A 71,766-nucleotide genomic window follows, 5' to 3' on the forward strand; every position below is an offset into this window, starting at 1 on the left:
TACTGTGTAATTTGTTTGTGGCTTTTTCCTTTTTGTGATTGTGTGGACCGGTTTCAAACTTTCAGTGTTTGTAATTTTATTTTTTTTGTTTTGGTTTTAACTATAAAGAAATAAAGTGACTTGGTTCTTTGGTCATAGCACCATTGGTAAGACTACGTCATAAGTGACTTTTTTTGTAACCAATTGACCAAGTCTTTGGTCTGATTGTTTGGGTTTTATCAAAAATTTTGTCTTTGTCACTTTATGTGATGGAGCAAATATTAGTAATATATATATATATATATATATATGAACTTGTGAACTTTGTTTTTGTCATTTTATGTGATGTGGTTAATATTAATAATATATATAAATTTGTGCTTGTCTTTTTGTGATTATTTATACGAGCTTTCACAGATCTCTTCTTTCTTCACGTCTCCGCGAACACTCCTTTTTTTTTTTATTTTTTGTTTTTTTTTTTTTTTTTTTTTAGTTGGTGTATAGAATTACAAAATATGGAAATAATGAAATATTTTTGTTTTTTGAATTTGTAGATGATGAGTAAGTCCACTACAATATTAAATTTTTTCAAAAGAAAAAATTTAAATAATTCTGAAGTCATAGCTGATGATGCAAGATTGCCAATCCTTAGCGTTGATGTCCCAAATTTTGAAAATCTCCAAACAGAAGTTCCAAATGTCACCATTGACGAAAGTACAGGTTTTGTGTGTTATCCTGGAATGCGTAAGCAAATATGGGAATATGATTCTAGTGAACGGGATGAAATTCAAAGAGCTTACATTAAGCTTGGTCCATACCAACCTAAACTAGAAGAGTACAAGAAAACTAAATTTGGAAGGCATTCTCGTAAATTTAAACATTCATGGTTTGCAATTAAGGAATTTAGTACATGGCTTGAATATTGACCTAGTAAAGATGCTGCTTTTTGTCTACCATGCTTTCTCTTTGACAAGCCAACTGGGAATTCTGAAAGTCATGTATTCACTAAAAATGGATTTCGGAATTGGAAGAAAGTTAATGATGGAAATAATTGTTCCTTTTTGAATCATATGGGGAAAGAACCTAACTCTTTTCATAGAGCTTCCGAGCAAGCGATGACAGATTTGATGAACCAATCTCAACACATACAAAAGGTACTTGAAAATTTCAATTCTGATCAAATTGCAAGCAATCGATTGCGGTTAAAGGCCTCAATTGATGTTGTCAAAGTGCTTGCATTTCAAGGACTTGCTTTTAGAGGACGAGATGAAAGTTCTGATTCAATTAATCGTGGGAATTTTCTTGAAATATTGGATTTGGTGGTATCATATAATGAATATGTTGCAGAAGCGATAGAGAAAGCTCCCAAAAATGCCTCTTACAAATCACCCAAAATCCAAAAGGAAATCTTACATGTATTTTCAAACAAGGTGAAGAAGGCAATTCGTGAAGAAATTGGTGATGCAAAGTTTTGCCTAATTGTTGATGAAGCTCGTGATGAGTCAATGAAGGAGCAAATGGCTATTGTTATAAGATTTGTAGACAAAGATGGTTTTGTTCGAGAACGTTTTTTTGGGGTGGTTCATGTCCCCGATACTACGGCATTAACCCTAAAAGATGAAATATATTCTATCTTGTCACATCATAGTCTAGATATTCAAGATATTCGAGGGCAAGGATATGATGGTGCAAGCAATATGCGAGGTGAGTGGAATGGATTAAAAGCTTTGGTTTCAAATGATTGTCCATATGCTTACTTCATTCATTGTTTTGCACATCGTTTGCAATTAGCATTAGTGGCAGCATCAAAAGAAGTTATTCTTGTTCAAAGTTTTTTTAATAGATTATCATCTATTGTCAATGTTGTTTGTGCTTCACGTAAGCGTACTGAGCAACTAAAAAAAGCTTATGCTGATCAAATTGCATATTTTGTTGAAATTGGTGAGCTTGAAACTGAAAGAGGACTTAATCAAATTAGCACATTACAACGAGCTGGAGATACTCGTTGGGGTTCTCACTTGAGATCGATTTCTAGCTTGGTAAATATATTTAGTCCAACATGTGAAATTTTACTTAAGAGATCATCAAGGAAGGAAATACTACTTCCCAATGAGAAGCAGCATACTCATGTTATCATGCTATGATTTCTTTTGAATTTGTGTTTGTTTTGCATCTCATGAAAGAAATTATGAAGATCACTGATGCACTTTGTCAAGCTTTGCAGTGTCAGCCTCAAGACATTTTAAATGCGATGAATTTTGTTTCATCCACTAAAGCACTTATTCAAAAATTCAGAGATGAAGAGTGGGATAATTTACTTACCACTGTGAAATCATTTTGTGAGGTATGTGACATAGATGTCCCAGATATGAATGCTCGTTATGTTAAGAGAGGAGGTCTAGCTCGTTATCAACAAGATGACTTCACAATTGAGCATCATTATCGGGTAGATATTTTTTATGCTGCAATAGATTCTATACTACAAGAATTAAATCATCGGTTTAGTAAGCATGAAGTGGAATTGCTTAATCTTTGTTCAGCTCTTGATCCTAAAGAGGCACGTGAGTCCTTTAGAAGTATAGACATTTTGTTGTTAGTAAGCAAGTTTTATCCGAAAGACTTCACAAATCAAGAAATGACACTTTTAAAGGTAGAAGTTGATCACTATGAGCACAATGTAGTTCATCATCCAGACTTCAAGAAGCTATCAAGTATTTCTGAGTTGTGCCAATGGTTGGTAAAAACCCAAAAATATATTTTACCCATATATTATAGATTGATTACACTTATGCTTACTCTTCCAGTTTCTATTGCAACTACAAAGCGAGAACATTTTCAGCCATGAATATATTCAAGAATAGGCTTGTAACAAGATGAAGATGATTTTCTAATGACTCTGTTAGGTTCTAAGAGTTTAGGACTTATGTATTTTAGAACTCTAATTTGTAATGTGGCAAACCATGATCAAAACAATGTGTTTAGAAGTGTTTAAAGCTAGCTCAAGTTGTATGTCAATGTAAAGTTGGGAATCGAGTGTAAGCAGAAAGCAGTGTGGCTTTCGGCCTGGCTCGATTGATCGAAGCTTAGGCTCGACCGATCGAAGCTTGGGCAGATTGCTTTTTTGCAGAATTTTCCAACTCAGCCCTAGTTGTTTTAAAATGTTTTTAGGGTTTCTTATTTGTCCTAAGTATAAAAGGCAAACCCTAGCCACGTTTTAGTGTTGCTAATATTGCGGTTTGTGTAAATCTCTTGTGAAATCTAGAGGAGCTTTCCTTTACACAAACTTAGGGTTTTCAAGGAAGAGATATTCTCTACACCTTGATGATCAAAATAGTTGCTGCCATTAAAACTTAAAGAATACACAAGCGGGGGTGCTTGTAGCTGGTGGGAATCCAAAGAAAGGAGGAGTCCGTGGATTCAGAGCTTGCACGTGGTCGTGTCAGTAAGTTCTACTGGTTGGTAGCATTAGGAAGTCGAGCGGGGGTACTTGTAAGTCCTTTTGTATGAACTTCGATTCTTTCTGATAGTGGATTCAAGTTTACTTGAGGATAGCTAGGTCAAATCCTCCCCAGGTTTTTACCGGTTTGGTTTCCTGGGTGATCATATCTTGTGTTATTTATTTTTCGCTGCTTTACTTGATTTGATCTTTATTATTGTGATAACCTAGACTTGTTTAATTGGACTAAGTAACAACTTGGTTAATTAACTAAGCTTAATCAATTGTTTTAAGGGGCCTAAAAACTATCAAGTGGTATCAGAGCAGGTAGCTCTTTTGTTGTTGATCTTTTGATCACTGAGCTGACCCTTGACCCCTTGGTATGGATTTTTGGAAATTCTTTCTGCTTATTCATCAACTTGCTTACTTTGTATGTTTGTCTCTTGTTGAGTGTGTTAAATCTTTCCTTGAACATCTTGGTCTTATCATATGTGGTAATAATTATTTGTGTTATACTGCCTTAACCGCCTTAAAGGCACGTGATTCTTGTCTTTGGTATTTGGATAGTGGTTGTTCCAGGCATATGACAGGAAACAAAGGATTATTCAAGACTCTTTTTGAAGGAAAGATTGGTACAGTCACTTTTGGAGATGGAAGCAAATCTGTCATCAGAGGCATTGGAACTGTGGACATCCCAGGGTTACCGGTCTTTGAAGATGTTTGGTATGTTGATGGACTAAAGGCAAATTTACTCAGCATCAGTCAGATTTGTGACAATGGACTAAATGTTCTCTTCACTAAGCATGAATGTGAAATACTTGATGGTGGAGGTGACTGTATGTGTGTTGGTGTACGAACGGCGGACAACTGTTATGGATTGACACCAAGCATAAGCAACAAGTGTTTTAGTGCAAAGATTGATCAAGTTGATTTGTGGCATCAACGGCTGGGGCATGCAAGTCATAAGCAGTTAGAAAAGATTTCAAAATGTGATGCTGTTGTTGGTTTACCTAAGTTTGAGAAGATAGATAAGTGCATATGTGGACCATGTCAGATAGGTAAACAGATAAAATCTAAACACCCGTCTGTGGCTAGTGTTCAAACTTCAAGACCTCTGGAGTTACTGCACATTGATCTTATGGGTCCTGCTCGAGTTCAAAGTTTGGGAGGAAAGAAATATATTCTAGTGGTTGTGGATGACTTTACCAGATATACTTGGGTTGTGCTCTTGAAAGATAAAGCTGAGGCTCCTGAGAAGATGATACATCTGTGTAAGAAATTGCAGGTTGAAAAAGATACAGTGGTAGCCAGAATCAGAAGTGACCATGGAAGAGAATTTGAGAATACCAAGCTAGCTACTTTCTGCAATGAACAGGGCACACATCAAGAATTTTCATCACCCAAGACACCGCAACAAAATGGAATAGTTGAACGGAAAAATAGGGTCGTTCAAGAGATGGCACGTGTGATGTTGCACAATAAAAAATTGCCAAAATCTTTCTGGGGAGAAGCAGTTAACACTGCTTGCCATACACTAAACCGGGTGTATTTCAGACCTGACTCCAAGAAGACTCCCTATGAACTCTGGAGAGGAAAGAAGCCAGTTGTCAAGTATTTCAGGATTTTTGGTAGTGATTGTTACATTCTACGTGATAGAGAGCACCTAGAGAAATTTGATGCTAAGAGTGATAAAGGATATTTTCTAGGGTACTCCTCTACTAGTAGGGCATATAGGGTGTACAATCTGAGAACCAAAACTGTCATGGAATCTTCAAATGTTGTGATCAATGATGAAGTATGTCCAGAAGCACATCCAGAAAGTACTACTCAGGTTCAAGATAAGCCAATGGAGGTTAATGACTCTCTCCCTGTTGATTATGTTGTGAAACATAGTGATGAGGAGCTAATGGTGTTGAATGATGCAATATCTGTGCCATCAAGTCCTGAACCATCCACTCCAGTTCATGAGACTCAACAGGTTCAACATGAGTTTAGTCCTTCATCAGAACAGAGAGGTACATCCAGATCTCTGGTTAAAGGTCCTTCCTCTAGAGTAAGACTGAATCATCCCTCCTCAAATATATTGGGAAGTCTGAATGACAATATGAGATTAAGGTCAAAAGCCTTAAGTGTAATTACACACTCATGCTATCTGTCCCAATTTGAACCGAAGAAGGTAGATGAAGCACTTCAAGATGCTGATTGGGTGAACTCTATGCATGAAGAACTTCATCAATTTGTTCGGAATGATGTGTGGGAATTAGTTCCTAGACCAAAGGGTGTGAATGTAATTGGAACTAAGTGGATCTTCAAGAACAAGTCAGAAGAACATGGCACTGTCATCAGAAATAAATCAAGACTTGTTGCTCAAGGCTACACACAAGTGGAAGGGATTGACTTTGATGAGACCTTTGCTCCAGTAGCAAGATTGGAATCCATTAGGATATTGCTGGCTATAGCTAGTCATCTAAACTTCAAGTTATATCAAATGGATGTCAAAAGTGCTTTCTTGAATGGAATGTTGCAAGAAGAAGTTTATGTTGAACAACCTAAAGGATTTGTTGACCCTCACAGACCTGATGATGTGTACAAATTGAAGAGAGCACTGTATGGTTTGAAACAAGCTCCACGGGCTTGGTATGATAGATTGACTACATATCTTACTAAGCACGGCTTCAAAAGGGGATTTGCAGACATTACTCTCTTCATAAGAAAGGATAAGAATAGTTTTGTTGTAGCTCAAATTTATGTAGATGACATTATTTTTTGTGCTACTAATGACTCTCTTGCTCATTCTTTTGCAGATGAAATGAAGGCAATGTTTGAAATGAGTATGGTTGGTGAACTAACATATTTCTTGGGATTACAGGTGAAACAAACGGATTTAGGGATCTACATCAACCAAGCCAAATATGCAAAGAATCTAGTCAAGAGATTTGGACTGGACCATGCTGCCCATGCTAGAACACCAATATGGCCGCCAATGCAAAACTAACAAATGATCCATCAGGTGAGTCTGTTGATGTTACATTATACAGAAGTATGATTGGATGTTTGTTATATTTGACTGCTAGTCGGCCCGATATTGCTTTTAGTGTTGGTGTTTGTTCTAGATTTCAATCTAATCCTAAGGTTTCACACTTAAATGCTGTAAAAAGAATAATTAAATATGTTGCTGGAACTTGTGACTATGGATTATTTTATAGCAAAGAGTCTAATCTGTCTCGTGCTGGTTTTTCTGATTCTGATTGGGCTAGTAATGCTGATGATAGAAAAAGCACCACTGGTGGATGTTTTTATGTTGGTGCTAACCTTGTTGCCTGGATGAGCAAAAAGCAAAATTCTGTGTCCTTGTCTACTGCCGAGGCAGAATATATTGCTGCTGGAAGTTGTTGCTCACAACTTCTTTGGATGAAAAAGGTTTTAACAGATTATGGGATATCCCAAGATACTATGGTGGTTTACTGTGATAACTCTAGTGCTATTGACATATCTAAGAACCCTGTTCAGCATTCTAAGACTAAGCACATAGAGATTAGGTATCACTTCATTAGGGATCTTGTTGAAAGAAAAATTGTGTGTCTTGAGTATATTCCTACAGAGCGTCAGAATGCTGATATTTTTACCAAACCTCTTGATAGAAGTAAGTTTGAGACTCTTCGTCAAGTGATTGGTGTGATTCTGTGTCCCTAATCTGTCTTTGGCCTCATGGTCCTTGTGCTTCATTGCTCTACCCTTTGTGACCATTGTTCTTTGGTTTTTGTTTTTTTTGTCTCTAGGATTTGCATAAGCATAACATTCATGCATTTCATTCTAGGTGTTTTTATTTTTAATAAAAAATAAAAAAAATAAAAAAGGAAGCACATTTTGTTTTTGCACTATTCTTCTTGGTTTTTGAGAACAAGGTTGGTCAATTTATTTTCACATAACATGTTGTTTGTACCTTGTTTAGCTTTGATGAGCTTATTTATTGCACTCAACTAGTTGAAGATTTGTAGTGCATGTTGTGTGGGAAAAATGTGTATGGTTTTTGACTACTATGTCTTAATCTTGAAGTCACTTGTTTTTAAATGATGGACTTGAACTTTTAGAGAAAGGCATAAATAACCATCTCACCACTGTTCACTAGCCAATCATGAACACCTTAGTGCATATCATAAGATTTTGTACTCGAGAAAGTGTAGCACATGCACAAAAAGAACATAAGGTGAAGCCTCGGTAAAAGTGCTTAATTCTTAAAATCTAATTGGTGTGTACTATTAGGCTTGATGCCAAATTCACATAAACTTAAAATTGGAATGTATATTATGAGGCATAAATACAAGAAACTTATATGATTGCAAGCTTATGATCTAGGAGATGTAGGAGTTATATGATGTAACTCTTTAGGTGATAGTCTCTTTTAAATTCTTTGTGATGAATTTTGTATACTTTGTGATTGATTACTATTCACATATCACCTCACATGTATCTCATGTCTTTGCTAATCGCACACATTACACGAGTTACTCGTTGCTAAACATTGTACATGTTATTGTGTGTGTTTATGGTCTGACCAACCAAGTTTTTGCAATCATCTTGAATTATGTGCAAACTATATTTGTTGCTTGAAAATTTGTGAAGAATGCAAAATTTTGTTTTTGGGAATATTGGGCTTAAAATTCTTGTTTGGAAAATCATATCATCTCATACTCATGCATTTTTGTTCTTAAATTTCAATGCTTTGAGTTAAATCTTTTTATTTTTCAAAAATTGTGTTTTTCCAGAAAAATTTGGTGAGCCTCTGCCTGATTCGATCGGTCCAATTTGTTTTTCGACCGATCGAAATTTTTAAAAGTTTAAAATTTTTAAGCGTGGGAGTCTCTGTCTGTTTCGACCGGTCGAGACTGTTTTTCGACCGATCGAAACTCGTGTTTCTGGTTTTTAAAAAGGCAGAATAGGACTTTTTCAAAGTCACTATTCAAACTTTTTCAAAGTTCCTCTTTCTCTCCGCGTTGGCACTTGGCTCCACCATCAATTTTTGTCATTTTTCCTTCAAGATTTTTGCAAAGTTTTTGTCCCTAGAAGCCGGTAAGACCCTTTTGCCCTTCTTTTTCAAGTTTATTTCTTGTTTTCATGCATTTTTTTATGCATTTTAATGGGTATTTTCGCCATCTTCAAAATTATTGGGGTTTTTGATGATTCAAGCCAATTCTTGTGTAATTGATCAATGGGTTTTTGAGCCATGATGTTATATTGATGTTCCCTATAGTTTAATTTGATCAATTTGGTGGCTTTTGAAAAATTGAAAATTCTAGGGTTTTGAATTTGATCCGAATTAGGGATTTTTGTTAAATTGGCTTAAATTGATGAAATTGGCTTCTCCAATTGATGTAATTGGTCATTATTGTTGTTATTCTATCATGTGTAATGATCAATTCGTCAATTTTTTTAAAAAAATTGATCATGTGGTTTCTATATTTTGGGGTTTTTGTGTTAAAAACCTTTTTGTGCAAGCCAATTTTGTAATTTAAATCTTTTTGACTTAATTCATTGCCTTAGCACATGCATCATGACATTTAAACTTGTTCATGCATCACATAGATTTTGATTCTATTTTTGTTTTTGTGCTAACTTGCCGTCTGCCCTTGGTTTTGTTTTGTGGTTTTGGTCTTTCGCTCTGTGTTTTGATCCCTATCTTAGCACCATGCCTAGGAAAACTAGAGCTCATAGGACCACATCCACTTCCTCTGAGTCTCCACCTAGAGTAGAGCTGTTTAATAATGATAAGTGTAGAGAAGCCTATGACACCTTGAACTGTAGGCGTAAGATCTGGTCTGAGTGAGCTATTGTGTTAGATGAGCTTGATCCGGCCATTAGGGCCAATTTTGAGTCTAGGGGTTGGTTGCCTCTCGTACAGATAGATCATCCACCTTTGACCGCTCTGATTAGAGAGTTGTATTCGAACCTCTCTTGCCACGTCTATGATTCCAACACCCTTGTTAGGAGTTGGATACGAGGTGTAGAGTTCACCATTACCCCTCGGGTGGTAGCTAATGCTCTAGGGGTGCCGATTGTTCGGGATGCTGACTATCCCTATGATGAGACACCTTCTTTTGATGTAGTGATGTCTTACATCACTGGGTCTTCTATCCAGTGGGGTTCTGATCCTCGGATCACATTTGTTGAGCTTACCGAGACTGCCTATCTCCTCTTTAGGATAGCGTGTCATTTTGTGTGGCCTATTTCTCACTTCCACACCATCCCTTTAGAGAAATGTGTGTTTTTGTACGCCTTTACTTCTGGAGCGTCTATCAGTTTTCCTCACTTGTTCCTTCGTTCTTTGAATGAGGTTCATAGGAGTTCTGTCGTAGGGCATGCGCTGATTCATCCTATTTTCATTCATAGGATTTTGCTCTATTTGGGTTTAGATGGTTTTCTGTCAGGTGAGCCTGTTCATGTGATAGCTCCTATAGGTGCCACCTTTCTTCGTTAGAGGGCTGCTCAGTTGAGAGTTCCTCCTTCTTGTACTCGAGGTGCGTCATCTAGTAGTGTTCCCCTTCCTCCCTCTTCTACAGGTACAACTGCTGTTGAGCCTTCCGGTATTGCTGCTGATGCTGGTGCTGATATTCCTCCACCGACTGCTACGGATGATTCAGACATTCGTCGCACGTTGGATCATCTCTTGACCGTTCAGGCGGCTCAAGGACAGATTTTGGTGGACGTGCTTGATGAGATCCATGCCTTGCGTGCGGAGTTGGCGCAGTTTAGACCACCTCCCTTTTGATGATGGATATCTTGTGTGCCCTTTGGCATTCCGTCACAAAAAGGGGGAGTACTTGTAGAGTTTTTGCTTTCAGGGGGAGATTTTTTGATTTTGGTTGGAGCTTGTGGAGTTTTAGATTGTATCTAGGTGCTTCACTGTGTACTTAACTTTTTTAGCTCTTACCTTATTTTTTGATGGGATATTCATGTTAGGGGGAGTTTTATGTTTTTGTTGGTACTTTATTTGTTTCTTGTTTCAAACTGCTTATTGATTTATATTCATGAGTTATTCATTGATATATGTCTTTATTTGTGTGTTGTTTGAAATCAATAAGTTATTTTGTTTACTTGTATTTTTTTCCACACATGCGGTTATGCTTTTTGTTTAGTGTTTCAGGAAATATACAGGTTGATTCAATTGAGCTGCTGTCTACACTTGCAACTGATGGATAGTAGTTAGGATTGAATTTTTGTTTATGAGCAATATTTTGTAAAGGGCTTTTCATTTTATAAACTTTGAGCTTATAAGTTGTGTTTTGTCACGGATTGCCAAAGGGGGAGTTTGTTAGGTTCTAAAGTTTAGGACTTTATGTATTTTAGAACTCTAATTTGTAATGTTGGCAACCCATGATCAAAACAATGTGTTTAGAAGTGTTTAAAGCTAGCTCGAAGTTGTATGTCAATGTAAAGTTGGAATCGAGTGTAAAGCAGAAAGCAGTGTGGCTTTCGGCCTGGCTCGATCGATCGAAGCTTAGGCTCGACCGATCGAAGCTCGGCCAGATTGCTTTTCTGTAGAATTTTCCAACTCAGCCCTAGTTGTTTTAAAACATTTTTAGGGTTTCTTATTTGTCCTAAGTATAAAAGGCAAACCCTAGATACGTTTTAGTGTTGCTCATATTGCGGTTTGTGTAAATCTCTTGTGAGATCTTGAGGAGCTTTCCTTTACACAAACTTAGGGTTTTCAAGGAAGAGATATTCTCTACACCTTGATGATCAAAACAGTTGCTGCCATTAAAGCTTAAAGAATACACAAGTGGGGGTGCTTGTAGCTGGTGGGAATCCAAAGAAAGAAGGAGTCCGTGGATTCGGAGCTTGCACGTGGTCGTGTCAGTAAGTTCTACTGGTTGGTAGCATTAGGAAGTCGAGCGGGGGTGCTTGTAAGTCCTTTTGTATGAACTTCGATTCTTTCTGATAGTGGATTCAAGTTTACCTTGGGGATAGCTAGGTTAAATCCTCCCCAGGTTTTTACCGATTTGGTTTCCTGGGTGATCATATCTTGTCTTATTTATTTTCCGCTTCTTTACTTGATTTGATCTTTATTATTGTGATAACCTAGACTTATTTAATTGGACTAAGTAACAACTTGGTTAATTAACTAGGTTTAATCAATTGTTTTAAGGGGTCTAAAAACAAACAGACTCTATGATTTTGTACATTGAGAAGGAGATTGCTACAAAATTTAGTACAGAATCAATCATAGACTACTTTCGAGACTAAAAAGAGCGTCGAGTTCCATTTTGATAAATGTGTTGAAATGTTTAAAGAACACTTATTTGTGTGTTATACTTTGTCGACATTTTTTATAATATCAAATGTTTAAGAAACACTTATTTTATATGTAGTATTTTGTTGAATATGAAATAGGTGTTAGTTTTTATTTTCATAAAAAGAAAAAAAAATTTTGATTTAAGCTTTGCACCCCCCCCCCAGGTTCAAATCCTAGTTCCGTCCCTGCACATGGGGTGTGTGCTAGTGTGTGCTAATGCACAGCAGGGTGTGCGCTAGATTGCTAGTAGTTAGTAAAAAATAAAATAATGAAGCAACTAAACAACAATAATTAATAATTTAATTAACCAATACATTATAAAAGACAAACAAATTAAATTGTATATATTGAATGAGATGTAGCTCGTAGTATTGATAATGAGATTATCATGCAACGATTTCAAAATATGAAAACTTGTAGAAGGCAGTTGTAAACTTTATGTATTTGTGTGTTTTTTGATAGTTGTTGTTGTCAATATATGAATTTCTCTTTTTATTAGATTGTGTAATTTATGTTTCTTAGGGAATACCATGAGAAAAATTCCTGAAACTGCCACTGAGTGCAACTATGCTTAGTCGAAGTAGGGCAAGAAACGTGCTTGGAGGGAAAATTCGAAGAGGTGTAGCCGAGTCTTTGGCTTGGGTCCATATGGGAGGATGATAATAAATGAGAGACTTTCTTGTACCTCTATGCAAATTGAACCACCTTAAGCATGTTTTTAGCTGTGAGTTTCTTGTTTGTCAGTCAATTCGGTGTATTTGTGTTTGTCAAGAGTAGTTTCGACAAGCGGTATCCGGTAAGCAATACTGCTGGCTGCCTTGGTACAATAAGTTTGAGATGGAACAGTGTGAAGGTATCACTTGTCATGCTGCTGTATGAGCTGGCAGCCTCCAGTGTAGTGTTCTTGCGACCAACGCAAGTGAAAATGAGAGTTACAAGTTGTTACTGCTTCTTGATTTAGCAAGCTTAGTACTTTGAGCTTCTAATAGAAGGAAAAGAAAAGAAAAAAGAGGTGTTCTGCCAACAGTCTTTTGATAACAAGATGTTTTTGGTCACAGGTTGAACTCTTTTCTTTATTTTTTATTTTTGTTAGTTTCAAGGTCAAAAAAAAAAAAATTTACCACTTGAATTTTTTGGAACTGCTAATGGTAAAATTGATGATCCAAACGTCAATAAACTGCATTCTCTTTTGTGCTTAATCCCATATGAATGCCCTTTTGTTGTCAAACAGTTTATGTTATTGCCTCACTTTTGTGTATTACTAAAATCTGAAGCGTGACATTTATTATTGCTGAGCTCCTGTTGTGCTACCTCACCGCCATGTCATTCGCCACATAATTATTATTTATTCCTATTTTTTTTTACCAATATATATATATATATATATAAATAGATTATTGACTTTACATATTCATTTTTGTCGGTTTTAACATCTATATATATATTTCTTTTTTATTTTCACTTTTCCTATAATTTTTTTTACGTTCACTTATTTTTTAAATATTTACAATTTTTTCAACCTTTCTTCTTTCCTTACATTTTCATCTCCCTACTACCCTCTACTTTAATATTGCTATTCATCTTTCCCTTCATCTTCTTTTATTTGTTTCTTCTTATTCCTTCCCTCTTACTATAAATTTGTCACTCTTTTCCATTCTTTGCATATTTTTTTCTCACAAAAAGATTCTCTCTCTCTCTCTCTCTCTCTCAATATTTTGGTGGGTTTTTATTTTTTTATTGCATCTCCACTTTAGGTTGATAAATTTTTGTGTTTTTAAGAACTCTAATTTAGGTTGATACGATTTAGTTTTGTGTTTTAAGTTATTATTATTATTATTATTTTGCTCTTTGATTGTTAAATTTTATCTAATTACATTATAAAAAATAAAAGATAGTAAATAAAAATAAAATAGTATTCCATTACATAGCATAATTTGGATAATTTAGTGTTTATTGTTATATCTTTTAATTTTTCTTATTTTTTTCTTTTCTTCTATTTTACTCAATATTGAAATTCAACCACATCCTCCTTATCATTAAATTATTTATATTTTCTCTCTCTAAAAAAAAATGTAATATTTTACTTAAATTAAAATAAAAGAAAATTGTGCTCATCAAATTGTACTCATTTTTTTTTTTAACATTTACACTTTTTTCAACCTTTCTCCTTCTCTTTACCTTTTCATCTCCCCAAACATTCTACATTGATATCACTCTTCATCTTTCCTTTTATCTTCCTTTATTTTGTTTCTTTTTATTATTATCCTCTTAGTATAAATTTGTCATTCACTTTTCCATTCTTTACATAATTTTCTCTCACAAAAAAGTGCTTATTTCCCACTCTTTCTCCCTCAATTTTTTGGTGGATTTTTATTTTTATTTTTCTTGCATCTCTATTTTAGCTTGATAAAGTTTTGTATTCTTTAGAACTCTATTTTGGTTGTTGGGATTTAGTTTTGTGTTTTATTTTTTATTTTTTTTATGACTTTGATTGTTAAATATTATCATATTGCATTATAAATAATTAAAAATAGTATAGAATGTACTATTATTATATTACATAGAATTATTTGGATAAGTTAGTGTTTATTGTTATGTATTTTATTTTTATTTTTTTCTCGTTTAATTTAGTTAACATTTAAATTCAGCTACATCCCCCATATATATCATTAAATTATTTATATTTCCACTCCTTTTTATTTTAAAAATTTTTAAATATAATATTTTGCCTAAATTAAATAAATAAAATTGTCCACATTAAGTGGAGTAATGCTAGGGAAACACTCATTCTCACACCCAATGCATCAAAGGAAGAATGAAATACAAAACAAATCAAGTTAGAAACACTAAATTAAAAAAAAAAAAAAACTAATAATGCATATTTAATGTCATAGAATCATCATCAAATTTTGGAAAATGATAGGTTACCAATGGAGAGAGAGAGAGAGAGAGAGAGAGAGAGAGAGAGAGAGATGGTATAGAAAAAAAACCAAACATCAATTAGTAATCGTTGATTGGAAAATAAAGAGGTTGTAAGGAGAAGTAAAAAATAAAATAGAGATTATCGTGTAAAGAACATTAAAAACTTTACAGTGTAGTAACATAAACCGTTAAATTCACTTAAAAAATTAAATCAACAATCAACAATTAAATTACAATCATAGTACTAAATTTAAATTTAATTAAACTAATCAAACTCTAACTATGGAAACCATATTAATCATAACTAAAAAAGAGATGTTCTCTGATAGTAGTAGAAATTACATAAGAAATAAAGTTAGAAAATTTAAAAATCCATTTTTTGGCATTCATTTAACCTTATTTATTTAATATATATATATATATATATATATATATATAAAATTTTCATACACTATTACTTTCGAAAATTTAATGAACAATGCTACCTCTCATTTACCGTCTTTGTTATGTAAATCATTAGTTAGTAAATATATAATAATGGTAAGAAGCGTTACAAATGAGATCACAAAATATATATATATATATATATATATATATAGAATTAATTAGCCACTATTATTATGGAGTAGTAGTCTATAATTTTATGCATCCAAAAAAATGGAATATATAAAGTTTTCTTAAAGGTATGTGTAAAGATTCACTATATATATGTGTGTATAAAGGTAAAAAAATGTATATTTAAGGTTTTTATTAACTTAAAAACTAATGAAAAACCAATGGTTAAAAACTAAAATTATAGTATTAATAAAATATTTAATAAGACCATCTTAAAAAAATTATCACGCGTAATGCACGGGTATGCAACTAGTAAGTGTAATTAGCAGTTGCAAACAGGAAGTGATATGAGCTGCAATGTGTAAGGGTTGGACACAATCACCAGGAGTCTTATAGCTCGGAAACATATGCTCTATTTTATTAAGGAAAACATGGTTCAACTCCCTCTACCCCATTGTATTATTGAATAAAAAAGAAAAAGAGTGGAATACCAAACTCGATCGATCCTTTTGCATATTGTAGTGTCATGCTAACCAAAACTCTGCAACAAATTTTAGACGTCCTTATTCTGCGTTTATTTTTTCATTTACTGTATAACAACTCTGACAAACATTTTGCGGTTATTTTTCTTTTTCACTTTGGTTCTCCTTCCATTGTAAGAATTAACCTTCTCTAAAAGTTCCCTTTTCCAATTAGCTATCCTGTTTAATTTTCATCATTCACTCATTGCTTAACAATGTATGCATGAATCACATGGTAAACTGCTCTTAATTTCTTAATTCAAATGGTGTAACATTAACCTTTTTTTTTTTTTTTGGAGAAATAAGTGTAACATTAACTTTGAAACTTAACAGAAATGTCAATTTTCATATTTTTATTTCATTTACCAGCTGAACATGTAAGAACATCTTTGTTTCAAGAGACACAGGGAAGGTATTCTAGTTGGTGTGTGTAAAAGTCTCTTATTTGGAGACGATGCAGTTATGTGGTTCAGCAAGTATTACTCCTATATTCAAATTATGGAAACCTAAGAAGAAGCTTCACTTTCTTTTGGTATGTAAAACTGAACTGGCATTTTTGAATTCTGAGTTGGCCTTGCATTTGACTCAAATCCCTGAAAAAAAGTACAAACCAACAATCAAATTCATACCATGATACCAATGTCTTTGAAAATGAATTTGCTTCTTGCTGAAGACAAAAGCAAACACATAAGCTTAAAGTGAACAGGCACTTTAGAGGAAAATTGTTTCTGTTACATTTCCTTCATCATTTGCTAGTTTTTATATTGTTTCCCTTACTTTATGACTGATGTATTCACTGGTTCTTGCATTAAGTATCTCGAATGATGTGCCATCAGTAGCTTTCCCAAGACCAGCAGTAAATGTTACAGAAGATTCAAACCTACCTACCTTAATACATATTATTGAACAAAAACACACATTATGGATTGGCTTCCCACTTCTATTTTTAGTTTTTAACTCAAAAGCAAAGTAATTATTATTTTTTCTCTTTGTAATTATCTTTTAAATCTAAGAACAACCCTTATGACTTCTTCCAAAAAGCAGGTGATAGCAACCACTCCAACTTTGAAATGCCTTCTTTGATATATAGGATGTATAACTGTATAGGACTACCATCCACTTCAGAGATTCCAACGACTAAAAAGACATGTTGATTAAATCAATTAGGATATTGTATAATGAAAACTATCTTGCATCTGAGAGATATTTTTGATTTAGAGATGGTGTAGAGAGAGAGAGAGAGAGAGAGAGGCAAGGTTACCATAATAACTTGTCAATTAGTAAATATACTATTTGTCAAAAAAATTGACAAAATTCTAGGTCAGATTTGGAACTCGTTAGTCATATCATAATCAGTTTTTTTGTTAAATAACAAAAGCTTATGATTATATCATCATTCCTTAGGGTTAGTCCTGCACATCCTTAATTTCTGCGGAGTACTTAATCAAAATGATGTCATCCCAGTTCAGAAACACTTACATCATGAACAGCTTCCCTTAATTCTCTCACTTGCTCCCTTGAAACTGTCCTCACCTATAAAAGAGAGGCATGTTGGAAAGTGCAAATATGGAGTAAGAAAAAGGTAACAGAACCAATATTGCATTTATTGGTCGAGAAAATTGTGTGCTTAGTGAAGGACCTTCTTGAGTATTGTCCAAGTGACACCCTCAGTGCAGGGAGGAACTGTAAGAGAACCAATGCATCTGTAATACTTTCTGCTCCCAAACTTAATCAATCCTGGGTCAATGATCCCCAAAGGTTTCTCTTCTTTCCCAGCTGACTTTATGTGGTGGAACAGCTTTGGAAAAAAAAGGGAGGGGGCATAAAAAAGTCAATAATCAAGAAAATTCATAGGAAGAAATAATCACATGTCAATCGAAGATTTTGATTCATTCATGAAGAACAATACTCTTCTAATGCATGTGTCAAAAGTATGCTATTACTTTTGCATTCCAAACCATTTTAAATAACCTTTAAATGGATCCTTATGGATGCTTTCATTTTCTATATTTCATTGCCAAAGAGATAAAATGAAGGGTATGTAATGACTTCTGGGGAACTTAAAACCTTAGCTCTTGAATGAATACTCTTTAATGGGTGTCATAATGAAATTATTTGGTAAGGACAACTATAAGGATAGTATTCATAGAAAACCTATGGAAGGTTAGATTGAAGAACTCCACATCTGTGGCTTCAAGGTGCTCCAAAAAGGAGATATTTGTAATAGTTGTACATTTGTAAAATATACTCGAGGCCTAACATTGTCACTCATGACAAGGGTGTTTTGGTTTAGACAACACAATTGCTAGACTAGCCTTTCTCGTCCAGCATAAACTAAAGGGTTCTCATTATGATTGTTCACATATATAAACAAACTGCAGATAGCAGGCATACAATTATCTTTTCGTCTGTTTTAATGTAATAGATTATAGATCTCTTTGAACATAATTCTTGTGTAGTGTAAATCTCATTTGAAATATGTGTCACGCAGCTATTATAAAACACTAAATGAATTTTTCAAATTGAAATTTCTTGGCATTGTTTGTGATGTTAGGTCCCTTTCAACATTGAGCTCTATGTTCATTACTGTATTGACAAATTAAGAAGATCATGGATACATGTACTTTTTTAAGTATGTGCATGGTAGTATACATGCATATAATATATAAAAGCATGCATTTATATAAATTATACTTATGTGCATCATATTATGAATGTCTTATGTATATATGCATGAGAGAGAGAATCATCTAAATTCCATTGAAAGGAAGGGGCTAGGGTGCCAAATTTGTCACAGTTGCAATAACTTCCGTCTCATAACTATAGTTTTAATAAACAATGTGATGCATTTATTTCAATAGTACATAAATATATGCATATGCATTTATGCATCTGTAGAAGCAGATGAAAATAAAACCATCTAAATACCTCTGTAAGCAAGGGATCAGGGTGGCCATATTTGTAAACAATTCCAATAGCAGCTATCTTGTTAGTAATGGGGTTTGTATGAACTATATGGAGCTCCAAGTCATACCTGAAAGCAGAAGATTAGATTTTTGTACAGAAATAAAAGCAATGTTTGGAGTGGGTTGTACAAAAATCAATTTGCCCGTAGATGCATCAAATGAAAAAAAGAAGGCAAACAAAAACCTTGTTCCATTGAATGTGTGCTCAGATGGTGAATGCCAATGACCCTGTAACAGATTGTAACGAGTCCCATTTATGTCAATATATCCGGCATCCCCCTTCCAGATCACCTGATGAAACATCCATTATAGATAATAACATGGTCAATATATTTCAACTCATTTGGTATGTGTGTATTTTACATCTTGGGCAATGTTTGTGTTTTCAATTATATTTTGGTAGTGTGTAAATGCACGAGTGCAACAAAATTTTCCATTACATCTTGAAGGAGTTGAAGCTTAGAAGGATCATATAATTTGTCCATGCATGTGATGCGTGTTTCTATAAACAAAATAAGTTGATCATTGAATGGTCCAAGCTGGTGGGTATGCAACTTAAGCATTCATTAGATTAAGCTTGCAAACATAAACTGAATTGGTACATAATAAAAATCATAACTATGAAGAAGAATAACAAAGTATATAGTCTCAGTGGCAGCTGACAGCTCACCATAATGTCATGTCCTCTGTTCTTCACAAAAGCCTGAGCTGGTTTGTAATTCCTTTTCAAATTGTTGTAGTTACGAATAACTTGCACCCTTCTGTTCAGAAGATCAATAGGAGATTGCAATTTTCCATTACCACAAGCTTTCCAAAGTGGATCTATTTTGCCCCATTTCGTTGGACCTTTACCAGTGTCTTCAAGGTAAGCAAATGGAGATTCATCCTCTGCATGCCATAAAAAGATTATTTAAATACAATGATTCAAAGTAATCATGATCTGATATTTTATGATCTTACACTCCGGCTCAATTGGTTAGAAGTGCGTTCAAACTTCCCATTTTATCTTCCATATATTTTTTAAGATAAAAAATCAAAAATTTTATTTCTAAAAGTAGCACCAATTGTTGTTTTGTCATATCATAAATAGGATGGTTGATAAGCGATAACTAGTCCATTTGCGAAGATAGCTATGGGGCCTGGCCCCCCCCTGCCCCAAAGAAAGAAAAAGGGAAATTTTTTTATTGGTTATATGTTTTTTTTATTTCTAAAGTTTCACTTCCGTCGTCCAAAAACTTTGACTCCCTTCCTTTTAATTAGCCTAATCCAACTAGCAACTATCAAACTCAAAAACTTAACAAAAACAAAACTTTAAAATAAAAAATCCTAGTTAGCCAAATATTAGAGTACTATCTAAATGATAAATTTTTAGTATTTAAAACATCAAATACCAAAAACACAACTGTACGAGACATTTCAAATGCTATATTAAAATAGCAAAAGTAAGTTTTGGTTTACAAAAATATATATTTTTTTTTGCAAAACCTGATGCTCTTAATAAACGATATTTTTTTTTTTTTATTAACCAAAAAAAAAAAAAAAAAAACGATATTATTTTGTCTTTGTTGGTAGATGACTACATCTTAATATATTAAGAAAAAAATGATTTTGTGTATTTATCTTGGTTGATATTTTGTTAGTATTATATAGATATATACCTATTTGGATTTTTTTTTCTTACGCTTTAGCGCCCTAGCTTGAAATCCTAGGTCCCCAGTGAAGTAAATGAATAGAGAGAGAGCATCTTATTTTCTCAAACATTAAAAAAAAAAAAAAAAAAAAAAAAAAAAAAAGAAGGATTGTTTCCTTGTTTTTTTCTCTTGGCCTTGGATCCTGATGCAACAAGTAAGAAAGAAGCTAATAGCTACTTATTCTAAAACATTAACCCAAAAAAAGGAGTTGGATTTTGTTTTTGTTGTCTTTTTCATGAGTCCTTGCAGAAGATGGAAAGAAAGTAAGAAACAATTCCTTCAAATCTCAAATGATAATAATAATAATATAAAAAAAGACCAGCAAAATCGTTATTAGAGTCCTTGAAGATGAAGTGAGACAACATTATGTTTGCATTCCTACATAACTTAAAAAAAGAAAACCTACATGACAAAGACAAGAGAAAGAGATAACATACCCACTTCAGAGTCATCATCTGCAGAGACATTGTAGAGGTAGGATGAGAGAATGAGAGAAATGAGTAAGAGAAAAATGATACTGGGGTTGGTGTGGAAGGAGGTCATGGTTTTTGTTTTTTTTTTTTTGTTTTTTACTTGGCCTTTGTTGGTGTTTGTCTTTAAAACTTCTGCATTGCCTATGCTGCCTTTGTGTCTGTTGCTCTTTATGGTGTTGGAGTTGAATTAGGAGTGCATTGCTTTCTATTTTGGGAACCCAACTAAGCTAAGTACCCTTTTAGGATGCTCACTCTTTCCCATGCATGGAATGGTTATGAGGGTTTAACGGGATAAACAACTTTCTTGTTGGAGACTTGGATTTTTTCTTGTTCTTTTTATTATTATTATTATTATTTTTAAATTGATAAAACTTTTTGGATGAAATAAAATTTCTTAAAAAAATTTTAACTTCAAATTGGTTTGTAGGAAAATTTTCCCAATCCAAAGTACATAATATGGGGGGGGGGGGGGGATAATTTACATAGTTTATTCATTTTTGAATTTTCAGAATTTTTGTATTTAGGATTGTATTTCCTTGATTTTAGGCATTTTACATGATTTTTAGTCAAATCAAAGTTCTATTTTAGGTGTTTTAAGGAATTTTATTCAAATCAAAGTAATATATTTTAGGTGTTTTTAAGGATTTTTAGTCAAATCAAAGTCCTAGTAGAATATAGGAGTATCAGTTAGAATCAGAATATTTTGAGAGGAAAAATAAGTCTTTTGGAGCCTATAAATAAGCTTGCAATATGTAAAACGAAATTATGATAGTTCAAAATTTTTAATGAGTAGATTTCAGGTTTTCCTTGTTGATTCAAGGATCTCCGTTTTGTTATGCTAAGACGAGATCTAACCCTTATCACATTTTTCATTTTGTAACAACTACATGGTGATTAATAAAACCATAGTCGTGTACTTTTATTCACATGAAATTTTTAATGAGTTATAGGACTTGTTTTAATAATACATTTGAATGGTTTTATGTGTTGGAGCAAAATGAGTTGGACCATGAGAGGAAAATGGGATAGAGGAAAACTTTTCTATTTCTCAAATTCATTAATTGTCAACTCAAATGAGTATTTATGTGAAATTTTAATCATATTACTTAGTTAATAATTATGGGACCTATTAAAATGATTTAACATGTTAATTTTTAATTGAATATTCGCATATACTTGTTTAAATGATTTAACGAGCTAGTCATATAATTATATACGTGTGGTTGCTTTTGCATACAATCATATAAAGGATTAGAGAAGATTCTTCATTGGAAGAAAACTTCAATATGTTTTTCTTTTATTTGGAAACAAAAATCTACAACCTATAGACTTGTTCTAACCAATATTATAAAATTGAAATTCACACAAATTATATATTTAAATTTGATTTGTTAAGGTAACTTTGTGATTAGGATTTGAGTTTCTACTAAGTTGTTTATGGACAATTTTAAGATAAAAAGATTTACCTGGTCTTCCACTAAAAAGTTTTATGGGAGATACAAAGTATAACATTTGATTTTAACAAAAGTTCTAAGTTATCAACTTATCATTGCTCATGTAAAGAGATAAAGATAATTTTGCTTGAAATAAAACGGTAATTAATAATCAGTAAACAGGTGCCATAAAAAGTGTCATGATTCATTTTCTTTACTAAACAAGTGTTATAAATTTGTGAATAGTGAAAATGCTGAACATAAAACACTAGGCTTTGACTCTTCGGTGTTTTATTGTCTTAGGGAACTCTTTTTTTGCCATTATTTTCGGTAACAGGGAAGTTTTCTTTTTCCCCTTTAACACCTAATATAGTGTATAAATGTATTTAAAATTTTACCTTTTTAATAAATTTCCTTAGTGAAAAAAGTCTATTTTGATGTAATGAAATGACCCAAGTTATATCTGATGTATCAAGAGCCTTGTAACTCAACTAGTTGACAACTTCCACGATTTCCAACAGAGACATTCAAGGTTTTAATCTACATCCCTCAATTATTGAACTACATAAAAAATAAAAATAAAAACATAAAAATTATACCTGACATTTTCTTATCTAAGGAAATCTAGAGTGACTTAATTAAACCCAACTCATCATGACTTTTTTTTTTTTTTTTTCCTTGTACTTAATAATTAATTAACTTGAGTTATTTAGAACTCAAGAGCGTTATTATTTATATTCTTTCGAAATTAACTTGACTTGGATTTGAATCCCCATCCCCCACTTTGTTGTTAAAAAATAAAAAACCTTGAGATATCAAGAGTTGTTGAACAATTTACCCTAACAATTAGTACTTACATGATAGTAAAATTTTGAATTGAATTTTTTGACTTTGCATATGAATAACTCCTCTTTCCATAGTTAATAATAGAAACATTAATTTGTTGCTGGTATTTGATTATTTTGGTTTTGGAATGAATAAACTACTCAAATTTGTGCTTTACTTTGAATCTATTTGTTTTCCTCCTAGAAAGGTTTATTGACTTGTTTCATTTGTGATTGTAATGTAGGACCTAAGGAGTTCACTGCATTATTTTACAGTCTACAGTATTGGAGGGTAAGTAAGAGGTTTCAAATTATAATTGATATTAACTCTCTCAAAAAAAAAAATTTATAATCTATATATAAAATAATAGGTGAAGCAGAGAGAGTGTGAAATTGAATTCCAAATTAGAACTCTAATTTTGTGCCATGTGTCTAGAATCTGAAATTGAAGTTGAATTTTGCATCATGTGGCTAAATGTATGTGGACTCATTCTCATTAAAACCACTTCTATGTATCGGGTCAAGTGAGTTATTGTGCTAATTAAGTTTTTTCTTGATTTTGTAGTCAAACGTAAAAACCAAAAAGATTAATATCGGTGATAAGAACTTGGTTTGGGTACATTGCATAATTTCCAAAAAGATAGCAAAGCCAGAGTTTGCATCTTTGTTATAAATTGTTTACAAAGTTTGCATCTTTACATTTGCACTGAGTTTCAGATTAAAGTGTTTTCTTCTTGGTTCTGACACTGAGTTTTGTTTACTATTCACTTACAAAGTTTGCATCTTTACATTTGTTAAAAATTGCTAATATGTGATCAGATGCACATTATGCCTAAAATTCACTATCTTTATATTTGGCTTTTTGTTCAGGTTTGGCACCTATAACAATGAAGAAAACACTGCTGTGGACCGATGGATGATACTTTTTGCAGGCTGCAAAGGAACTTAGTGATCAATGGAATCTCACGCGAATTGGAGAGGACCCGGCTGTAGATGTCTGGATGGCAGATGTGAGTCACTATGTTTTTAAAATGTTCAGTGAAGATAAAGGTTATGAACAATGTAAATTTTCCGGAGAGAGATTTATTATTCTATATTGACGCAAGTTTGGTCGCCTTCTTGGAGTGGATCACTCCACTCTGTCTTTTTACTGGAATTTTTTATTCAGATTGTTACAATTTAATTCGAAATTTTATTTGAATTTTCCTATTGTTGTTACTATCATATATTATCATTCCAATTGTTCAATTAGAATCTGAAATTGGAGTCCAATTTTACTATACACGTGTACAATCTAATTATTTTTAATTTTGCTGTCATGTGTAGAAGCTAATGAGATGAAATTAATAACACATTAAACACTTATGCTTTGGGAATCGGTAGTACCAATCTAAATCCATTGGACCTGCTTCGTGATAATACAACTATGAAGGATGTATAAAAACACGCACAAACCCCTCTCTCTATAAAAAGAGATTGGAGAGAATTTCTTTTATCAGCCATAGAACTTTAGAGGTTTTTTCTTCACACAAATACCCATCATGTTACAAAATAACCCATTGTAAAACTACAAAATGAGTACAACTCTGAAGGTTTTTTTTTTTTTTTTTTTAATTTAAAATTTTTTAAGCTGCGAAAATTTCAATCACCAATAGAGATTGAAGATTCAAAAGCGTGAATGGATTTTTTAGATAAACATTGTCACCAAGGTTCATCTTTCTATGTAAAATATATATACTGCTAAGTTTTGTTAATGAAATTTTCTGGTTAATAATATGAATTTAGACTTAACTGAGTTTTTTAAACATGAATAAACTCATGATTAATAATATATCCATTCCCGTGCAGTAGCACGGGACTACATACTAGTTGATATTAAAAACAATTTTTTTTTTTTTCTCTTCAAATTCAAATTTTTTTTTCTAATTGTCTACTACTCTATTGCAAATGCCTCCGGATATTTTGAGAGATTTGATAGGGACAGGAGTGGCAGAATTGATTCGACTGAGTTGTGAGAGGCACTTTTGAGTCTGGGATTTGCTGTCCTGTCTGATCACCAGTGGTCTGTTGGCATGTTATCATCACAATTGAGTTGCCAGAAGCACTTTTGAGTATGGTCGTATATGTATTTTTCTGAGTTGTGTAACTCTTTTTAAGGTTTTGTATCCCTATAATATTTTAAATATGACATCTTTGTATTATAATTATCATTTTCCTTCGATCTAAAATAGTTTTAATATTAACTCTATTTACAGGTAGGTTGAAAAGAGAATAAAAATATGAATTCTCATTTAAAAAAAGTTACATAAATGATTTTTCTTAAAGGGAAAAATAAGTGATATAATTTTTTAGTTTAGTTGAGACTTCATCGATCCTCCATTTGTTTGGTTAACACATCCTTAGCTTTCCACGTATTTCTACTATATGTGGGTGCATTTTGGTCTCCAACAACAAGCACATGAGTCGTATTCTTCAGGTCAAATGCAGCTTACAACCAGGTTCTTTTCTGCTTTGTTGTTTATTGGGTAAAAGCTTGGTGAACACTACAAAACGCGGGGGTCTTGGGCCGCGTTTTTTAAGCCGTGGCTATAAAAAACACGGCCCAAGATAGACTGAAGCCGCGTTTCATTAAAACGGGGCCATAGACGGGTTCTTAGGCCGCGTTCCGTTTTTTTTTTTTTGGCAAACTCTTTTTTTTTTTTTTTTTTTTTCTTTTCCTTAGCTATGGCCGCATTTTAAAAACGGGGCCATAGACGAGTTCTTAGGCCGCGTTTTTTAAGCAGGGCCATAGATGGGTTCTTAGGCCGCGTTTTTATGAGCTAAAAACGCGGCCTAAGAACCTCCGTATTTTATTTTTTGACAAACTCTTTTTTTTTTTTCCTTAACTATGGCCGCATTTTAAAAACGGGGCCATAGACGGGTTCTTAGGCCGCGTTTTTTTGAGCTAAAAACGTGGCCTAAGGACCTCCGTATTTTATTTTTTGGCAAACTCTTTTTTTTTTCCCCTTAACTGTGGCTGCGTTTTTTTAATCTAAAGCCGCGTTTTCAAAACGCAGCTCTAATTTGGGATGGGGCTGCGTTTCTTAAACGTGGCTTCAGATTTTGCCTATAGTCGCAGGTGAAAAACGCTGCTTTAGGCTTTGTATAAATAGCATATTAAAACCTGATCAGCCCTAGCTCCCAAAGAACATCAACCCTTTTCCACTCTCACTCTTCGATCTCAGCCCTAGCAAAGCTTTAGTAGCCATGTCGCTGAGGCCAAACGAGAGAACCAAGGTCCGCCGTAACCGATACAAGGTGGCGGTGGATGCCGATGAGGGTCGCCAGAGACGCGAGGACAACATGGTGGAGATTCGCAAGAGCAAGCGCGAGGAGAGCTTGCAGAAGAAGCGCCACAAAGGTCTTCCAGCCACTCACCAACAATCCTTCTCTTCCTCTCTCTACGCCTCCGCCACCACCACCGTCGAAAAGAAGGTAACTTCTTCTACTGCTACATCTCATCCAATTCAATGTTATTGATGATGATCCGTGCTTTTCTAGGGTTTTACTGTTTGATCTTTTAAGCATTTTTAGGGATTTTGGGTTTCTGGGTTTTGATTAAAAATGCTACGTTTTTGGTTTTGATTGTTGTGGTACAGTTGGAGAGTCTTCCTTCGATGGTTTCTAGGGTCTAGTCTAGTAGAGAGATCTATACCAAATTCGTACGTTTTTTTTTTTCTTTTCTCAATTTTTTGTTTGTTAAAATCTCAGTCTTGTTAATACTATTTTTTTAGCGAGGGATGTGTAAGTTTCTTTTTGAACAGAGGAATTGTGAATTCCTTTTCTCTATTGAATAAAACCTTGGATGTTTCATTGCACATTGATTATGCTAAAAACCCCACGATTAGGAGGATCCGATTTCTATAGTCCAAGATCTCAGGTACTCTTTAGTTTCACTGATCCCTCTCACATTTACCTAAATTATTGCAAGTGACTAATGGGTATTTTGAAAATTCTATTTTTGCTCCTGGGTTGTGTGTATTAATGCGTATAACTATTTGTATGTGTGTATTTTCATCTGGGTCTGACTTGGTTTTGCATTTGAATTTGGATTTATGAGTGTAAAATATGAAGTCTTTGTGGGTTTGGTTTGGTTTGGCATTTGGGTTTGGATATTTGTTGAACCAGATCTGGGACAAGTTTGATTTGTGTGAAGTTTGGGTTTCTATTTTAGTTCAAGAGCTTGAATTTTTTTGGTGAATTTTGTACTGTTACTGAAGTCTGACATGCCTCTTGATTATGCTGTGTTCCAATTGTCACCAAAACGTTCATGGTGAGGATAACTGTTACTGAGTTTTAGATTTTATTATTCTGTCTTCCTTGTGCAGTATATGGAAGTGATCCTTCTTTTGTATTTTGTACTGCAACTTCTGCAAATCTGCTTGAGCATTGTATGGTAAAGATTTCTTGAATTTAAATACATACTTTGCATTTTTTTTATGTTAGGAAAATTTAGATTTTCCTGGTGTTATTTATTTTCAAAAACCGCCATTATGTACCTTTTCTAGGTTTGTTTCCCCCACCTGCCCCCACAAGAATCTTAGGCTGATAGGAATTATGTTAGTCACCACATCTGTAATATTTTTAGAAATATACACTAGCTTGGATTTTGTAGTGGCATGTCTTGCCCTAGATTTACAATTTATAAGTTGTAGACATGCACATATCAACCCAATTTTTATTGAGAGAAACAACCAATTGTAAGGGGGGAGGGGTTGTTTCTTTGACATGCTGAGTTGGCCTGAATGCTAGATATGAATAGCTTATCAGCATTATGCACTTGTGCATAGCCAACTAGCTTCTTGATGGATTTTTCAGTTTAGGTGTACTTCACTTCAGTTGCTATACAAAATTTTTGTTTGAACTTTTCTTTCCTCAGCATATGTTGTGGACTTTGGGAGTCCCTAAAATGTTTCTCTTTGAAACTTTGAGAGATTGAAGTTTACCTTATGTGAGGATGGTATATTTCTGATATGAAAAGTTATGATTGATTTATTTATTTATTTTTTTCCAAGTGTTGGGTTTCATAAATAATTTTTGGGTTTTTTGAAAAATTTTCTTGGACATGAAATCAAATTATGGATTTGACAAATGATTTTCTAATAATTCAGGAGCTTGCAAATCTACCAACCTTGGAGCTAATTCAGAGTGATGGAAGTCCCTCTGCTAGAAAGCTTTTCATCCTTTGGAATCCAGTTGTGTCCCCAAAAACTGTATGTGCTTTGCTACAATACATGCTCTACTTTGATTAACTATGTGGTCAAGACATATCTATTTACTTTCTAGTGCTACTTAAGTACAGATTTTGAAGGAAACACAGAGTAGTCTGGATACTAGTGGATCTACAAATGTAAATTCTAATCTCAGACTGCCACTGCCTTTTTTCTAGGAGGGGCAAATTAAATGTAACAAAATTATTGAATTAAAAAAAATTCAAGACCCAATAAAAATTTTTATTTTATAAATTAATATGATGGCTTTATAGTTACTCTTAGCATCTTCTTGGCAAATAGTACATGACTACCCTGCCAAAAAGTCAAAAGCAGGGAAAAAAGGGTGATGGCTTTATTTTGTAAGTTGCTATTTTATTTTTATTAATGTTGGTAGAAAAAGTTTCAACAACCTGCTATCAATGCCAATCCAATGGCCCTGATCATAAATGGGGGCTTAAACTTCTAGTCCCAAGGAGGACTTGACTAGGGAACCTATACGTGATCATTAACTGGGCTTTTAACTTTAGGTAGGGCCTGAGAGGCTAGTAATGAAGTCAGAAGTGCCCCTAATGAAGTAAGAAGTGTGGTACTTGAGGCTTGAGAGGCTAGTAATATTATTATTTTTTAAAGTTGTGCCTGTTGGATCAACTTAAAGTGGAACTGTAATCTTGTAGTGTTTTTTCTTAAATCATTCATGTCTTTTTGGACTCTATGAGTCTATGGTTGTCTTTTTGATTTGCATTTGTATTGACTGAACTGCATGTTTGTCTAGTATGGTTGCTGAGGCTACAAAACAGAATATTGGTTGTTTGGTGACATTTTACCTATAGAAGGCTTCATGGACTTAAAAGATAGATGAGAACTATGATTTGCTTGCTTTATCCTACAAAACACCTAGATATTGCATTTGAGTCAGTGTTAGACTGACTATTCAGTAATTCGGAAAGAGTTACAAATACTATGGTTTTTTTTTTCTTTCTTTTTTTAGACTGAACTTATTATCCTTTTTATTGAGAAAATTTTGGAGTTTTATTTATTTATTTATTTTTTGCTGAAAAGGAGCTTTTAATTGATGAAATTAAAGCAGTTTTATAAAACAAGAGGCAAAATAAATAGCAAGTTGCATTGATACATCTTCATAAGTAATTAGATAATTCTTATGATAAGAGAAAACGAAATCAATTTATATACTAATTAGAGAAGAAAAATTGAGATTGATGGTACTATCTATAAAGTATTAATATTAATATCAATACCAGTTTTGTAATTGAGGTTTGGGTTCTAAAAAAAAAAAAAAAAAGATCTCTTAGTCTACTGCAGTTTGAATTTTGAAACCATAGTTCCATTATGATTGGTTTGTTACTGCTCTATGCTTCTTTAAGTGATGCTAAGAGGATAACACAACTTGCATCACTTGCTAAAAACCCTGATTACAGATTTGAGCTAGCCATACATCTTGGTAGATTAGAGGTTGCAAAGGTAAGTCCAATTTGTTTATGTCATGGGATATGGGTCTCCTTGAGAGCATTTTTCTACTTGAGCATGTGAACATTTCTAATTTCCTTTTGAACAATGGTATAGTCCATTGTTTGTCCAACAAAATGATTCATTCTCACTGTGACACAAGTTTTAGGCACGTGGAGTTTAGTTACTCCAATTTTAGATATGCAGTTGGATTCTGGATTAACTATTCCATGGAGAGTAAACTAAATTATAGATGTTGATAGTTTTTTCACTTGGAATTTTTAATGACTTGTACAAGTTGATAGATGTTAAGATTTCCTTCAACAATTAATTTGTTGGCTGGCACACACTTGTCCAAAGTTGGTGAGAGATAATATTCTTTACTAATGATAATAATAATGTGTGCGCTTTTGTTGCATTTCTTTTAGTATGATTTAGGTGTATTATATTGTTAGTCATAATTAGCAATTGTATTTTATAGTCCTCAGCACAAATTTTATCTAAAGTGCATTGTGAGTTAATTGCCCTTCTCTCTTGCATTTTATCTTTGCAAGATCAAAACTGTATAAGGAGGGCCTGGTTTATGGTGATTGTACTCAGGTGTGGAGGTCCTTCTTAAGCCATCTGGGCTAGGAAAAAAGAAAAGAAAAAAGGGATATAGCCGCGTTTTTAAACGCGGCTAAAATATGTCCTACAGCTATAGTTGTAACCTATAGCCACGTTTTAAACGCCGCTATAGCTTTCACCTATAGTTGTCAACAAGGGTCTTATGGCCGCACTTTTCAAATGCGGCCCAAGACCAGGACCTATGGCCACATTTAAAACGTGGCCTAAGGTAAAAGCTATAGCCACGTTTAAAACGTGGCCCAAGACCACAACCATAGGCCGCGTTTAAAACGCGGCCTAAGACCACAACCTTAGGCCGCGTTTTAAACGGGGCTATAGGCCATGGTCTTGGGCCGCGTTTAAAAAAGTGCGGCCATAGGCCCGTCAGTCCTATAGTCACAGGTTATAGGCCACATTAGAAAGCGCGGCCTAAAAAAACGTGGCTATAGGCTATAGTCACGTTTTTTTGACATATAGCCGCGTTTTAAAAACGTGGCCATAGAACCTTTTTTTTGTAGTGGAAGAAAGAACGTGGATACTGTTTTGCTGACAAGCTTCTCAATCCTTTTGCTTTTCCCATTCAAGTTATGGGGCTACTAGACAATGTGCTATTTAGTATTCACTCAAAAAAAAAAAAATAAAAAAATAAAAAGAAGAAGGAAAAGGAGGTGCTCTGCCAACAATCTTTTGATAACAAGATGTTTTTGGTCACAGGTTGAACTTTTTATTTTTTTGCTAGTTTCAAACGTCAATAAAGGAGCAGTTTTTTGTGTTTAATCCCATATGAATGCCCTTTTGTTGTCGAACTGTTTAAGTTATTACCTCACTTAAGTGTTGTACATTTTTAGACCCTTTAAAACACAAGTTGTTTAATTTAGTTATTTAGCCAAATGATTACTTAGATAAATTATTCAGATTTAGGTTAACACAATCAAATCATATCACGAATGTAATGCGGAAATATAAATAACACACGATATGATAACTTAGAAAAACCAAACCGGTAAAAAACCTGGGGAGGATTTAATCTAACTGTCCTCAAGATAAAACAGATCTACTATGAAAAAAATTGAAGTTTTTACAATAGAACTTAGACTATTAACATCCTATTGCTTCGAGTCCATGGACTACTTTTTTCCTTAATCCATTGCAACCACAAGTACTCCCACTTGTGACTTTGAGACTCCACTAAAAGGTTTCAGATCTTCTTTAAGTTCTTTATGCAGCAACTGAAGCGATCACCAAGTTCTTGACATGAATCTTGATCTTGATAACCTGAAGTGTGTATGAAGGTAAACACCTCTACACCTCACAAGAGATTCAACACACAGCACATAAAAGACTTTTAAAACGTAGTTAGGGTTTTTCCTTTTATACTTAAAGTAAAATATAAAACCCTACACATCAAACCGGGCTTGGGCTAAGTTGGAAAAATCTGCAGAAAATTAATTTACGTGAGTTTTGATCGATTGAGCCTTGTAGATTTAGCTAATAAATTCTGGAATTCACTCGATTCCAACTTTACAAATAAACACACTTTGAGTTGTCTAAATCTAGACTCTAAGTTTTGATCATGGTTTGCCAGCATATTACAAATTGAAGTTCTAATACATTTAGTTTCTAAAGTCACAAAACCTAACAAGTGTAATTAACAGTTACTAACAGGAAGTGATATGAGCTGCAGCGTAAGACTGGGACAGAACACAATCACAAGACTCTTTTAGCTCGGTAACATAGCATGCTCTTTTTATTAAGGGAAACATGGTTCAAATCCCACTCTCCCTCATTGTATTATCGAGAAAAAAAAAGAAAAAAGAAAAGGAGAATGGAACACCAAATTCGATCAATGCAAGTATATCCTTTAGTGTCATGCTGACCAAAACTCTGCAGCAAAATTTTGAAGGGCACTGCATGTTGGGTGTACTGCACCATGTTCCAGCCCACACTTTGTCTTAGCTCATTAAATGAGCTTGTAGAAAAATTGGCAAGAAGTCAGCAAAGCAAATTGAACTTGCTGGAGGAGCTTGTCCGAAAGAGAAGAAATTGGGTTCATCTTTCCTCTATAATTATGTACAAAAGTCCATCAACATTTATGAAGGGATGTACAAAAGTCAAGCCACATAAATGATTATGTGATGTTAAACTTGTGAGACACGTTGGAAGGAAGAAAGAAAAGAAAGAAGCAAAAGGCAAGGGTGGTTCGGCTAAGGAAGAGCTGAAGAAAAGAAAATGGTTGAAGCAAAGTCAAGATAAGTGGCTTGTATTTAATGTGACTTGATGTGAAGAGTGTGAAAGGGAGAAAAGAAGAAAAGGTGAAAGAAATAAAAGGGTAGAGGCCATTCAGCCATTTGGGCAGAGGAAGAAAAGAAGTGAAAGTCCCAAAGTGTGAGGACTAGTGCAGTATTGAAGAGCTGCGTGAGTGAGAGCAAGCAAGAGAGAAGAGAAAAATAGAGAGAGTAAGAGAAAATACACAGTGAGGAAGAGAGCAGTGAGTGAAAAGAAAAAGAGAGTTTTTTTACTCAAGTTGTATCTCTAAGTGTTGTAATCTCCATTTTATATAGTGAAATTATTCGGAGTTTGTCCCGTGATTTTTCCCTTCAAGGAGAAAGGGTTTCCACGTAAATCTTTGTGTTTTTGTGTGGTTGTGCTTCCACTGTGCTTGCTAAAATTTATTCACAGTAATATAGAATTTTTCCCAACACTGCACGTCCTTGTTTTGCATTTATATTTTCATTTAGCTCTATAACAACCAACATTTTGTGGTTGTTTTCCTTTTTCACTTTGGTTCTCTCCTTCCATTGTAAGAATTAATCTTCCCTATAAGAGTTCCCTTTTCCAATTAGTTATCCCTTTTAATCTCTCATCATTTACTCATCGCTTAAGGTTTCTACTATCACTCGCTTTCTTTCTTGGGGGAAAGAAATACCCTTTAATTTTCAGAATACTGGTGTTAATTATGCACTTCTGTGTTCGACAAGACAAGAATCCAAATAGTTATAATAAAAACATCCTTATGAGGAATGAATGATAACAATGTTTGCATGAACCGCATGGTAAACTGCTCCTAATTTCTTATTTTAAATGGTGTAACATTTACTTTGAAACTTAAAAAATGTCAATTTTCATATTTTTATTTCACTTACCTGCTGAACATGTAACAACATCTTTGTTTCAAGTCACACAGGGAAGGCATTCTAGTTGGTGTGTGTAAAAATCTCTTATTTGGAGACAATGCAATTATGTGGTTCAGCAAGTATTACTTCTATATTCAAATTATGGAAACCTAATTAGAACCTACATTCTTCTTTTCCGTGTAAAAGCGAACTTCTCTTTCACCCAATTCCTGAGTTGGCCTTGAATTTGACTCAAATCCCTAAAAAAGAACAAACCAGCAATCAATTTAATAACAATGTCTTTGAAAATGAATTTCCTTCTTGGTCAAGACAAAAGCATACACATTGGCTTAAAGTGAATCGGCAATTTAGAGGAAAATTGTTTGTTACATTTCCTTCATCATTTGCTAGTTTTTATATTGTTTCCCTTAATTTATGACTGATGTATTTACTGATTCATGCATTAATTATATCAAATGATGCGCCATTGTCCATTAGTAGCTTTCCCGAGACCAGCAGTAAATGTTTCAGAAGATTCAAACCCATCTACCTTAATACATATTATATACATTTATCAAAGTGAACAAAAACAAACATTAAAGATTGGCTTCCCATTTCCCTTTTTAGTTTTTAACTTGAAAGCAAAGTAATTATTAATTTTTCTCTTTATTTTGGAAAAAGTTCTTCAAACATCAGCGGTTAGAGTTCCAGTAAAATAAGCCAAAAGGCCTAGCTTCATGTGGAAGAGTGAAAATATGTTGGTCAATAATAAAGCTTCATCTTTGTAATTATCTTTTAAATCTCAGAACAACCATTGTGACATCTTTCAAAAAGCAGGCGGTGGCAACCACTGTATGTCTGTATGGGACCACCATCAACTTCAGAGATTCCAACGCCAAAAAAGACATTTTGATTAAATCAACTAGAATATCCTATATTGAGAATTATCTTGCATCTGATAGATATTTTTGATTTAGAAATGATTATCATAAATAACTTGTCAATTAGCTGTTATACTATTCTTCGAAAAAATTGACAAAATGCAAGGTCAGATTTGGAACTCGTAGGTCACATCAAATTCAGATTTTTAGTTAAATAACAAAAGCTTATGATTATATCATCATTCTTATAGGGTTAGTCCTGCACATCCTTAATTTCTGTGGAGTATTTAATCAAAATGATGTAATCCCAGTTCAGAAACACTTACATCGTGAACAGCTCCCCTTAATGCTGCCACTTGTTCCCTTGAAACTGTCATCACCTATAAAAGAGAAGTTGTATGTTGGAAAGTGCATATATGGAGTAAAGGAAAAGGAAGGAAACAGAACCAATATTTCATTTATTGGTTGAGAAAATTGTGTGCTTAGCGAAGGACCTTCTTGACTATTGTCCAAGTGACACCCTCAGTGCAGGGAGGAACTGTAAGAGAACCAATGTATCTGTAATACTCTTTGCTCTCAAAATTAATAGCTCTTGGGTTCATCATCCCCAAATCTATCTCTTCTTTCCCAACTGACTTTATGTGGTGGAACAACTTCAGAAAAGGAGAGGGGGGGGGGGGTAGGGGGTTGGTGGGCATAAAGAAAATCAATAATCAAGAAAATTCATAGGAAGAAATAATCACATGTCAAACTAAGATTTTGATTCATTCATGATGAGCAATACTCTTCTAATGCATATACGTGAAAAGTATGCTATTACATTTGCATTCCAAACCATTTTAAATAACCCAAAAATGAATCCTTATGGATGCTTAATCAATTTCTATAATTTATTGTTAAAGAGATAAAATGAAGGGTGTGTAATGTGACTTCTGGGGAACTTAAAACTTTAGCTCTTGAATGAATACTTCCATTGTAAGGAAGGGGACATGGGGCCAAATTTGCAAAGTTGCAATAACATCCATCTCATAACTATAGTTTTAATAAACAATGTGATGCATTTATTTCAATATATTGTACATAAATATGTGTATATGCATTTATTCATTTCTAGAAGAAACTGAAAAGAAAACCATCTAAATACGTTTGCAAGCAAGGGATCAGGGCGGCCATATTTGTAAACAACTCCAATAGCAGCTATCTTGTTAGTACTGGGGTTTTGATGAACTACATGGAGCTCCAAGTCAAACCTGAAAACATAAGATTAGATTTTTGTATGGAAACAAAATCAATGTTTGGAGTGGGTTGTACAAAAATCAATTCGCCCGTAGATGTATCAAATGAAAAAAAGAAGGCAAACAAAAACCTTGATCCATTGAACGTGTGCTCAGATGGTGAATGCCAATGACACTGTTGCAGATTGTAGTCAGTCCCATTTATGTTAATATGTCCGGCATCTCCTTTCCAAGCCATCTGACGAAACATCCATTATAGATAATAAAAAGATCGATATATTTAAACTCATTTTGTACATCTATTACTCGATATAAGTAAGGAAATGTTTTACCATTACTACTTCGAAACCCTCATGAGATAATATATATATGTATGTGTGTATACCCATGCACACACATCCTTGCATCTTAGGCAATGTTTGTTGCACCCATTGTGTGCATTTACAAATTGCCCAAAACGACTGAAATCTTGATTTTAAGTCTCGTTTTCAACTTAAAATCATTTTTTCAATTATATTTTGGTAGTGTGTAAATCACAGACGTGTGCAATAGAATTATCCCTTTACATATTTAAGGAGTTAAAGCTTATATGGATCATATAAATTGTCCATGTGATGCATATTTCTATAAACAGAATAGGCTGATCGTTGAATGATTAACCTGTCCAAGTTGGTGGGTATGTAACTCAAACATTCATTAGATTAAGCTTACAAACATTAACCAAATTGGTACTTAATAAAAATTAAAACCATGAAAAAGGATAACAAAGTATAGCTTCAGTAGCAGGCTGGCAGCTCACCGAAATGTCATGTCCTCTGTTCTTCACAACAGCCTGAGCTGGTTTGTAATCCCCTTTTAATTTCCCCAAGCTAGGAAAAACCTGCACCCTTCTGTTCAGAAGATCAATGGGAGATTGCAATTTTCCATTACCACAAGCTTTCCAAAGTGGATCTATGTTGCCCCATTTCGTTGGGCCTTTACCAGTGTCTTCAAGGTAAGCAAATGGAGATTCATCCTCTGCAAGGCATGAAAAGATGATTTAAATACAATAATTCAAAGTAATCATGATCTGATATTTTATGATCTTACACTCTGGCTCAATTGGTTAGAAGTGTGTTAAAACTTCCCATTTTATCTTCCGTATCTTTTTCAAGATAAAAAATCAAAATTTTTCTTTCTAAATGCAGTACCAATTGTTATTTTGTCATATCATAAATAGGATGGTTGATAAGCACTGATAACAAGTCCATTTGCAAACATATAGCGAATTTGATAAAGATCTATTATCGGGAACGGACGTTATAAGTATAAAACTCTCTCTAAAAAAAAAAGTATATTTCTATCAAGAAAGTGAAGTAAAAGCCTAGAGAGAGAGAGAGCATCTTATTTTCTCAAACATAAAGAAAATAAGATTGTTTCCTTGTTTTTCTGGCCTTGGAACCTGATGCAAGAAGTAGGAAAGAAGCTAATGCCTACTTTATTCTCAAGCATTAACCCAAAAAAGAGGAGTTGGATTTTGTTTTTGTTGTCTTTTTTGTGTTCATGCTGAAACTGGAAAGAAAGTAAGAAGCCATTCCTTCAAATCTCTAATAATAATTATAATTATAATATAAAAAAAATAAAAAGACCAGCAAAATCCTATTAGAGTCCTTGAAGATGAAGTGACACAACAATATGTTTGCACTTTGCATTCATCCTAACTTCCAAAAAAAAAAAAAAAAAAAAACTATATGATAGAGAGAAGAGAAGGAGATAACATACCCACTTCAGAGTCATCTGCAGAGACATTGTAGAGGTGGGACGAGAGAATGAGAGAAATGAGAAAGAGAAAAATGATACTGGGGTTGGTGTGGAAGAAGGTCATGGTTTTTTTTTGTTGTTGTTGTTGTCGTTGTTGCTTGGCCTTATTTGTTGGTGTTTGTGTTTAAAGCTTTAGCATTGCCTATGTTGTATTTGTGTCTCTTGCTCTTTATAGTATTAGAATCGGATCGAGTGCCTTGACTACTGTTTTCGGAACCCAGCTAAGCTAAGTACTTATTTAGGATGCGTACTCTTTCCCATGCAGGGAACAGTTATGAGGGCTGAACAGGATAAAAAACAGGATAAAAAACCGTCTTCTTGGACTTCTTCTTCTTCCTCTTTTTATTATTATTATTATTTTTTTCTTAAATTGATAAAAAAAAAAATTTGGATGCAAATAAAATTTTTTGAAAAAATTTTAACTTCAAATTGGTTTATAGGAAACTTTTCCCAATCCATAGGACATAATAGGATTCAGATCCTCTAGATTTCCTAGGATACTCTACCAGTAGATTTCCTTAAATCCTAACCACTCTTTAATGATTTTATGGTCAAGATTTTGCCATATCAGCATTCCACTAACAATATTCTTAAAATAATAAAATAATGTTGCAAACAAAACAATTAAGATTATTATTAGTGGAATGCTGACATGGCAGAATCTAGACTATTAAATCATTAAAGAATTGTAAAGATTTAAGGAAATCTATGTGGTAGAGTACTCTAGAAAATCTAGAGGATTTGAATCCGACATAATAAAGGAGATAATTTACACCGTTAATTAATTTTTGAACTTTAATGTTAATTTTCAGAATTTTTGTATTTAGGATTGTATTTCCTTGATTTTAGGCCTTTTAAAGGATTTTTAGTCAAATCAAAGTACTACTATATTTTAGATTTTTTCAAAGAATTTCTATTCATATCAAAGTACTATATTTTAGGTGTTTTTAAGGATTTTTACTCGATTCAAAGTCCTATTATAATAGAATATCAATTAGAATCAGAGTATTTTGATATGTAAAATAAGTCTTTTGAAGCCTATAAATAAGCTTGCAATATGTAAAACAAAATTTTGATAGTTCAAAATATCTATTAATGTTTTCAAGAGAGAGGATTTCTCTTTTTAGTTTTTATAGGTAAATTGCAGGCTTTCCTTGTTGATTCAAGGGTCTCCTTATAAATTTAAGGGTTTCATTATACTAAGACAAGATCTATCCCTTGTCACAGTTTTCATTCTGTGATAAGTACATGGTGATTAATAAAACCATCATTGTGTACTTTTACTCACATGATATATTTAATGAGTTATATGACTTGTTTTAATAATACACTTGAATTTTATGTGTTGGAGGAAAATGGGTTGGACCGTGGGAGGAAAATGAGATAGAAGAAAACTTTTCTATTTCTCAAACCCATTAAGTGTCAACTCAAATGAGTATTTGTTTGTAATTTTAATCACATTACTTATTTAATAATTACGAGACCTATTAAAACAATTTAACGTGTTACTTTTCAATTGAATATTCATGTGTACTTGTTTAAATGATTTAAAGAGTCATATAATTAAATATATGTGGTTGGTTTTGTAAACAATCATATAATGGACTAAAGAAGATTCTTCATTGGATGAAAACTTCAATATGTTTTTCTTTTACTACCTCTGTTCCAATTTATTTCTCATCTATTCCATTTTGAGATGTCATTACAAGAGGGGCGATATGGAGGGTAGGGAATGGGCGTAATATTCGAATCTGAGATCATCGATGGTTTCTTGAGCTAAATGGATGTAGATTGGTGTCGCCGAATCGTGATCCACACTTGTCAACAGTTGGTGATCTCCTCTGTTTTGAGCCAATGTCCTGGAATTCTACGTTGGTGGACCAAACTTTTCTTCCCTGGGAAGTAGAGAGAATAAAGAATATCCCACTTAGCTATACTACTCATGATGATTTATTGGTATGGCCTTTCACCCAAGATGGTTAGTATTCAGTCAAAAGTTCTTATCAGATTCTGCCTTCTGCGTTATTTAATTGTCAACCTCGGAGCTTTGATCTAGAATCTAGATAGTAGCAAGAAGTTCTGGAAAAAGGTTTGGTCTCTCCAGGTTCCCCTAAGGTGAAGCATTTCCTTTGGCGAGCTTCAACTGACTCTTTGCCTACTAAGGTTAATTTGGCAAAACGTATGGTGGTGAATGGTGCAAGCTGCAATTTTTGTAACGAACACGATGAAGATGGTCTACATGCGCTGTGGCTATGAGACCATGTTAAACCGGTATGGCTCTCAACAACTAGTTTCTCTCCGTTAGTTCACAAACAATTCTGGTCTTTTCGGGGTGTCGTGGATCATGCTTTGGAGTCTCTTCCTTCCAACGTTGGTGCTCTGTTTTCGGTAGTAGCATGGAGCCTTTGGCAAAGGAGGAATCATATCAGGGTTGGTCAATCATCTTGGAGTAGTGATGAAATTTTGCCACGAGCCCAAGACCTTCTCTAGGAATACCGAGCTGTTTCTCCTCAGTTGCTTAATGTCCCTTCTTGGACCAGCTCAGTTATAAGGTGGATCCCTCAAGATGGAATATACAAGGTTAATTTTGATGGTGCTGTGTTTACAGAGCTCACTATTGTTGGTATTGGGGTAACAATACGTGATTCTTCGGGACATATCATTGCTACTCTTAGCCAGAAAATTCGTCTTCCTCATTCAGTGGATTTGGTTGAAGCTATGGTAGCAAGTAGGGCGCTTACTTTTGCTAAGTGTGTCTATCTCAGATCGAAGTTGAGGGTGATAGTCTGAAGGTTATTCGTAAAGTTAATAGCACCTCCCCAGCTAGAACAATGTTTGGTCACATCATCGGGGATGTTCGGCATTTTAAGTCTTCTTTTGATTTTTGTTTCTTTAAGCATGTAAAAAGGAAGGGTAATCATCTTGCCCATTCTCTGGCTAGAAGAGCAATTTTATCTGCTAATTTCGATATATGGTTGGAAGAACTACCATTAGATTTGGAAGCTGTATTCCAAAACAATTTTATTCTTCAATAAATTTACTTACCTTTCCCTAAAAAAAAAAGTAAACAGGTGTCATAAAAAGTGTCATGATTCATTTTCTTTGCTAAACAAGTGTCATAATTCCGTGAATAGTGAAAATGTTGAACATAAAGAGAAGTGATATGTTTACAATATTTTCATTACATTTTTACAACAAATCCTAAGTGGCAGGTTGTTGCTAGTTGTTATTGTTGGGGTAAAAAAGTAATTTTAGTGTTAGGTTTAAATTTGAACCAATAACAACTAACCACCTATGATTTGTTGTAAAAATATTATGGACATAACACCTCTCGAACATAAAACACTAGGCTTATGACCCTTTGATATTTTATTGTCTTAGGGAACTCTTTTTGCCATTATTTTCGGTAACAGAGAAATTCTCTTTTTTCCCCCTTACATCTAATATAGTGTGTAATTGTATTTAAGTTTTACCTTTTTAATAAATTTCCTTTGTGAAAAAAGTCCATTTTGATGTAATGAAATGACTCAAGTTATATATGATATTTTGATATGTCTAAAGTCTTGTAACTCAACTGGTTGACAACTTCTAATATTTCTAACAAGACATTCAAAATTTAAATCTACATCCTTCAATTATTGAATTATATATATATATATATATATATATATATATATCTGACATGTTCTTATCTAAGGAAATCTAGTGTGACTTGATTAAACCCAAATCATCATGACTTTTTTTATTTCCTGTACTTTATAATTAACTCAAGTTATTTAGAAGTCAAAATTAACTCGAATTATTTAGAAGTCAAGAGCGTTATTCTTTATATTCTTTCGAAATTAACTTGACTTGGATTCGAATACCCATTCCCCACTTTGTTGTTAAAAAATAAAAACCCTTGAGATATCAAGAATTGTGGAACAATTTACTTTAACAATTAGTACTTACATGATAGTAAAATTGTTTATTGAATTTTTTGACTTTGCATATGAATAATTCCTCTTTCCATAATTAATAATAGAAACATTAATTTGTTGCAGGTATTTGATAATTTTGGTTTTGGAATGAATAAACTACTCAAATTTGTGCTTGGTTTATTGACTTGTTTAATTTGTAATTGTAATGTAGGACCTAGGGAATTCACTGCATTATTTTACAATCTACAGAATTGGAGGGTAAGTAAGAGGTTTCAAATTATCATTGATATTAAAAATACATTTTTTTTCTCTTCAAATTCAAATTTTTTTTTTTTCTAATTGTCTACAACTCTATTGCAATTGCCTCAGGATATTTTTGAGAGATTTGATAGGGACAGGAGTGGCAGAATTGATTCGACTGAGTTGCGAGAGGCACTTTTGAGTTGTGTAACTCTTTTTAAGGTTTTGTATCCCCATAAGATTTTAAATATAATATCTTTGTGTTCAAACTAAAACATCTTATGTATCATAATTATCATTATCCTTTAGTTTTAAATTTTTAATATTAATTCTATTTACACGTAGGTTGAAAAAAGAAAAGGATAAATTCTCATAAAAAAAGTTACGTGATTTTTCTCAAAAGGGAAAAATAACTGATATAATTTTTTAGTTTAATTGAGACTTAATCCTCCATTTGTTTGGTTAACATCCTTAGCTCTCCACGTATTTCTACCATATGTGGGTTCATTTTGGTCTCCAACAAGAAGCACACGAGTCATATTCTTCATGTCAAATGCAGCTTACAACCAGGTTCTTTTCTGCTTTGTTGTTTATAGTGTAAAAGCTTGGTGAAGAAAGGGGCAATTCTTAGTTAGTCCTGTAGCACTGCTCTGGGTTCTCACAAGAGAGATGGTCCCCATGGTGGGACCCACTTGTGGAGCACACCCCCTTTTGTGAGAGCCCGGAGCAGTGCTCCGGGACTACCAAAGTTTTTTCCTGAAGGAAGAACGTGGATACTGTCTTGCTGACAAGCTTCTCAATCCGTTTGTTTTTTTCATTCAAGTTATGGGGCGACTAGACAATGTGCTATTTACTCCCAAAAAAAAAAAGTAAAAAGAGGTTCTCTGCCAACAATCTTTTGATAACAAGATGTTTTTGGTCACAGGTTGAACTCTTTTTTTTGGGTTAGTTTCAAAGTCAAAAAAAAACTTTTTCTAGTTGAATTTACCGGAACCACTTATGGTAAATTAATGATCCAAACGTCAAGAAAGGAGCACTTTTTTGTGCTTAATCCCATATGAATGCCCTTTTGTTGTCGAACAGTTTACGTTATTACCTCACTTAAGTGTTATTAACGGTTACAAACAGGAAGTGATATGCGCTGCAACGTAAGATTGGGACACAATCACAAGACTCTTATAGCTCGGTAACATTGCATGCTCTTTTTATTAATGGAAACATGGTTCAAATCCCATTCTCCCTCATTGTATTATCGAATAAAAAAAAAAGAGAGAATGGAACACCAGACTAGATCGATGCAAGTATATGCTGTAGTTTCATGCTGACCAAAACTCTTCAACAAAATTTTAAAGGGCACTGCACGTCCTTATTCTGCGTTTATATTTTCATTTAGCTGTATGACAACGCTGACCAACATTTTGTGGTTGTTTTCCTTCTTCACTTTGGTTCTCCTTCCAATGTAAGAATTAACCTTCCCGATAAGAGTTCCCTTTTCCAATTAGCTATCCTGTTTAATCTCTCATCATTTACTCATCGCTTAAGGTTTCTACTCTCACTCGCTTTCTTTCTTGGGGGAAAGAAATACCCGTTTAACTTTCAGATTACTATAGTGTTAATTGTGCACTTCTGTGTTTGACAAGACAAGAATCCAAATAGTCATAAATAAAATATCCTTGCGAGGAATGAATGATAACAATGTATGCATGAACAAAAACTGCTCCTAATTTCTTATTTCAAATGGTGTAACATTAACTTTGAAACTTAACAGAAATGTCAAGTTTCGTATTTTATTTTCATTTACCTGCTGAACATGTAACAACATCTTTGTTTCAAGACACACAGGGAAGGTATTCTAGTTGGTGTGTGTAAAAATCTCTTATTTGAAGACAATGCTGTTATGTGGTTCAGCAAGTATTACTTCTATATTCAAATTATGGAAACCTAACCAGAACCTTTAAGCTTCTTTTTTGTGTAAAACCGAACTTCTCTTTCACCCAATTTCTGAGTCGGCCTTGAATTTGACTCATATCCCTAAAAAAGAACAAATCAGCAATCAAATTAATAACAATGTCTTTGAAAATGAATTTGCTTCTTGGTCAAGACAAAAGCATACACATTAGCTTAAAGTGAATAGGCAATTTAGAGGAATATTTTTTGTTTCCTTCATCATTTGATAGTATTTATATTGTTCCCCTTACTTTATGACTGTTGTATTTACTGATTCCTGCATTAAGTATCTCAAATGATGTGCCATTGTCCATCAGTAGTGTGATACTCCAATTTGATTGATTGTGTGATGTGTATGGGTGTGTGATGAGTCCCACATCGGGTATTTACTGGGTTGAACTGGGCTTTATTAACAACTGCAAGGAGCCTCAATTGTGACTAGTCCTTTTGAGGTATAGCGTAGATGTGGCTAATGCTTTTCCTTGAGTCGTTACATATAGTATCAGAGCTAGGTTGGTAATCCCGTGTGGGCTCAGAGACACTACCCCACAAAGTGGGCCCTAACGAGGACGTTAAGGATTTAAGTGGGGGAGATTGTGATACCTCAATTTGATTGATTGTGTGATGTGTGTGAGTGTGTGATGAGTCCCACATCGGGTATTTACTGGGTTGAACTGGGCTTTATTAACAACTGCAAGAAGTCTCAATTGTGACTAGTCTTTTTGAGGTATAGCGCAGATGTGGCTAGTGCTTTTTCTTGGGTTGTTACAAGTAGCTTTCCCGAGACTAGCAGTAAATGTTACAGAAGATTCAAACCCATCTACCTTAATACATACTATATACATATATCAAAGTGAACAAAAACACACATTATAGATTGGCTTCCCACTTCTCTTTTTAGTTTTGAACTTGAAAGCAAAATAATTATTAATTTTTCTCTTTATTTTGGAAAATGTTCTTCATACATCAGCGGTTAGAGTTCCAGTAAAATAAGCCAAAAAGCCTAGCTTCATGTGAAAGAGTGAAAATATGTTGGTCAATAATAAAGCTTCATCCTTTTAATTATCTTTTAAATATCAGAACAACCATTGTGACATCTTCCAAAAAGCAGGCAGTGGCATCCACTGTATGTCTGTATAGGACCACCATCCACTTCAGAGATTCCAATGCCAAAAAAGACATGTTGATTAAACCAACTAGAATATCCTATATTGAGAATTATCTTGCATCTGATAGATATTTTTGATTTAGAAATGATTATCATATTGAGAATTATCTTGCAGCTGTTATACTATTCTTCGAAAAAATTGACAAAATGCTAGGTCAGATTTGGAACTCGTGAGTCACATCATATTCAGATTTTTAGTTAAATAACAAAAGCTTATGATTATATCATCATTCTTATAGGGTTATTCCTGCACATCCTTAATTTCTGTGGAGTATTTAATCAAAATGATGTCATCCCAGTTCAGAAACACTTACATCATGAACAGCTCTCCTTAATGCTGCCACTTGTTCCCTTGAAACTGTCATCACCTATAAAAGAGAAGTTGTAAGTTGGAAAGTGCATGTATGGAGTAAAGGAAAAGGAAACAAAACCAATATTTCATTTATTGGTTGAGAAAATTGTGTGCTTAGCGAAGGACCTTCTTGATTATTGTCCAAGTGACACCCTCAGTGCAGGGAGGAATTGTAAGAGAACCAATGTATCTGTAATACTCTTTGCTCTCAAAATTAATAGCACTTGGGTTCATCATCCCCAAATCTATCTCTTCTTCCCCAACTGACTTTATGTGGTGGAACAACTTCAGAAAAAGAAGGGGGGGGGGGGGGGGGCATAAAGAAAATTAATAATCAAGAAAATTCATAGGAAGAAATAATCACAAGTCAAACTAAGATTTTGATTCATTCATGACGGACAATACTCTTCTAATGCATATATGTGTAAAGTACGCTATTACTTTTTGAAAGTTCAAAAACGTGTATAAACACCCTTGAACGTTTAGACCCCCAAATTACAACTTAACCAATTCAAGCAATATGTTAAACAACAAGTGTGCAGAAACTTAACATAAGCTATAATATGGAATTGGTTAAAAACTATCTAAGCCAAAACAAAATACAATCCACAGCAGATAATAAAAAGGAAAAGATAGAGAGGAAGGAAGATGCAAACACAAAGACAACACGCGATGTGTTATTGAAGAGGAAACCGAAGCCCTCGGTGTAAAACCTCTCTGCCGCCCTCCAAGCGGTAAACAATCTACTAGAAAATACAGTTGGGATACATGGAGAGCAATAGACCCTCCAAGCCTAATCTACCCAGTGCACCTAAGCCCTCCAAGCTTCTTGCTCCAACGAGATTGCGCCGAACCTTTTTCTTTTCTAGCTTCCCGGATTCCGCTACTAGACCGTAGCATCAACCAATGAAGATTGGTTCCTTCCTAATTGCTTCCCAGAAATCCAAATAGCTCTCTCACAGTAATGATAATGGTGAGAATCAGGTTTGGTATAATGTCTCTCAAGGATTTGACAATGGAGAGGAAGAGAGTTGAGGAATTTGAAGAGACTCTAATGTATAGATTGTGGGTGAATCAATCTTGTTTTTCTTTAGGGTTTTTCTCTCAAAATTCTCTCTGGAAGCTCTCTCACAATCGTGGGTAAAAGGGGTATTTATACTGGAGTGGGAGAGGAATGTGAAACGTCAGGTTTAACAAAACAGGGGTGGCTCGCGGCTTGACTAAGTCACGAGATCCAGTCGCGAGATAACCGTATGGCCAGTTGTCCTGTTTTGTCCTGTAGTGCTCCAGCTTGCATGACTGTTCACCTTCCAGCATGCTTGGCACGTGTGCTGCGTCTGGCGGCTTGAAGCCGCGAGTCTCTATTTTCTTGCACACTCTTGAGCAATCTTCACTCTATCTCACTCACTACCCTTACATCAAACCCACCTAAATATAGGGTTACTAAATGCTGAATTACAAGTAAATTTGGCACGGAATAAAGCCAATTAGATGGTTGAATAAATTCAACCTTACACTTTTGCATTCCAAACCATTTTAAATAACCCATAAATGGATCCTTATGGATGCTTAATCATTTTCTATAATTTATTAACAAAGAGATAAAATGAAGGGTATGTAATGACTGGAACTTAAAACTTTAGCTCTTGAATGAATACTCCTTAATAGGTATTATAATGGCATTATTTGGTATTGACAAATTTAAATATAACTTCAAGTATTCATGGCAAACCTATGGAAGGTTAGATTGAAGAATTTCACGTCTATGTGGTTTCAAGGTGCTCCAAATAGGAGATATTTGCACTAGTTGTAAATTTGTAAAATATACTCAAGGACTAACATTGTCACTCATTACAAGGGTGTTTTGGTTAGATCACCATGAATATCAGACAACACAATTGCTAGACAAGCCTTTCTCAGCCAGCATAAACTAATGGGTTCTCATTATGATTGTTCACATATATAAACAAACAGAATGCACACAATTGTCTTTTTGTCTATCTTTTTGTATGTTTTTGTTAAGATTTAATGTTTTATTTTATAATATTTAATTGGAAGTATCTTTGGATATTTGGTAGTTTGACCAAGTCTATAGGATATTTGGTTATTTGATCTTAGCCAGATTTCATGGCTGTGAAGTGTCTCACGTTGCTATCCTAGCTTGTAGGAGTTGTGGATAGTGCTTTCCTATTTTATAGTAGTTGTGGTTAATGCTAGATAAAGTGTTGTGATGTAAAGCCTATTTATAGGCTCTTTTGTTTATCAATAATATTCAGCTTTTATCATTCAACAAGTCCCTTTCTGCCTTTTGTTTTTTCTTTGTATTAGAGTCCTGTGTTGGCACGTCCCTTTTGCTTTCTATTTTTTCTTAACTCTGTATCAGTGGTATCAGAGCCAGTGAGAAAAGCACGAGAGAAAGAGTCCTCAAATAGTATTGATGGCTACAGATTCAAACTTTGTGCAGGCGGCAATCCCACGTTTTGATGGTCACTATGACCATTGGAGTATGCTAATGGAGAATTTTCTTCGGTCCAAAGAGTATTGGCCGATTGTTGAATCTGGAATTCAAGCACCAGCACCAAATACAACCTTGTCAGATGCTCAGAAAACAGAGTTGGAAGGGAGAAAGCTCAAAGATTTAAAGGCAAAAAATTACCTTTTCCAGGCAATTGATCGTCCCATCTTGGAAACAATTCTTAGCAAAGAAACTTCCAAAGATATTTGGGATTCCATGAAGAAAAAATATGAAGGCTCTGCTAGAGTGAAGCGTGCACAACTTCAAGCCTTGAGAAGAGATTTTGAGACTCTACAAATGAAGGATGGAGAATCTGTCACTAGCTACTGTGCCAGGACTATGGAGATTAGCAACAAAATGCGTTTTCATGGTGAGAAGATGGAAGATGTCACCATTGTTGAAAAGATATTGCGCTCTCTGACACCAAAGTTTGATTATGTCGTGTGTTCCATTGAAGAATTGAAAGACATAGACGCATTTTCCCTTGATGAACTGCAGAGCTCCTTACTGGTCCATGAACAGAAGATGAACCGAAGTTCAACTTCAGAGGAGCAAGCTTTAAAGGCTTCTATCTCTACTCATTTCTCAAACTCTAGAGGAAGGGGTAGAGGTAGAGGAAGGGGAGAATGAGGCAATAGAGATGGCAGCAGGCATTTCAAAGCTGATGATGGACAATTTTAGAGCAAAGGCAGAGGATGAGATCAACATTTTGACAAATCCAAGGTAGAGTGCTTTAGATGTCATAAATTTGGTCATTATAGTTCTGAATGTTATACTAGGCTGCCTAAAGACAAAGAAAAGGAACCACAATCAAATTTTGCTGAAAAGAAGGAAGTGGAAACTTTGTTAATGGCTGTTCAAGCTAATCAGGAACCTGAATCTGATGTTTGGTATGTGGATACGGGCTGCAGTAACCACATGTGTGGAAGTAAGTCTTCTTTTTCTTACTTAAATGAATGCTTTCTTTCTTCAGTACGTTTTGGTGATTGTTCCACTGTGAAGGTGATGGGAAAGGGTGATATAGAGATAAGAACCAAGAATGGTTTTGTAGAAACAATTTCTAATGTCTTTTATGTTCCTGACTTGAAAAGCAATTTGTTAAGTGCTGGTCAATTGCAAGAAAAGGGTTATATAATCACTATTCAAAAGGGTGCTTGTGAGATTTATGATCCTACTAGAGGAGCCATTGCTGTTGTGCAAATGAGTTCAAACAGGTTGTTTCTATTGAAGATTACAAGTGTGCAATCTTGTTTGGTAGTTGAAGTAAAAGATTCTTCTTGGTTGTGGCATTTTCGTTATGGCCACTTGAGTTTTGGTGGATTAAAGACCCTTCAACAGAAAAATATGGTGGCAGGTCTTCCTCAGATTAGTATTCCTTCTCAAGTTTGTGAGGAATGTGTTGTTGGCAAACAACATCGTTCTCAATTCTCCCAAGGGAAGTCATGGCGAGCAAAAGTAGCTTTAGAGCTAATTCATTCTGATATATGTGGCCCGATTACACCATGTTCTAATAGAGGTAAAAGATACTTAATTACCTTCATTGATGATTATACTCAAAAAACTTGGGTTTATTTTTTACAGGCAAAATCAGAAGCTTTTTGTGCATTTAAAAGCTTTAAGGCTTGTGTGGAAAATGAAACAAGAAACACCATTAAGACCCTCCGAACAGATCGTGGCGGAGAATATTGCTCAACCGAATTTGAAGTTTTTTGTGATGATCATGGCATTCGAAGAGAGCTGATAGCTGCTTATACACCTCAACAAAATGGTGTATCAGAGAGGAAAAACAGAACCATCCTCAATATGGTGAGAAGCTTGTTGACAAAAGGGAGAATTCCAAAATCTTTTTGGCCTGAAGTAGTAAATTGGAGTATTCACATCTTGAACAGAAGTCCTACATTTGCTGTTCAAAATATGACACCAGAGGAAGCATGGAGCGGAAGGAAACCTGCTGTAGATCATTTCCGGATTTTTGGGTGTATTGCTTATGCCCATATTCCAGATGAGAAGAGGAAAAAGCTAGATAACAAGGGAGAAAAATGCATTTTTCTTGGTGTTAGTGATAAGTCAAAAGCTTATAAACTATACAATCCTAGCACCATGAAAATTGTCATCAGCCGTGATGTGGTGTTTGATGAAGAAAGCACCTGGTCATGGAATCAAAATGGTGTTAAAGAAAGTATTCCAGCAGATTTTGATGATGAAGAGAAAGGGCAGCAGCCTATGGAGAATGAGCAAGAAGAGGAAGTCACTCAAAATGTTCCAATGGCTGATCAAAGCCCACTTGCAGCTGAATCACAAAGGCCTCAACGTGTTCGAAAAAGACCAGCATGGATGTATGATTATAATGTAGCTGGAATTGATCAATCTGAAGACCCACTCACTCACTTTGCTCTATTTTCAGATTGTGATCCTACCAATTTTGAAGTGGCTGTCACAGAACCAAAATGGAGAAAGGCTATGGATGCTGAAATTACAGCCATTGAAAGAAATGATACTTGGGAGCTGACTGATCTTCCAAAAGGGCAGAAAACAATTGGTGTAAAGTGGGTTTACAAGACAAAGCTGAAGGATAATGGTGAGGTTGACAAGCACAAGGCGCGCTTGGTTGCTAAGGGCTACAAGCAAGAGTTTGGTGTTGATTATAAAGAAGTTTTTGCTCCGGTTGCAAGGCATGATACAATCAGATTGGTGATTGCTATGGCAGCTCAAAACTCATGGCCTATCTTCCAAATGGATGTGAAATCAGCATTCCTCCAAGGAGATTTGAAAGAAGAGGTATTTATCGATCAACCTCCTGGTTATATAAAACTTGGCAATGAGCATAAAGTGTATAAGTTAAAGAAAGCTCTATATGGATTAAAACAAGCTCCACGGGCTTGGTATAATCGTATAGAAACTTATTTTTTGAAAGAAGGATTTAAAAAATGTCCTTATGAACATACACTTTTCATAAAAGTTGAGGATGGAGGAAAGATGCTCATTGTTTGCTTATATGTAGATGATCTAATCTATACTGGAAATAATACAGCCATGTTTGAAAGCTTTAAGAAATCTATGATGGTTGAATTTGAAATGTCTGATCTTGGTATGTTGCATTACTTCCTTGGCATAGAAGTAGTGCAATCAGCTAATGGGATCTTTATTTCTCAAAAGAAGTATGTGCAAGATGTTTTGGACAGGTTTCAGATGAAGGATTGCAATCCTGTAAGCACTCCAACTGAGTTTGGCTTGAAGCTAAACAAAGATCATGAAGAGAAGAAGGTGGATAGTACACTTTACAAGCAAATTGTTGGCAGTTTGATGTATTTAACTGCAACAAGGCCAAACATAATGTATTCTGTGAGTTTAATAAGTAGATATATGGAGAATCCAACAGAAATACACTTGTTAGCTGCCAAGAGAATCCTTCGTTACTTGCAAGGAACTAGAGATTTTGGGCTGTTCTACAAGAAGGGTGAAAAGTCAGACTTGTTTGGGTTTACTGACAGTGATTATGCTGGAGATCAAGATGATAGAAGGAGCACTTCGGGCTATGTTTTCATGTTAGGAACAGGAGCTGTTTCATGGTCATCAAAGAAGCAGCCAATCGTCACATTGTCAACCACTGAAGCTGAATTTGTTGCAGCAACAGCTTGTGCTTATCAAGCTATTTGGCTGAAGAAGATACTTGAAGAATTGCAGTTCAAAGAAGATGGACCTACTCTTATTTACTATGACAACAGCTCAGCAATAAAGCTCTCAAAGAATCCTGTTCTACATGGTCGAAGCAAGCATATAGATGTGAAGTATCATTTCTTGAGGGATCTCACGAATGATGGAGTTATTAATCTGGTTTACTGCAGAAGTGAAGACCAGGTTGCAGATATTCAGACCAAGCCTCTCAAGTTGGCTACATTTGTGAAGCTACGTGGTCTACTTGGAGTGTGTTCACATGCTGCCGCAAAGGAAGACTTTGTAGAGGGTTGATTTTTTTCTTTTAAACTGATTTCTGCAGATTTCAGTTTAAGGGAGGGTGTTAAGATTTAATGTTTTATTTTATAATATTTAATTGGAAGTATCTTTGGATGTTTGGTAATTTGACCAAGTCTATAGGATATTTGGTTATTTGATCTCAGCCAGATTTCATGGCTGTGAAGTGTCTCACGTTGCTATCCTAGCTTGTAGGAGTTGTGGATAGTGCTTTCCTATTTTATAGTAGTTGTGGTTAATGCTAGATAAAGTGTTGTGATGTAAAGCCTATTTATAGGCTCTTTTGTTTATCAATAATATTCAGCTTTTATCATTCAACAAGTCCCTTTCTGCCTTTTGTTTTTTCTTTGTATTAGAGTCCTGTGTTGGCACGTCCCTTTTGCTTTCTATTTTTTCTTAACTCTGTATCAGTTTTAACGTAACAGATTATTTATCTCTTTGAACATGGTTCTTGTGTAGTGTAAATCTCATTTGACATAAATGTGTCACACAGCTATTACAAAACACAAATGAATTTTTCAAATTGAAATTGTTGGCATTGTTTGTGATGTTAGGTTCCTTCCTGCATTGAGCTCTATGTTCATTACTGTATTGATAAATGACAACTTAAGAGGATCATGCATGCATGTACTTTTTTAAGTATGTGCATGGTAGTATACATGCACATGATATTTAAAAGCAATGCATTTATTATCTGAATAATAATTATGTGCATCATATCATGAATGTCTTATACATATATATGCTCGAGAGAGAGAATCATCTAAATACCATTCAAAGGAAGGGGCCTAATCTTTTAATAAATAATGTGATGCATTTATGTCAATAGTGCATAAATATAATGCATATGCATTTATGCATCTCTAGAAGCAAATGAAGAGAAAACCATCTAAATACCTCTGTAAGCAAGGGATCAGGGCGGCCATATTTGTAAACAGCTCCAACAACAGCTATCTTGTTAGTACTGGGGTTTTGATGAACTACATGGAGCTCCAAGTCAAACCTGAAAACATAAGATTATATTTTTTGTACGGAAACAAAAGCAATGTTTGGAGTGGTTCTTACAAAAATCAAATTCCCGTTGATGTATCAAATGAAAAAGAGAAGGTAAACAAAAACCTTGATCCATTGAATGTGTGCTCAGATGGTGAATGCCAATGACACTGTTGCAGATTGTAGTCAGTCCCATTTATGTTAATATGTCCGGCATCTCCTTTCCAAGCCATCTGACGAAACATCCATTATAGATAATAAAAAGATCGATATATTTAAACTCATTTTGTACATCTATTATTCGATATAAGTAAGATAATGTTTTACCATTACTACTTCAAAACCCTCATGAGATAATATATATGTATGTGTGTATACCCATGCACACACATACTTGCATCTTAGGCAAGTTTGTTGCACCCATTGTGTGCATTTACCAATTGCCCAAAACAACTGAAATTGTGGCTTAAAGTCTCGTTTTCAATTTAAAATCATTTTTTTCAATTATATTTTGGTAGTGTGTAAATGCATAGATGTGTGCAATAGAATTATCCCATTACATATTTAAGGAGTTAAAGCTTATAGGGATCCTATAAATTGTCCATGTGATGTATGTTTCTATAAACAGAACAGGTTGATTGTTGAATGATTAACCTGTCCAAGTTCCAAATGGTCCAAGTTGGTGGGTATGTAACTCAAACATTCATTAGATTAAGCTTACAAACATTAACCAAATTGGTACTCAATAAAAATTAAAAGGGTAAATTCCACAAACCACCCTTGAGGTTTGTGATAATACCAACTAAGTCTATAACATTTTAAAACCTATCAATTTCATCCTAAAAAGACAATTTTGTCCTTGAACTTAAAAAAAACCTAAATGTCGTTACTTTTTTTTTTTTAATTTCCTCTCCCCTCTCTTCTCTGAGTTTCTCCTTCTCAGAACCCTCTCTCTCTACAACGCCAAGGCCATGAAGGACCTCCGATCCTGCATGGATGCCAACGTGTCCCCCGCTCTCAAGAAGACAAGCTGATCAAAGTCAAGCTCGGGGCGCTATGGATCAGACTAGGACCTCCGTGGTGAACGGGCTGAGGAAGAAGCTGAAGTATTCGATTGAGAGTTTCAATAATCTCCGACAACAGATCTCGTCGGAGTATTGGGAGATTGTACAATGCCAGTACTTCACCGTCACTGGCAAAGATCCCGACGACAAAACCGTTGACCTTCTTATTTCCACAAGTCACCTTTTGTTTCAGACACTTTTCGAATTTTCTGTTGAGATTTTTAGGAGATTTCATTGGGAATTTTCAAAGGGATTTATGTGTGTTGTTTGGCTTGGAATTTTGTTGTTGTTTTTTTTTTTTTTTTTTTTTTTTTTTTTTTTTTTTTTTGGGAGGGTTTCTATTGGTTTTGAAAGAGATTTTTATTGGTGGTGTTGTTGATGCCGGTGACCAAGTCATGGGCTTCACCGTGGGTAAGGTTCCATTACAGATAGAGTTCTGAGAGGGAGAACTCAGAGAAGAGAGGGGGAGAGGAAATAAAAAAAAGTAACAGCTTTTATTTTTATTTTTTTTTTAAGTTCAAGGACAAAATTATCTTTCTGGATGAAATTGGTAGGTTTTAAAATGTTTTGGACTTAGTTGGATATTATCACAAACCTCAGGGGTGGTTTTTGGAATTTACCCAAATTAAAACTACGAAAAAGGATAACAAAGTATAGCTTCAGTAGCAGGCTGGCAGCTTACGGAAATGTCATGTCCTCTGTTCTTCACAACAGCCTGAGCTGGTTTGTAATCCCCTTTTAATTTCCCCAAGCTAGGAAAAACCTGCACCCTTCTGTTCAGAAGATCAATAGGAGATTGCAATTTTCCATTACCACAAGCTTTCCAAAGTGGATCGATGTTTCCCCATTTCGATGGACCTTTACCAGTGTCTTCAAGGTAAGTAAATTTTGATTCATCTTCTGCAAGGCATGAAAAGATTATTTGAATACAATGATTCAAAGTAGTCATGATCTGATATTTTATGATCTTATACTCTAGCTCAATTGGTTAGAAGTATGTTAAAACTTCCCATTTTATCTTCCATATCTTTTTTATTGTAAAAAAAAAAAAAAAAAAAAAAAACTGAATGTAGCACCAATTACAATTTTGTCATATCATAAATAGGATGATTGATAAATACTGATAACGGTCCTGTTTGCTAACATATATATAGTGGATTCAATAGTCCTTTCATTATTAGGAGAAGCAAATGACAAATGTAATATTCTGTTTCCATGCAAATGCCGAACATCAAAATGCATTACTATCTTTAAAAATAAAGCACTATCAAAATATATTTATACCAAGAAAGTGAAGTAAAAGCCTAGAGAGAGCATCTAATTTTCTCAAACATAAAGAAAAGAAGAGTAGGTGATCCTAGGACAGGACAAGTAAAATAAAGCATTGTTTCCTTGGCCTTGGAACCCGATGCAACAAAAAGGAAAGAAGCCAATACTTTATTTTCAAGCATTAACCGAAAAAAACTAAAAAAGGAGTTGGTTTTTTTTATTTTATTTTTATTTTTTATGTGTCCAGTATCCATGCAGAAAATGGAAAGAAAGTAAGAAATCATTCCTTCAAATCTCAAATAATAATAATACTTATAATATAAAAAATAAAATAAAAAAGACCAGCAAAATCCTTATTAGAGTCCTTGAAGATGAAGCAAGACAGCAATATGTTGCATTCCTCATAACTTAAAAAATAAAAAATAAAAACTACATGACACAGAGAAGAGAAAGAGATAACATACCCACTTCAGAGTCATCTGCAGAGACATTGTAGAGGTGGGATGAGAGAATGAGAGAAATGAGAAAGAGAAAATTGATACTGGGGTTGGTGTGGAAGAAGGTCATGGTTTTTGTTTTTGTTTTTGTCTTTTTTTTTTTTTTTTTTTTTTTTTTTTTTGCTTGGCCTTTGTTGGTGTTTGTGTTTAAGACTTCAGGATTGCCTATGTCGTCTTTGTATCTCTAATCTCTTGCTCTTTATCTATAATATTGGAGTAGGAGTGCATTGATTTCTGTTTTCTCGGAACCCAGCTAAGCTAAGTACTCTTTTTGGAAGGGTCAAGGGTGCGTGCTCCCTCTTTTCCATGCATGAGGGCTTACCGGGATAAACAACTCATGTCTAGTTACTAATTGGACTACTTCTTCTTATTCTTCTTTTATTTTGATTTTGATTTTTTTTAAAATTTTTAAATTGATAAAACTTTTTAGATGGAAATAAAATTTCTTGAAAAAAGTTTAACTTCTAATTGGTTTGTAGAAAAATTTTCCCAATCCAAAGGAAATAATATAGGGGATAATTTGTATCGTTAATTAATTTTTGAATTTTCATGTCAATTTTCATAATTTTGTATTTAAGATTTTATTTCCTTGATTTTAAGTGTTTGTAGTCAAATTCAAGGAAATAAAATCTTAAATATCCTTTTCTTTTTTTCTTTTTTATAGAAGAAATACCATAAACTTTCATTGAATCAAATTAGTCAAAATCGGCTTGAAGTACATTTTGTAGATGTGGTGGAACATCAATTAGGATCAGAATATTTTGATTTGTAAGATAAGTCTTTTGAAGCTTATAAATAGGCTTGCAATATGTAAAACAAAATTTGATAGGTCAAAATATCAATATTGATTTCAAAAGAGGCTTTTTGTTTTTAGTTTTTATAGATAGATTTCAAGTATTCCTTGTGGAGTCAAGGATCTCCTTATAAATTTAAGGGTTTTGTTAAGCTATGGCAAGATCTAATTGTAGGAGTCAAAATTTTAAGCCAAATATAAAATGCCACATCAAAATTTAGTGACAAATTCTAAATTTATATGTCATTAAATTAAATAAGTCAAGTGTTGACATGTGTCATTTAAGATGATAATTATCCTAATTAAATTGGAATGATAATAGTTAATAATTATCTCTATTAAAATAAATAAAATAGAGATAATTATCTACAAGTAACAAGTTCTAGTGGGACTCTTTAACTTTGAGCCAATTAGAATCTACTACTTATCTTCAAGGAGATCAATCCAAAGTGGGACTTATCCTCTAAAACGTGAGAAATTTTGTGTTTACACTAATCCTTATCACGCTTTTCATTATGTAACAACTACATGGTAATTAATAAAACTATCATAGTGTACTTTTATTCATCACATGATATAATTAAGGAGAAATTACACTTTGCCCATATGTGGTTTGCCCTAAAAATACAAATTTACCCTTGTTTTTAACAGATGTGGGTAATGGGAGACAAACGAAGCTAACCTCAAGTAAGTAAAGTGCCAATTTTTAAACCACAGGTAGGTAAAGTGTTTTTCAAAAAAACCATAGGTGGGCAAAGTGTAATTTCCCCTTTAATTAATGAGTTATATAACTTGTTTTAATAATACACTTGAATGGTTTTATATGTTGGAGGAAAACAGGTTGGACCTTTGGAGGAAAATGAGATAGAGGAAAACTTTATCCATTTCTCAAACTCATTAAGTGTCAACTCAAATGAGTATTTATATGTAATCCTAATCATATTACTTATTTAATAATAATGGGACTTATTAAAATGATTTAATGTGTTAATTTTCAATTGAATATTCACATGTTCTTTACTTGTTTAATGAGTCATATAATTAAATGTACGTGGTTAGTTTTGAGAACAATCATATAATGGACTAGCCTCTAAGCACATGTGTTGCGCGTGCTCAGAGGCTCTGTATGACTTGTTTTAATATTATATGACTAGCCTCTAAACATGCACGTTGAACAATTATATGACTTGTTATAATAATAAATGTAAATGGCTTTATGCATTAGGAAAATGGGATAGAGGAAAACTTTTTTTTCTTTTTTTGATAAGTAGGGATAGAGGAAAACTTTATCCATTTCCTGAACTCATTAAGTGTCAACTCAAATGAGTATCTATGTAATGTTAATCATATTACTTATATTATAATTATGGGATTTATTTAAATGATTTAACATGTTAATTCAATTGAGTATCCACGTGTACTTAGATAATAGTGTAGTTACAAATAAGCTTGAACCTAAGAAGGAACCAATGGAAGTAGAATACTGCTTTGAACCACCATGATCTAGTGAAGAAGAAGATGAACTTGGCTGAAGTGTCAAGAAATTCAAGGAAAGCCTAGGTGCAAGGAACTTTTCCCAGCCCAGAGTCCCAGTTAGTTACAAAGACAATCTGGTTGGAGAGATACCTGGTGCCTACGAACAAGCTTTTAAGTTTGATAAGAGTTCGAAGATGGAGTATGAATTTGATACAGATATAGATCCGCTTGTTGAAGGCATGGTTGAAGTTAAGCCATCCAAGGAAACAAAAATGTGTATCAGAGAGCCATGGTTGAAGGCCTTGATAGTGAAAGTCTTTGGTAGGACTGTTGGTTTCAACTACCTAACTTTCAAGATCAATGCATTATGGAAACTAGCGGCTCTGAGGATTTTTTGGGGAATTTGGGGAAGGATTTTTTCTTAATACTATTCAGCAGCTCTGAGAACTATGACAAGGTTCTCCACGGAGGTTCTTGGTTTGTGGGGGAGCATTTTCCTGCAATTAGACCTTGGGAGCCATATTTTAAGGCATTGGAAGCCAAGCTATCCTCAATGGCAGTATGGGTCAAATTACCTGATCTTCCCATTGAATTTTATGATAGGGAAGTGCTTAAGAAAATAGGCAAAGCTATCGGGCTAGTGCTCCACATTGACTCTTACATAGCTTCAGAATCCAGAGGTAGCTATGCTAGGCTTTGCATACAGATTGACCTTGAGAAGCCACTTAAGAAATGGGTCAGAGTGGGTTGTATAAATCAACAAGTGCTGTATGAGGGCATCTCTACGCTGTGTTTTTGTTGTGGGAGACTAGGCCATAAGCTAGAAAATTGTTGCTACCGTGTTAAGCAGGCAGAACAGGGGAAAAAGCTCAGGGAAGAGGAAGAACCAGCTACCCATTCAAATGGGGATCAGGAAGACCAATTGGATCAGAACTTTGGTCTATGGATGCTAGTTACAAGAAAAAGGATCCCAGCCTTAAATGGAAACAGGTTAGTAACTAAGTTGGATCCCAACAAAGAAAGTAGCAAGGGCAGATTAGGTAATCATTTTGATAATCCTTATGTGGTGGAGGACAAGTCAACACACGAGCCCCAACGAGTAGATCTAGATAACATGGCCTTATGCTTACTGAGTTGACACATCACTCACCTGGGGAAGAGAAATTTGAATTAGAAAATGAAATGGCTTTATGTCAAGGAACGTTAGGAAGAGATTCTGAGGCCAATATGAAGGATTATAGGGGTAAAGCCACTCACCCCACTAAAAGTAGAACTACAAAAGGGCTAGGTATTAAGAGCTCAAAATCTCTCAAAAGGCAAATTTCTAGCTTAGGTGCCAACTCTATTCAAGGCCAACTCTCCTTTACCTTTGGAAGCTCTAGTATCAGAACTAATTGAAACAAATTCCAGAAATTTGAACCAGAATTTGTGGCAAGGTTAGGCAATGAGGTACAGGGGCAAGGTGATTCAAGTGCCAGATGAAGTAAAACCTAGATAAGAGCTGTTTTGATGGACACCATGGGCTGGGTAGAGGAGGGATTTAGGAGTGCATGGAAGACCATGTTTCCACTTACCTAAGAAAGCCGTAGGACGGGGTACCTGGACCCGGATCACCTAGCTTGGGGCATCACACCCAATCCGTGGTGGAAATTTCTCACGGATGTTCCTCTAATATCTTAGGAAGAGGCGAAGAGGTTGAATAGGCAACAAAGGCCATCAGTGGTTCCTCACTACAACGAATCAGGATGGTTAATTCAGGAAATGAGAGTAGTGGACTTTAGGGGGTCAACATCAGCACACATGGGAAATCATCCAATCTTGAAGCTGGTCCAGATCTTAGCACCAATTCAGAATTGCGATCTAATGATATGTTGCAAGGAGGACATCCTCGGCATCCTCAAGTACTTGATGATATGGAAACCGGACTAGATAATGGGCAAGGACCTATTACGAAGGATGGGTTGGAGCATGGTGGAAGCAGCCACCTTGAATCCTAGTCCTATTGAGATTCCATTGGGTCAATTCGTCAAGATGAATATACTCATATGGAATTGTAGAGGGGCTTTGAGATGGCAATCAATCACCATCCTTCCATCATGGTTATCACCAAGACAAGAGTAGGGGGTGACAGAGCGGGTAGGATAATTGAGGGCCTTCCTTTTGACGGGTTCATCACAACAAAAACCATTGGCTTCGCAGGTGGGCTTTGGATCCTTTGGAAGAAGGAGGATGCTAAAGTGAACCTGCTAACTTCCATAGAACAAGAAATTCATGCCACTATCAAGGTATGCTCCACTAATCACTCTTGGCTTATTTTTGCTATATATGCTAGTCCTAGAATAGCGGAGAGAAGATTAATTTGGTCAAATCTTTCTGAAGTAGCTAAGCTTCACAATCTACCCTGGCTTATGTTGGGGTACTTCAATGAAGTCTTGTGTGGGGAGGATAAGTATGGGGGTAAATAAGCACCAATAGAGCTTTAGAGTATAAAGATTGTCTGGATAGCTATAATATGATTGATCTTGGTTTTGCTGGCCCAAGGTTTACCTGGACTAACAAGAGGCCTATTTCGGATCTCATATTGGAAAGGATTGACAAATGCTTTGCTAATACTAAGTGGAGAATCATGTACCTTGAAGCAACTGTAACTCACCTTCCTTGAATCTTTTCTGATCATTGCCCTGTGTTGGTAGATTTATTTAGGCCTCCTCCTAATGCATCCAATAGGCCATTTCATTTTCAAACAATGTGGCTGCTTCATCCTAAATTCTCGAAGGTTGTTCAAGGTGCTTGGGTAGCTCATTGGCCTTTTAGAGGCAACCATGGATTTTACTATCAGGGCTAAAAAGTGGAATTCAGATGTGTTTGGCAATGTCTTTATGAGGAAGAAAAGGGTCCTTGCAAGAATTAATGGAACTTAAAAAGCCCTTACCAACAATCCAAAAGAGTTTCTGATCTAATTGGAAAAGAAATTGATTGAAGAATATGCAACTATCCTACTTCAAAAGGAGGAATTATGGGCGCTTAAGTCTAGACTGAATGAGGCAGCTTTTGGAGACAAAAATACTTCGTATTTTCACCTATCCACTATTGTTCGTAGACACAAGAATAAAATTAGAGGTATTAAAAATAAAGAAGGGGAGTGGATGTTTGAGGAAGATCAAGTCAGGGAACACATACACAGAGGGTTTTATGATCTTTATTCCATGGATTTGGAAAAATCTTGTCTCAATTCTCCTATTTCTAGCTTCTCTTGTCACTTTTTCTCGGAAAAGGAGCAAGAAAGGATTGGAAGGGAGGTATTGAAGGAGGATATCATGGTCAGCTTGTGGGCCCTAAAGGCATTTAAGGCTCTTGGACCAGAAGGACTTCATGCTGGATTTTTCCAACACTTCTGGCATGTCTTCAAACAATCATTTTGTGATGAAATTAAAATTTTCTTTGCCCAAGGTTGCATCCTAGATTATCTTAATGAAACCCTTATTACTCTCATCCCAAAATGCCAATGCCCGGAGATCCTTTCACATTACAAGCCTATCAGCCTGTGTAATTCCATTTACAAAGTGATCTCGAAGATTATTGTGGGCTGGATTAGACCGTATCTAAGCAATCTTATCTTGCCCATGCAAGCGCTTTCATTCCTAGAAGGAGAGGCTTGGATAATGTACTAATTGCCCAAGAAATGATTTATGCGTTGGATAGAAAAAAGGGCAAGGATGGGTATATGGCCATCAAGGTGGACTTGGAAAAGGTGTACGATAGATTAGAATGGACCTTTATCCACAAAGTACTCCAAGCTTTCCACTTCCCCCTACACCTTACCAAACTTATCATGAGTTGTGTTTCTACACGACAAGATTTCGATTATGGTAAATGGATGCAAGATGGATAGTTTCCTCCCCTCTTGTGGCATCAGGTAGGGAGACCCCCTATCTCCCTATTTATTTATATTGTGTATGGAAAAGGTAAGTGTGTGGAAGGCAACTGGATTCCCCTTAAGGCCTTATTGGGGAACACTAGAATCTCCCACCTTATTTTTGCAAATGATCTTATTTTGGTTGCAAAGGTCACGGAGGAGGTTTGCGAAGCCATATCGCAGGTGTTGCAAGTGTTTTGCTCTGAATCAGGCCAAAAAATGAGTGTGAATAAATCTAGAATCTATTTCTCTCCCAACGTGGATCAAGTAAAGAGAGAAGAGGTGTGTGAGAAACTTGGTATCCAGTCCACTTCTAATTTTTGGAAAATAACTAGACTTTCCTGATAAACCAAGAATGTATTGACTCCTTGTGATGAATTAACTAATTAATTAGCCAAGTTGATTAATTAATCAAATTAACATATAATATGCGTGATAGCACAAACAAATCATCAATTAAACTAAGTATGCAACGGAAATTAAATTGACAAGTTGATTTGTTTACGAATTGAGAAAACTTACACGGCAAAAACCCCATCGGATGATTTTAAGGTCACTACTCCTGAGAATCCACTATTATCAAAACAAGCGATTACAAGTAAAAGAATCCTAATACCTTATACCAACCTACAGTTGAACCCTTACCCCAATACCCAATTGGTCTTGTTCTGTAGTGACAATCTCTCTTTTTCAATGCACGACTCTCAGTACGTGACTAACCAATTGTGTGGATCCCAATACGCGACTTGATCACTAACTTGAGAAGAATGTTGCCTGCAAAGTTCTTTAGTTCATCACACGATGAAGGTCATGAAGTTGCTTGGTCATAAACCCTACGGTGTACAAACACAGCAGCTTCTTCAAGAGAAAGAAGAACTAGAGCAAACTAAGTTTCCGGTTAGACTTTTCTTTACACTTGTGGAATTGTGCTCTTGTGCAACTGTGCTTAACCTTTTATGGCCCTTAAAATAATCCTTATATATGTCTAGGGTTGTGAGAAAGAAAGCTCAAACATAAATTCACGGATTGGATGAAAATCAATTTGAAAAACTGAACTTTATAAACCTCGACAATTACCCTATCTGTCGAGCAGCTATCGAGTCTCGGGCTGAAACAGCTCTCTTAAACCTCGATAGATACTAGCTGTCGAGCTGGCTGTCGAGTTTTAATGAACAACACTTCTTCACTTGATTCTTGGATAGACTTGCATGGCTTTAACACTTGAACTTGAAACCTTTTTTCTTGAAGCATTAAACACATCCTAGATCTACCCAAATACAAGTAAAGTGCATTTTTTCAAAGGATTAGCCAATTACATAAAATAGTTATATATGTTCCTAACATTGGATCACATATGTCCTAACATTTCCCCTTAAGCATAAAGGCTTAGACAGAAATCGTTTCAAATTTGTGGTTAAGAAGGTGATGAGAAAACTGGTAGGATGGAAAGCAAATTACCTTTCCTTTGCTGGCAAAGCAATCCTGGTCAACTCAGTTATGTCGGCTATTCCTAATTACGTGATGCAAGGTTCAGCCCTCCTTGTGCACTTGTGTGAGAAATTGGATAGAGTTAATCGAAACTTTTTGTGGGGAACAACGGGTGAGAAAAGGAAAATACACCTTGTGGGGTGGAGCAAAATAATAAAATCCAAAGAGGAAGGGGGACTTGGGATACAAGCGGCTAGAGGAAAGAATATTGCTTTGCTGGCAAAATTGAATTGGAGAATGTTTCAAGAGAAGGATTCCTTGTGGGCAAAAGTTATTTTGAATAAGTATTGCACAGCCTCTAGAAGGAGGTCACAAGATCTAGAGCAAATAATAAGTTATTTAAAATAAATAGTGAAACTTCAATTTAAAATATACAGTAAAACTTCTTTTGAATTTCTTAAAAACTTTTAATTTGGTACTAGAGTTATAATTATTTAAATTTAATATGAAATTCGATAATAAAGTTTCACCCAAAGCAAATAAAAAAAAAAAAAAATCTTATTATTTTTTCTCTTCTTACCCATTACACCAGTCATCACTCTCTTTCTCCCTCACCCTTACCACCTTCACCTCTTTCTCTCTGTCCCTACCTCTCACTTTCCACCTTAGCCACCACCGTGCCCCCATCTCCTCTCCCCTTATTCTTGACTCTCTCTCTCTCTCTTTCTCCCTCATCCTCGCCTCTCTCTCTCTCCCTCGCCCTTGCCACTCTGTCGCTACCGCCGCCCTACTCCTCTTCCCTTTATGGTTAGTGCTTTGATAAGGATGTTTGGCTGAGGGATTCAAGTTCAAAAAAATTGGTATATTCCTTGTGAATCCATAGGCATTTTTTTATTTGGGATTTTTAGAGTTGGGTATGTATATTGCTTGTGCTCATTTGGCTTTGTGCTTATGTTTGAAATGGGCTTTGTGTCAATTTTACATGGAAGCCAGATTGAGTTTATTTTGGTGGACTACATAATTTAGTATCTGTATGAACTTTTTATTGTGATTCTGTCATTTACTATGTCAGTCATGTAGAGTTGATGGATTTGATTCACAAGTGTTTGCATGGCCATTTGTTGTTTGTCTGGTATCAATGATTAAGGGCTCTTATTTGCTGTAAATTATATCTGATTAATCCAGAGATGAAATACTATAAAATCCAACTGGTATGCATGCACACTGTAGTTGTATATATTTGCAGTTTGCGCATTGTGGGAATTTTTGACAATACCTAGAGTCATGAAATTTTTTTTAATGTGATTTGGCATCTCGAGTTTCCTACTATAGTCTTTGTATTGTCAAGAAATTTTTTTCCTTAAAGAGAAAAGTGAGGAAAAAGGTGTGAAAATAAATATATAGAGATTCATAGATCGTAGTTGGTGATGCTTATTCCTTGAGATGGCAACGTGACTTAGTATAAGTTCCCCTATTTGATTATATAACTAAAAAAGATTTTCCAATGTGATTTGGTTTTGAGCTCTGGTGTATGGTGCTAGATCATTTCAAGTTAGTCAGGTAGAGGTAGATTGAGTATCTTAATGAAGGTTTGCTTCTTATGAATGTCAAAAGTTGTCCTCTGTCATGTGAACCTTATTGTATTCTATCATGTTACCTAACATAATGTAACATTTTACAAAGAAAATGTTACATAAGTCTTCTCATCAATACTTACAAACCCATTTATTCTCAATACACATTACTATAATTCATTATTAACTTGGTGAACCATGACAAGGATCCCCTTCTTTACACAATGCTCACTTTCTTTCCAAAATATTATATTGCTAGTCCAAACTTTAATACTGTAATTAGTAGTAACTTAAAATATGAAGTAGATTATCTTACAGATTCATGATACTCTACCTTCTAAGATTGCTAGTCCAATCCTATTGTTGACACTTTGCAGCATTTGGATCGTTGATCTCGCATAGATACAACTAATTGTTGGCAAAGTAAGTGAAGCTGGTGAAATAATTAAGGTACTCTTGCTCGCTCACTCTCTCTCTCTCTCTCTCTCGTTGTGGTGGGTTGTTGAATTGGGGCAAGCAGGTGGCTTACATGGAGTAATAAGGTGGTTTTATTTGATATTGGGAGTGTTGACTATTTTGTGTAATACTGGATAATTCTTGTTGAGTTGTTTTTATTTGATTAATTCATTTTAGGCTATTGCTAGTAATGATGTTATAGTTACCAAATGTATTGATAACTTCTCTATGCGTTTAAATTCATTGTTTTGTTAGGAACATAGCTGAAAGTGAATGATTAAAGATGATTTGTTTCTTAAATTAAAGTGAAATTGTGTAAATGAAATGTGTGTTAACTCTTACTTTGTGCTTTCATGAAATGACATTATAGGTAGTTCTTGTAAACCACTTTATAGCAATGGATAGGAGTTAGATGAAACTTATGAATAGAAGGTCGCAAGAATATTTAGATGGAGTCCAACAGTTTTTGAATTTTGTATCTAACCATGCACACCTGGATGGAACGATTTCATGTCCGTGTAAACAATGTGTGCATACAAATTTGTGGCCTATAGATGTCATACGGACTCACTTAGTGTCAAAAGAGATTTGTAGGAGTTATAACCCTTGGGTTTTTATTGGGGAATCATCATTTGCATAGACTTCTTCTGAAATTCCTAATAGTCACATCTAAGAAAACACGATAGAGTATGCCGATCTTCGTGACATGTTGCATGACATGTTTCTCATACAAGATATGGTGTCTAGGCCAATGAAAGAAGTCCTTATTGTGCAACAACCTACAGAAGGTCCTGCAGGAAGTCCTAATGAAGATGCACTTCGGTTTATGAAATTGCTTGAAGATGCTAATCAACCTTGTTATGAAGGTTGTAAGCATTTTAGCAAATTGTCAGTCATTGTGCATTTGTACCACATGAAGTGTCTTAATGGTTGGACCAACAAATCATTTACCATGTTGCTGCAATTTTTGCCTGATTTTCTTCCTTCAAATGCTAAGTTGTCAAAAGATTGTTATGAGGCTAGGAAGATTAATAAGGATTTGGGCTTGAGCTATATATGAGAAGATTCGTGCTTGTCCTAAAGATTATATTTTATATTAGATGGAGAATGCCAATCATGAAGCTTGTCCAAACTATAACTGTTCAAGATTGGAAAGTGATGAGTTTAAAGGTCAACAAAGTACTAATGCTTCCTCTAAGAAAAAAAAGAAGAAACCTGTAAAGATCCTACGATGGTTCCCCTTAAAGCCAAGATTGCAACGACTTTTTATGTTTCTTGAAACAGCCAATCATATGAAGTAGTATACCAAAGGTCGTGTGGATGACAGGTTACTGAGGCATTCTACTGATTCTGAAACTTGGAAATCATTTGACTCTAAGTACATAGAGTTCTCATCTTAGTCTCGTAATGTGAGGCTTGGATTAGCAGCTGATGGATTCAACCCGTATGGAAATATGAGTAGTACTCATAATACATGGCTGTCATTTTGATCCCATACAATCTTCCTCCATGGATGTGTATGAAAAGGTCTTCTTTCATGCTATCATTATTGATTCCTAGTCCAACCTCGCCCGGGAACGATATAGATGTGTACTTACAACTCCTAGTAGAAGAACTGAAGGAGTTATAAAATGTTGGAGTAAAAACGTTTGATGTGTCTTCCAAAAAATCATTCCAAATGCATGCTGCATTATTGTGGATCATAAATGATTTTCCTACATATGGTGATATCTCAGGTTAGAATACCAAAGGTGCTCTTGCATGTCCCCCTTGTAACTATGATAGTCAGTCTCATTGGTTAAAATATGGAAGAAAATTTAGTTATATTGGACATAGGCGATTCTTGGATGTTGACACCCCATTTTGCAACTCGCATTTAACCTCACATGGAGGGTAAAAAGGTAATTTTACATTGGAAATATGCATCTTGATTCTGGTCACTAGATCCTTAATCTCATTTCACCAAAATGATCTTGATGTTGTAACGATCAAATCGACTGGTCATAAGCCCTAATCGGACCATCTTGGCCGAGATGCACCATCACAAATTGAGTCCGACTATATGTGATTATGAACAATTGATTTCAATTGGTTATAAGTATAATCAATTTGAGAACAATGATGTGTCATAATTTGATTGGTTAGGACTATATTTTATGGTAGAGTTGCACACACCTAATTAACTAGATAGTTAAACATTAATTATTCAATGAGTAATTTGTACAATTATCTTTTAATTAGGGTAAATTTGGAACCAATTAAGTCTGAAATGGGAGTGATTGGAGCCATTTAATGTTAATTGGGAGCTAATTTGGGACCTATTAATGTTAATTGTGTTGAAATCATTTTCTAACAAATGACCTCTGCTCACCTTTTCATCGATATCTCTCAGAATATTTTGAATCTATGAATAAAGTTAATTTTCCTAGAAACTAGACATCCAGGGCTTCAATTTGAGCACAAGAACGAGACAATTCCGATCAGAATTGTGTCAGATATGATTATTCGAAGTTGGCTCTACAGGCTATTACAGCAGCTACGGGGAAACCGAATTTTGGCTTACTCCTCACTCCCACCAATCTTTCCATTTAATGCACCAGATCTCCGCCAAAGCTAAAATGAGGTCTAGGTTCATGATTCTTTGTCAACCCTCATTAAATAGCCTTCCATTCATATTTCCTCCACCACTACTATATAAACCCCCCATCTCCTTCATTCCAAAGCACACAAAAAACTCCCTTCTCCTCTCTTCTCTTAAGTTTTAGTGAAGTTGAGCAGTCTTGTCATATCTTGGTCTTCCTGAGACTCAAGGTATTGAGTAAGACTCACTCTCCCTCTCCTAACTCTTCTTTTCCTCCACCCTTAGGACCTCCATCAAGAGTCCCCTCATCCACCATATGGATCTTGCATGAAAGTATAATCTCCTTCCCTAACTGTTTGTTTTTGTTGCTATGATAAGAATTTAAGATTAAAACATGATAATTCCCTTGAATATGTTTGAATGTTCTTAATTGTTCCTATGTGTTCTTCACATGTTCTTGGTTGTTCATCACATGTTCATGCATATCACTAGATGTAATCTTAAATCCACATAAAAAATATGAAAAATATGTTTGTTTAATAATTCTTTAAAATCCTTGAATCTAGGTTATCACAATCCACACACATTTACTAGAATTTATTTTTCAATCCAAATGCAATGCTTAATAAATTGAATTAGGGTTTATCACATGTACACACATTAAATTCAACATGTAAATTGATTGACATATTGGATGATATGATATAAATGTTGGCCACCATAGTCTAGAAGACCGGTTTCACTAGGCAAGGTGGGTGCCTAACACCTTCCCAACTTGTAACATAGCCTCCGAGCTTAGATCAAAGGTTAGTAGATCAAATGCTTATTCATATAATTTTCAATTTTTAGATTGTAACTAGGAAACAAAGCCATGTACTTTATCTTAGATTGTATCTAGGACCAAAGCCATGTAATTTTCCTGTGATCAATGTAAATTTAATTTCAAATTAATAAAATGAGGAATTTTTCAATTATGGTTTTCTTATTTTTCCAATAATTAAATAAGTGGCGACTCCATTGTAAAACCCTTAATCTAAAGGGAAAAATATAACTAGTCGAACCTCCATTTTGAGAGGTAATAACATGACTCCACCCATTCAAGTGGGTTTGGCTCAACATCCTATAAAAACGGGCCTGGGGCGCGATCTCTCACAGTGGCGACTCCACTGGGGATATTGAGGGCTAAACTTCAATTAGGTTATGGTGGTCAACCATGTCATTGTTTGTTTATTGCTTTTCGTATATAATATGTCTAATATGTCATTATATTGCATATCATGCATCATTTGCTTGAATGAAATTTATTTTATTTGTGTGCTAGCCTGGAAGCCCGTTAGTATTAGCCGTGGATTGTGGTCTTCCTGAGACTCACATACCCAGCGGTAAACCTACCACCCACCGTGACAAGGATCATCATGGTTATGCCATGGTGGTTCATAGGGACAAACTATACCAATCGGACCAACGCGGTGCTCCTGGCGTCACAAGTTGGGAGGTACGACGTCCTAACTTGTAGGGACCTTTAACCTACCTTCTACCCATGTTGTGATGACCCATAAAACCTACCTTTAGGTCAGTCCATGTAATTTGCATTTCATTACGCATTTGTTTGGCCGTTGTTTGAATCATGATGACTCAAGTCCAACGCTTGAGCCCATCATGATTGTTTAAACATTGTATGTTGTGAATGAACTCAAACCCAAAAGCCTAAAATTGAACTCTACTTGAAATGAAGCCCAATTTGTTTCTTGAATGAGTCTAAGCCCAACACTTGAGCCCATCAAAGGTGTATAAGCATGATCAACATCAAAGGCCAAAAACTCACAAGATGCATGCCTTCCAAGTGTAAGCCCAAGCCGTTTCAAGCAGATATCAAGAGATCATAATCAAGGTTCAAGCCTTCCAAGTGCAAGCCCAAGCCATTTCATCATAATCAAGTTTCAAGCACACCAAGCCTCAAGCATCCTAAATGGACCAAGAGGAAGCAAGTGGCCCAACTTTGCCTCACTCCACATTTGGTTTGCAACATCATGGTTAAGCTTAAAGTTTGTTTGTTTATTCCATGTTTCTATGTTTTTTTTTAATTCAAAAATTTCATGTAGCATTTAATGAGCTTTGTTTGTGTATATATATTAAAAAAAACAAAAAAAAAAATTCAAAAACAAATCAAAACAAAAAAAAAAAAAAATTCAAGATTTCCAAATCTTTCCAAAAAAAGAGAAAAATTTTCAAATGAAAAAAGTCTTTGGACTAGGGGCATTGAGCCCTTAAGTCATTAAAAAAAACAAAACAATCTTTGAACTAGGACCATTGAACTTCCTAGTGACTTTTTCAAAAAAGACCCTTATTACTTTGAATATAAGAAGAAATGGTCTTACAATGCAATCAAAGAAAATCTATCCATCAGAAAGTTCAAAAAGCTCATGCATTCATTCCAAATTTCTGAAAACTTTTGTGTCTCCAATAGAGCATTCATACCTTTTCTTTTAAGAGGAATTTATTAAAAGAGCTCAAGTCACTGTGCCTACAAGCAAGCATTACTAGGGATAGGAGGCCGTCTTTGGTAAAACAAGATTATACCTTAACACCTAGAATGATCATTATCCATTGCTAGCCCATTTGAGCCTTTAAACACTTAGCCTCTTTTTTTGCATGAACCCACTAAAATCTAAACCTAGGGTGGGAAAATTCAAAGTATGCATGCTTAAATCTCATGTTAAGAAGGAGTTGACCATATAGTTTTGAAGCTAATTGATAAAGCTCTCCTAGAAGACATGAAAGACAAGTGGAGAATTCATTAAGCTAAAGATAAGAGATCATCAAAGTAAAAGGAGTTTTCACTCAATCAAGGAAAGAGAAATGAAATTCCATCAATGTGAGAGAAAACAAAAAGGTGTGCATCAAGTTTGAAGAGCCTAAAATTCATCATACCAAGAGGAATACAAGATTCATCTAAAAGAGATTTCATCAAAAAAGGAAAAGATTCATCAAGCACAAAAAGGTGCAAGTGCATTGAGGTAAGAAAGAAGTCTAGAGAGTGCATCAAAATGACCAAAAATCATTAAGCTGAGAAATACAAGGAGGGAAAAAGGTCCCCAAAAGTTCATTCAATCAAGAGATGAAAGACTAAAAAAAAAAAGAGAAAGAAAGAAAAAAAAGAAAAAAAAGAAAAAAAGTCCGCTAGGCTGAAAACCCAAAAGGGCGGTCTAGGCAAAAGTTAGGGCCAAAGAAAAAAAAAAAATTGGAAAATCCTACCAAGTTGGAAACTTGAAGAAGCAACCTAAAAAAGAAAAAGAAAAAGAATTTTACAAGATGAAAGTCCTGAGGTATGATTCAAGAGGAATGAGCATAAAAACAATTGTTGATACAAGTGACCAATGAAGACTAGTGCGAAGATGACAAAGAAGAAATGGGAAAACTCCTTCAATACTTGATTTTCAAGTAATGCATACTTGGGGGAAACATCATAGGGAATTTTGAGCCTTTTATATCTTTCATTTCATAACCCAAACCCGGCGTACATTACAACCCATGAATAAGACCTCCTTGAAGTCTTGCTAATTGTAGGCGCATCTTAAACTCTAATAATATTTTCTCTTGAGTTGAAAAGGAAAAATGCTTAAAATTGTCAAACCCCATAGGATGACATGTCCGAGAAAAAATTTCTCAAATTCTCAAATCCTTAAAATGACTCAAAAGAACTTCCAAACTTGGAGCACTCTCCTTGTTTGCACCCAACAATGTGATTCATAAATATTATCACATTTCATTTCTTGATTGCGTTTGGAGACTTAATCTGACGATGTTCAAAAGGATGAAGCAAATTTGATTACATGAGTTTAATGATCTTAATCCTTCCTAATCAAAGAGATTTGTTCGATTCTTAAACGCTTTGATTTGCCAAAATGGTTGTTCAAAGAATCACCTCTTGTTCATAATTATAAAAAAAAAAAATAAATAAATAAATAAATCATTCTTTTCCAAAATCTAGTTCACTTGAACTACGTCTTGACCTGATCCTCTATGACAGAGGTACGTAGGCAGCCTTGCAAAGGCCCGGTCCCATTCACCCAAACAACCTTGGAGAACAAAGTCAAAATAATGTGACAAAATTGTTTGGGTGTATGTTAGGCTAAACTCGTTTGTTTTGCATTAAGCATGTTT

The 71,766-nt window shown here is 34.7% G+C and overlaps 5 protein-coding genes across 7 annotated transcripts; 2 read left to right on the forward strand and 3 right to left on the reverse strand.

Annotated features, from left to right (window-relative positions):
* The first annotated feature begins 1,094 nt into the window (after window positions 1–1,094).
* Window positions 1,095–2,123, forward strand: LOC115951406 (zinc finger MYM-type protein 1-like). Its single transcript, XM_031068624.1, has one exon. The coding sequence runs from the start codon at window positions 1,095–1,097 to the stop codon at window positions 2,121–2,123; it is 1,029 nt and encodes a 342-aa protein (XP_030924484.1).
* A 14,006-nt stretch (window positions 2,124–16,129) lies between these two features.
* LOC115951407 (alpha carbonic anhydrase 4-like) lies at window positions 16,130–20,903 on the reverse strand. Its single transcript, XM_031068625.1, has 7 exons — window positions 20,798–20,903; window positions 19,340–19,557; window positions 18,854–18,960; window positions 18,632–18,737; window positions 17,343–17,501; window positions 17,183–17,236; window positions 16,130–16,296 (listed from the first exon to the last, which is right to left on the reverse strand). Exons 1-7 carry the CDS (start codon window positions 20,901–20,903, stop codon window positions 16,210–16,212), a joined length of 837 nt encoding a protein of 278 aa, XP_030924485.1. The 3' UTR covers window positions 16,130–16,209.
* Window positions 20,904–26,277: 5,374 nt separating this feature from the next.
* On the forward strand, window positions 26,278–32,936 carry LOC115951286 (importin subunit alpha-2-like). 3 transcript variants are annotated; one of them, XM_031068476.1, is made up of 3 exons: window positions 26,278–26,564; window positions 28,241–28,342; window positions 32,068–32,936. In XM_031068476.1, exons 1-3 carry the CDS (start codon window positions 26,337–26,339, stop codon window positions 32,134–32,136), a joined length of 399 nt encoding a protein of 132 aa, XP_030924336.1. In that variant the 5' UTR covers window positions 26,278–26,336; the 3' UTR covers window positions 32,137–32,936. The 3 variants fall into 3 exon arrangements, with proteins under 3 accessions (XP_030924336.1, XP_030924337.1, XP_030924335.1); XM_031068477.1 differs by lacking the exon at window positions 32,068–32,936 and adding an exon at window positions 27,458–27,525 and having other exon boundaries at window positions 28,241–29,312; XM_031068475.1 differs by lacking the exon at window positions 32,068–32,936 and adding an exon at window positions 28,432–29,312.
* A 759-nt stretch (window positions 32,937–33,695) lies between these two features.
* Window positions 33,696–37,505, reverse strand: LOC115951408 (alpha carbonic anhydrase 4-like). The gene is made up of 7 exons (XM_031068626.1): window positions 37,403–37,505; window positions 36,441–36,658; window positions 35,773–35,879; window positions 35,551–35,656; window positions 34,901–35,059; window positions 34,733–34,786; window positions 33,696–33,785 (listed from the first exon to the last, which is right to left on the reverse strand). The coding sequence occupies exons 1-7, from the start codon at window positions 37,503–37,505 to the stop codon at window positions 33,696–33,698; spliced, it is 837 nt and encodes a 278-aa protein (XP_030924486.1).
* A 6,037-nt stretch (window positions 37,506–43,542) lies between these two features.
* Window positions 43,543–55,448, reverse strand: LOC115951409 (alpha carbonic anhydrase 4-like). The gene is made up of 7 exons (XM_031068627.1): window positions 55,346–55,448; window positions 54,295–54,512; window positions 52,675–52,781; window positions 52,453–52,558; window positions 45,195–45,353; window positions 45,031–45,084; window positions 43,543–43,632 (listed from the first exon to the last, which is right to left on the reverse strand). The coding sequence occupies exons 1-7, from the start codon at window positions 55,446–55,448 to the stop codon at window positions 43,543–43,545; spliced, it is 837 nt and encodes a 278-aa protein (XP_030924487.1).
* Between the last annotated feature and the right edge of the window lie 16,318 nt (window positions 55,449–71,766).

This window comes from Quercus lobata, chromosome 7, assembly GCF_001633185.2.
Source record: "Quercus lobata isolate SW786 chromosome 7, ValleyOak3.0 Primary Assembly, whole genome shotgun sequence".
Classification (NCBI taxonomy): domain Eukaryota; kingdom Viridiplantae; phylum Streptophyta; class Magnoliopsida; order Fagales; family Fagaceae; genus Quercus; species Quercus lobata.

Coding starts and splice junctions, on each gene's coding strand:
- LOC115951406 (XM_031068624.1), top strand. CDS start 1,095: ATGACAGATTTGATGAACCAATCTCAACACATACAAAAGGTACTTGAA.
- LOC115951407 (XM_031068625.1), bottom strand. CDS start 20,903: ATGACCTCCTTCCACACCAACCCCAGTATCATTTTTCTCTTACTCATT. Junction 18,961..19,339: donor ACAGAGGACATGACATTATG/GTGAGCTGTCAG, acceptor ATGTTTCATCAG/GTGATCTGGAAGGGGGATGC. Junction 17,237..17,342: donor CTTGGACAATACTCAAGAAG/GTCCTTCACTAA, acceptor TCTCTTTTATAG/GTGAGGACAGTTTCAAGGGA.
- LOC115951286 (XM_031068475.1), top strand. CDS start 26,337: ATGTCGCTGAGGCCAAACGAGAGAACCAAGGTCCGCCGTAACCGATAC. Junction 26,565..28,240: donor CCACCACCGTCGAAAAGAAG/GTAACTTCTTCT, acceptor CTAATAATTCAG/GAGCTTGCAAATCTACCAAC. Junction 28,343..28,431: donor CAGTTGTGTCCCCAAAAACT/GTATGTGCTTTG, acceptor ACTTAAGTACAG/ATTTTGAAGGAAACACAGAG.
- LOC115951408 (XM_031068626.1), bottom strand. CDS start 37,505: ATGACCTTCTTCCACACCAACCCCAGTATCATTTTTCTCTTTCTCATT. Junction 35,880..36,440: donor ACAGAGGACATGACATTTCG/GTGAGCTGCCAG, acceptor ATGTTTCGTCAG/ATGGCTTGGAAAGGAGATGC. Junction 35,657..35,772: donor CACACGTTCAATGGATCAAG/GTTTTTGTTTGC, acceptor TTATGTTTTCAG/GTTTGACTTGGAGCTCCATG.
- LOC115951409 (XM_031068627.1), bottom strand. CDS start 55,448: ATGACCTTCTTCCACACCAACCCCAGTATCAATTTTCTCTTTCTCATT. Junction 45,354..52,452: donor CTGATCCCTTGCTTACAGAG/GTATTTAGATGG, acceptor CTTTTTCTGAAG/TTGTTCCACCACATAAAGTC. Junction 43,633..45,030: donor TAAGGAGAGCTGTTCATGAT/GTAAGTGTTTCT, acceptor GTTCTTTTTTAG/GGATATGAGTCAAATTCAAG.